This window comes from Emys orbicularis, chromosome 20 (assembly GCF_028017835.1).
Source record: "Emys orbicularis isolate rEmyOrb1 chromosome 20, rEmyOrb1.hap1, whole genome shotgun sequence".
NCBI classification, from domain to species: domain Eukaryota; kingdom Metazoa; phylum Chordata; order Testudines; family Emydidae; genus Emys; species Emys orbicularis.
The window spans coordinates 22,372,441-22,441,946 of NC_088702.1; the positions used below are offsets into that span (position 1 = coordinate 22,372,441).

The 69,506-nt window shown below is 53.3% G+C and overlaps 3 protein-coding genes across 3 annotated transcripts in view; all 3 read right to left on the bottom strand.

Moving 5' to 3' along the window:
* Positions 1 to 6,947: 6,947 nt before the first annotated feature.
* On the bottom strand, positions 6,948 to 13,739 carry LOC135892806 (phospholipase A2 inhibitor NAI-like). The gene is made up of 5 exons (XM_065420602.1): positions 13,580 to 13,739; positions 10,800 to 10,916; positions 8,867 to 9,019; positions 8,357 to 8,497; positions 6,948 to 7,162 (listed from the first exon to the last, which is right to left on the bottom strand). Exons 1-5 carry the CDS (start codon positions 13,626 to 13,628, stop codon positions 6,948 to 6,950), a joined length of 675 nt encoding a protein of 224 aa, XP_065276674.1. The 5' UTR covers positions 13,629 to 13,739.
* Positions 13,740 to 22,669: 8,930 nt separating this feature from the next.
* On the bottom strand, positions 22,670 to 44,847 carry LOC135892724 (phospholipase A2 inhibitor gamma subunit B-like). The gene is made up of 5 exons (XM_065420522.1): positions 44,721 to 44,847; positions 37,331 to 37,447; positions 35,717 to 35,869; positions 23,839 to 23,979; positions 22,670 to 22,920 (listed from the first exon to the last, which is right to left on the bottom strand). Exons 1-5 carry the CDS (start codon positions 44,767 to 44,769, stop codon positions 22,670 to 22,672), a joined length of 711 nt encoding a protein of 236 aa, XP_065276594.1. The 5' UTR covers positions 44,770 to 44,847.
* Positions 44,848 to 63,430: 18,583 nt separating this feature from the next.
* The window catches only part of LOC135892675 (phospholipase A2 inhibitor gamma subunit B-like), a 6,745-nt gene continuing 669 nt past the window's right edge, over positions 63,431 to 69,506 (bottom strand). The window contains exons 2-5 of the mRNA XM_065420467.1: positions 68,295 to 68,411; positions 66,435 to 66,587; positions 65,901 to 66,041; positions 63,431 to 63,645 (exon numbers count right to left, since the gene is read on the bottom strand). Of these exons, the coding sequence (XP_065276539.1) occupies positions 63,431 to 63,645; positions 65,901 to 66,041; positions 66,435 to 66,587; positions 68,295 to 68,411 (626 nt within the window). The remainder of the gene's footprint in view (positions 63,646 to 65,900; positions 66,042 to 66,434; positions 66,588 to 68,294; positions 68,412 to 69,506) is intronic.

A 69,506-nucleotide genomic window follows, 5' to 3' on the forward strand; every position in this document is an offset into this window, starting at 1 on the left:
CGGCGCTCCGGCTGGTCGGGGAGAGCGGGGCCGCAGCCGGGCTCGCCGCCCTCCCCGCGGCGCTCCGGCCACCCTCCCCTGCCGCACTCCCCGCCGGGGGGCCTAGGGCGGCAAAAAAGCCAGAGCCGGCCCTGCCCCAGAGGAATTTGAAGCTCAGCACCGGGCCCCACTAACTCTAAATCCGCCACTGCGCAGTAGGGTGACAATACACCCCCGTTCTCCGGGGCCAGTCCCCAGGCGAGGTCCTGTGTCCCTGGGCAAACACCGTCCCCAGGAGAGTCACGTCGGCGCTATCTCAATGTATCAAGATCTTGCTTCGCTACAGCCATAAAACACCTCCGTGCCTGGGGAAAGCACACAGCTGCGTGGAGAGATTTGAAGTGTCTGCTTCTAAAGCCAGCTCCATTCAGATCTGAGACGGACGCAGCAGTCGAGTTACTGCAGGGGAAATGCCCAAATGTGACCATTGGCGAGGAGGCGCTGTTGGATGGAGTCCCTCGGTTAAAGGAGTTTGTGACTGGGGGAAACTGTGTGGCTGGAATGACACCACTACAGTGATCACAGTACGTGGCCAATGGGATGAAGCAATCAAACATCTCAGGCAATCCTCAGTGCCACACGCAGAATGAAGCCTCTGCTGCCTGGCCGTAATGCTTCAGTGCAGAGGGTGTTTTCTGCCATGAATGACCTGTGCCCAGCAGAACAATCCGGATCCAAGGCTGAAACGCCGGAAAGCCATTCTCAGGGCCTGGACAAACTGCACTTTGCCCTGTCTTGAGTTCTTCAACCAACCGAGCAAGAACATTAAAATTCCAGAACAGATGCATTCATCAGAGAAACGCAGCTATTAATCCAGCCAGCTGCTCCAGAACGGCCAGCATCGGGAACACCGGTGAGTACAATTTCTTGTGTGTGTCCAGGGGTGGGAGTTTTCCATCTATAGAGGATTTCTGTCCCCTAAACATTTTGGGGGAGCTGTGAAAAATTAAGAGGGACAGTTTTTGAATTACGTTCCATATAAACTGTATAAAATCATTTTGTCCGTAGTTTTTCAATGCACCACTAGGTGGTGAATGTCATTTCTGTTAATGATCATTTAAATTATTTACTCCTGGGGGAGTTCTGCACCAAAACATTAAAAGTTCTGCGCACAATATTGTAAAATTCTTCAAAATTCTGCATATGTTTTCTGTCAAAATAACACAGTATAATCCCACCACTTTCAATGATTTTGGTAATTTATTTCAAAATACCTGTCAGCAAGTATGTCTGTAACAGTACAGACAAGGAAAAAGATTCAGGAAATGTTCTTTGACAAATAGATTTCTTACTAGGCACATTAATACAGCACTCTGAGTGATAATTCATTTAAACTACAATACAGAATCGTATTTCCTGCACCCCTCAGAAGCAGTGCAAAGGCTGTGGGGAGTCAGGGGTAACGGAGGAGCTGATGGAGAGGGAAGGAGCCTGGGAGTGAACATGAAGGGTTGTTAGGTGCGGCCGGGAGAAGTATGGAACAGGTTTTTTCGGGGGGGGGGGGAGGGATTGTTAGGGAGTTGGGGAGCCTGCCTCATGCAGACCCTGGCTGACTGCTGGCCTCTCCCTTTCAGTCAGGCACATCTGCCAATGTCCACACGTGTCCCTAAGCCCCCTCCCCCATCCCTATGTATCCCTACACCCCCATTCAGCCACCCCCTCCCTGGCAACTGATGGCCGGGGCCCATCCTCTGCACGAGGCAGCTGGAGAAGCTGGAGAACAAAAATTCACAGGAGCCGAGCACCCCTGCAGGGGGAAGGGGAGAGGGGCTAACGCAGGCTGCAGGGGTGTATTTCAGTGCGGCGGCGCCGTTGCACCGGGTGGGAAATCAGGAGAGAAGTGTCAGCAGGAGGAGCCCAGCGAGGGCTGGGAGGAGGAGCCTTGTCATTATGTACCCAAAATTCATAGAGATGGGGCTGCGTTTACATTCGCTTGATATTGTACAGTCCGTGAGAATGACCTCCCTCTGCACAGGAGGAGAAGTCTGAGATTTGTTCCCCTTCCACTCCCACCTCATCACTGTCCTCTTCACAACGACAGCCCTGTACCATTAGCCTTCCTCTACCCATGGGGAAACTGAGGCACGGCGCAGGAAAGTGACTCAGCCATGCAATGCTGAGTCTAAGCCCCATTGGGAGGTAGCCCATAGGGTCTGACATAGAACCCAGAAGTCCTGGCTTCCAGCCATTGCTTGTTCAGGCCCATCCACCCCACGCCCTTCTCAGAGGAAGGTGTAGCATAGAACCCAGGAGTCCTGGCTCCCCAGCCTGTTCCCTGACCCAGGTTGGTTAGGGTCCATCTCACCTACCCAGTATGCTGTCAGTAAGAAAGATGCCACAAGAGTCTTGCTCAGCGGCGCAGGTCTGTATACAGCCCTTGCACCTGTTTCCTGCTCCAGCACAAACCTCACACTGCAGACAGGTCCCTGGAGAAAGAGAGAGAAAATGAGGGTCTAGATTCATCCCTCCCTTGCCCCCTCACTTTCTCTTGAATTTAACTGACCCCAGCTGCGGATCTGGTCCCATTGACACCAATGGAGCAACAGCGCATTGACCCCAACTGGGAATCTTGATGTAGAAATGCCTTTTATATTGTCTTGAACTCATGTTAGTGAAATTCAGATCTGCTGCCTTTCAGACAAACTCGCGGGGAAAATCCCCTTTCAGGAATATCCTTGGTCGCTGGCCAACTCTGAAACAATGGAGTTGAGATTCTACCATTCTGGCAAAATCATTCCAGGGGCTCCCATCAATGACCTTGACAACAGCTCTGGTTTCAAGCTGGTTGTAATTTGGGCTTATCCTCTGTGTCTCTTCCTCCTGTCCGTCAGCCCCAGCTCCCTCACACTGTCACAAATGTTATGCAAGAGTAGAGCTGGATTCCTGCCCCAAACCCAGAGGAAATGTCAGATTTCATCAGAAAAAAAAAATAACCGTGAAAACCTCAAAAAATCTGAAACAAAACTTTTGGCAGGAAATTGCAGGCAAAAGAAATTCAGCCCCAAATGAAAATCATTCAAGCTGAAAATACAAAATAATGTTGGTTGAAAAGCACTAAAAACTGGAAACGTTTTGGCTACAAACTGAACCATTATTGGCGTAAACATGAATAATTTTCTACCTAAACCCAGAAATGGTTTGAGCCCAAACTATCAAAACAGAAACAGTTTTCAGCAAAAAAAACAGGTGGAAAATTTATTGGTTTGGGCTGAAATCTGAACAAGTTTTTGGACAGAAACTGTCAAAAACAAACCAATTTTTAACCAAAAAAACTCAAATGAAGAGAACATGGCCAAAAACTGGGGAAAAAAAATAATTTTGGTGGAGGGGGGTTGACAAAAATGGAAAAATTTGGAGGAAAGCAGGTCCCTGCTGTGAAAATTTTTGAGTTGAAAAACCTGATTTTCCATTAAAAAAAAGCAAATTGTGATGGGAAATTTCCTCACAGCTCCTCGTGGAAGTGCCGGGGGGCTGAGGCCCCTCACTGACACGTGGCACGGGGGGTGTGGCCCTCTCCCAGTACTAAAATAAAGGGGAAGGGTCGAAGACAAAGCAGGATCCTGAGACTGACAGGCCCCGGGGCCAATGGGGAGAGGCCAGCGCTCCAGGTCAGCCTGATTGACAGGGCGGGCAGGCCAGTGAGGGAGTCAGGAGTCCGGGTCCCATCCTCTGTGTGAGCTGGGGCTGGCTAAGGCAGGATAGGGCAGAGCTAAGGGGAAAGAAGCAGCCCGAGCTGGGCTGGGGGCAGAGAAGGGGGAGCCGGGAGCTGGAGCAGCGCAGACCAGCCGCGCCTATGGAGAGCCAGGGCCCAGCCGCAGAGGGAGCCGCGGGTGCGAAGCCGGAACAGCAGGCACCGGCTCTGCCACACATGCCACTGGCGCCGAGTGCAGCGAGCGGCTGGGGAGAGCTGGGGTGGGGGGCTGGGCAGAAGGCCCAGTGCAGGGAGAAGTCACCCGGCACGAGGCCTGGCAGACCGGACTTGACCCTGAACACGAGGCCGACACCGGGGAGAAGGGTCCTGCCCCCTAGCGCCTGAGGGCCTTGTCCAAGGCCCCATACAGGCACTGGGCTGCAGAGAGAGGCAGCAGGTCCAGACCTAACCTTCCCTATGATGAGTGGCTGACACTGCAGTCTGCCCCAGGGTGCGGGGGCTAGCTGGTGACTGGCAGTAGCCTATGACGGAGGCGAGGTGGGGATAGGGGTTCCCCGGGGAGGGGAGACCCCGAGACTGAGGGATGTACTGCCAGGGGGCAGCACGCCAGATAACGGGGCACTGGAGTCCTGGGAGGGACACGTGGGCCAAGTGGCAGCGGCACACCGGCCTGCAGAGGGCGCTCCGGGGGCTGGAAATGCTAATTCCCAGAGATGACCAGCAGGAGGCGCCGCGGGGTGAGTCCCGCATTGCTACAGTGGCCAAATACAAACCAGCGTTGGCAGTTAACACAAGAGCATGGAGGTCAGACCCACCCTGAGCACAAAGGTCAGTGGCCAGGAGTGCTAAGATGTCACTCTACCATCGCAGGCGACGGGAACGATGGATGCTTGCAGGCCCAGCAGGACAGGAGGCAACAGGACCACGGACAGGTAGCTGCTCTTTCCCTGGCTGGCCTTCCTCATGAAAACGGGGCTCCGAACAGCTACATCGGCCTTCTCCCACTCTGGTCTTCTTTCCCCGTGTCGCCCTGTGTGTGTGTACGTGCTCCGGATCTTAAGGACAGCCGATGGCGTGAAGGTAGGTAGCCCTACCCTAAGACCAGAGCTGTTATGGCCTTAGCCTACCTTATGGGCTAACAACCTAACCCTAAGCGGGAGGTACTAGCTGCCTCTCAGGCGGACAGCCCTGAGTGACTGGGGAGATGGCCTTTTATAACCCCCCATTGCCGGGTAGATAGATGAGTTGGTCATGTGCTCTTAGCCTTTCCCGCCTTTTCTCCAAAGGGCGGCAAACTAGTGGACAAGAAGGGGAACAAACATGGATGCCCAACAACAACAAAAGGCAAAACAAGATGGCCCTATAGGGAAAGTAGATGTTAACCAAAATTTGCCCTGCACTGGGTGCTCTGCCTCCTGTCCCTCAAAACAGGTTCCTCAAACAACGCTCAGCAAAAACGCCTCTGGCCCTACTCCAAAAACTCCAGGTCACGTTCACACCCACGTACGTCTTAGCTTGCAATTCACTCCTCTTTGGGCTGGGAGCTCATCCCCGGCCATGCTCTGTCCTGCCCTGGATTCCCTGCTAAGGGTGGGGCAGAGATCTGATGTCCTGGGTCCTGGCTGAAGGCAGCCAAGTACGTCCATTGGAGCCAGTGAGACTCACATCTCCAGGGCGGGAGCAGGGGGCTTTGCAATTCCACCTGGTCCAACATTAACCTTGGCCGAACTTTGACTAGCTGCTCGGGTGGGAAAGGGGGAACGTCATCAGCAAAGCCCCTGATCTCTCTGCTCTGCAGCAGCGCTGGCTGGAGGGCCCCCGGGTTCATTTGGAGATGCCGGCGTTGGCATTGTTGGAGCCGCTGGCGTCTGTCCAGTCCTGTTCCAAGGAAAGGCATTTTCCCGCCCCTGCCGGGTGCCAGCAGATGCCCCAGGCCCTGGATTTGGCAGATAAGGAAGTAGAGATGAGGGCTTGTTCCTGAGCAGCACCTGGGCGAGGGCAGTAGGCATTGTACTGCTCTCCTGGGATCCTCCGTCACAGCCATTGGCCCACACTCCTCGCCCCACGGCAGGGAGAGAACCCAACAGCCACAATTCCCTGTTGGAAGTGTAGACGCAGCCCCCTTCCCGCCCCACTTCACTTCCAAACCACTGTCCTCTGCGGTGACGTTGGGGAGATAGATCCGAGACCTGCTCACACCCTGGGCTGGGCCTCGCTGTGGTCAGACGCAGCAGCAGGGCTATGGGCACTGTGCTGTGGGAAAGGAGGGAGGGTGTGACAGTCACCAGACCCTCAGTCCTTTCTGCATGGATCCCAGGACTCCTGGCTCCCAGAGCTCCCCACTTCAACCCAATGCACCCCACCTACCTCCCAGAGCCGGGGAAAGAACCCAGGAGTCCTGGCTCCCAGCCCCCATCGGAGGCTGAACTGACATTCTCCTGGGCTGTGTAGCCCCCAGCCTGTGGTACCTGCTTTCCCCACTGGGGTCTTTCTGAACCTAATTTCAGGGCATGGAGCAGCTTCCTTAGGAGGCGGGACTAAAATGATTAGGGCCATTTATCTCTGCAAAGAGACGACGGAGGGACGGATGCAACTGAGAGCTAGAAAATCATGCCATGGGGTGGGGAAAGTGACCAGAGAAATAATATTTCCCCTGTCCCACAGCACCAGGGGTCGCCCAAAGAAATGAACAGGCAGCAGGTTTCAAACAAACAAGGGGCCGTGTTTTTCCCAACAATGCACAATTTACCTGTGGAACTCACTGCCAGGGGATGGGCAAAAGTATAGCAGGGTTCAGAAAAGAACTCCATCAGTTCCTGGAGGATAGGGCCATCCATGGCAATTAACCAAGATGCTCGGAGACACAACCCCCTGCTCTGGGTGTCCCTAAACCTCTGACTGCCAGAAGCCAGGAGGGGAAGACCAGGGTGGGTCTGTCCTAAATTACTGTGTTCTGTGCACTGCCCCTGAAGTTCTGGTTGTACTACTGTCGGAGACAGGACACTGGACTAGCTGTGGCCACTCTTATGTTCCTAACAGGCTTCTTGATGGCACCACACACACACACACTATTTTTTTTTTCCCATTTGAAATAAATACAATTCCAGAGTTTGGTCTCCAGTGTGTTTTATTCAGTGCAGCAACATCAAGGGGATGTGAGTCCATCCAGGAGCCGAGAACCCCTCGGGGGGAGAGCAGCTAATGCGGGCTGCAGGGTGTATTTCACTGCAGTGTCGCCGTTGCACCGGCTGTGGAATCAGGAGAGTAGCTTCAGCAGGAAGAGCCCAGCGAGGGCTGTGAGGAGGAGCCCGGCTTGTCCCGGAGCCACACCCGCCGCACCGGAAGCCTCTGTGCATTTGTTCATGGTTAGATTGAAGCTGATCCCTGTGAAGTCCGATGAACCCACTTTTAAGTGGGGGCACACCGATGCAGAAACGCAGCCCTTCATGACCATCTCCGTTGGCTTTCCACCTGTGTGTGGTTGGGGGACAGGCGATTGTTGTCAAGAGAGCAGCTCCATTCCTCAAGCTGGAGCAGGATACAACAGCGTCCCCCTCCTTGGGGCCCATCCAAACTCCCCACAGCCTTCATCTCCCTGTCTGCTCTACTCCCCACAGCCTGCCTGGCCCCGCATGCCCTCCCCATCCAACGCAGATGCACTGTGTGTCCTTGAACAAGTCACTTGCAGCCCCGAGCCAGAGTCCACCGACAGCACTCACATTGGATCAGGCCTGGATTAGCAGCACGTCTCATTTAGCAAAGCAGCAGCTCAGTGCTGGTGGCAGCACTGGGATCTCTAAGCAGGGTGGCTTTGTAGTGAATTAAGGCACCATGATGGGACTCCTCAAAACTAGGTTCAGATCCCAGCTTTGCCACAGGCTTCCTGTGTGACACTGGGCAAGTCACGGCACTGCTCCGTGCCTCGGTTTCCCCACCTCTTAAATGGGGACAATGATCCTCACTATGCCTACAGCGACTCTCAGCGGCATGGACTATATCTTCCTATTAGTTTTTAGCACCCAGCACAGCACGGGTCCCTTATCTTCACTGGGGTCTGTCAGTGCCTGGCATGTCAGGCGCTCCCAGGACTAAACCAGTCCCTACCTCAAAGAGCTTAGAGACTAAACTAGACACAGGCAGTGGATGGAGGAGCACCAGAGGCACAGGGAGGGGAAGACACTAGTCCAAGGTCACACCGGGGGCCAGTGCTGGTGTAACACCGACAGACCCTGGTCGTCTGCAGGCGAGATTGAACCTGGGGCCTGTGGAGCTTAGTGCATGAGTCCCTACTGCATGAGCTAAAAGCCAACTGATGCTTAGCTAAGGTTTTAAACCAGACTCATTTGATCTCTCTCGGAGTGGTCTCAGTGCCACTAGACGGGGCAGAACCCCACTCCCAGGTGGTGTGTGGGATACACTGGGAACAGGCACGCTGGGTCAGTTTGGAGAGTGGGGGTGCTGAGAGCCATGGAACCAAACTGCAAACCCTGCATATGATGGAAACCACCCCCAGCAACCCGAGCGCCAGCACCTATGGCTGGGAACGGAACCCAGGTGTCCTGACCTGCAGCCAATACCTTTCCCTAGCAACCCAGCACCTCGCTTCTGCCCTGCAGGGGGGAGAGCAAAGGAAAAATAACCCCAGAATAAAAGAATTGAAGTTACCAATCATTATGGTCCCGGTGTCGTTAATACAGTGGGTCTCGTTTCCAGTACACGCTATGGTCTGTTCATGGCAGTGATCAGTGGACACAGCGTAGCAGCCACGGCAGCTCCGGCCGTTGGGTTTGGTGTCAGCCGGGGGCACTGGGAAGAAGCGGAGCAAACGCAGTCAGCTCGGGGGACGAGCCCCAGGAGACGTCGGGGCAGGGAGAGCAGCTGGGGGCTGCACAGCTTAGCCCTGGGTGCCCCCTGCAGGGGGAGCTATAGCTCTGGGGGCAGCAGGGGCAGGGGAGAGGTTTGCAGCAGGGAGCCCTGGATCCCGCCCTGGGTGGGGTCAGCTGGGTTCACACCTGGTGGGAGCCTAGAGCCCCGCCCACCAAACTCCACCTCCCCCAGTGGCTCAGTGTTATCCAATGGGGTGCCCCCTGCAGCAGGAGGACCAGACTCAGGAAATTAAGGTGGGGTACATTCCAGGAAACAGGAGGTGCAGGGGAACGGGGAGGGGAGATTTACACGTAACGTTGTCAGTTCTGCAGGCGTCTCCCACGCAGCAGGTGACGCTCGTCCTTGTTGTCATTTCATTCCCAAAATTCATAGAGACGAGGTCGGCTTTACATTGGCTGGACGTCACGCAGCCCTTGTGAATGCTCTGTCTCTTAATTCCCACTGCACAGGAGGAGAAGACAGATTTATTCCATTCCACTCCCACCCCATTGACGTCCACCTCACAATGATGCCCTGTGCCATTAGCCTTCCTCTACCCATGGGGAAACGGAGGCACAGAGAGAGGACATGACTTACCAGAGGTCCTGCAGGGCCATAAAAAAAAGCAATTTCAACTCCTAAACTGAACACTTAAATCATCCAGCTTCCCACTCAGCTGCCGCCTAACCCAGGGCCCCAAATCTCCTGCCCAGAAAATCCTTTCGCCGCCAAAGTTCCCACCAGGGGGTACATGCCGGGCCGCCAAAATCCCAATGCCAGGCGTCCAGCCACCCCTTAGCCATGGCGGGATTCACAGACTAGGCGTTCCCCTGCCAATATCACCTGTAGGGCCTGACCCAGGGGACGCCCTCGGAGCACACCCACCGGATCCGGACCCTGTACAAAGCCCGGCCATGACAGGAGATGGCAGGGTGGGGGGTTGCCCCCATATACCCAGGGTCGGACGCTCCCCATTGGTGTGGGAGAATCAGGTTCCAGAGAATGTTCAACTATTTCATGAAACGTGCAGCGTTTTCAAACAGGAGAGACCCACCCGGAGACCAGAGAGCCAGGCATGACCACAGCAGGGGAGAGATCTGGGCTGAAGTCCCCAGCCTGATTTCAGCCAAGTGGGGATTTGAACTTGACTCCCCCATGGCCCGTCTGAGTGCCCAGCCGCTGGGGTCTCAGGGCAGCCCTTTCTCTACCACACCCGCCATTGACAATGAAGGGCTGACCCAGTCCAGACTCCCGGCGAGGGGTTCCCGGCTGTGGAGCCCAACCAGAGCTGGGTGTGGATTTAGCGTCGAACTCTGGGTGAGGGGTGGGGCTTATGCCACACCCCTCTCCTCGGCATTTCCTACTGGCTTAGGTGGCTTCTGCTGGCTGTGCTGGCTTTTGCGGATCCCATCCTGAGTGGGCCCCTGGCCCACAGGCTGGCTAGTCACCTGGATTGATTCCCAAGTGCAGCTACAGTGGCCACATGTGGCCACCAGAGGCTTCAGTTGCAGCCGCTGTGACTTTTCGGGGTCCCAGAGCCCCGTCCCCGAGTTCCCTGCCCCAGCACCGGCTCTGCCCCCTGGAGCAGCACTGTGGGGGCGGTGGTGTTTCCTTAGAGCGCCGTAGGGCAGCTGGCTCTGTCTGGGGGAGGAAGATCTGGCTCCCTCTCCTCCCCCTCTTTGCCGTGAATGAAATAGAAAATCATTCCCTGATATTTACGACGGCTTTGCTAGTAAAAATGTCTGAGACGCTTTCTTACAGCAAACTCGTTCTGTTCAGTTCATACAGTTAGTGGCAACCTTGTCATGTTGGTGGTATTCTACCTATCACCTCTTCTTTACACGGTCCGGGTGTCTGCCTTTACTGACGGCACATCAACCTGTCGCCAGGACAGTGTTTGAACTGTCCAAGCTGCAGCCACTGTGAATTTGCTGGGCCTTTCATGTGAGACCCACTGCTTGCAATACCGAGACTGAGACCCCTTTGGTGTACTAGCCCACAGGGTACAGCACAGAACCCAGGAGTCCTGGCTCCCAGCCATTGCCCGTTTGAACCCAGCCACCCCACTCCCATCCCAGAGGAAGGTGCAGCACAGAACCCAGGAGTCCTGGCTCCCAGCCATTGCCCGTTTGAACCCAGCCACCCCACTCCCGTCCCAGAGGAAGGTGTAGCACAGAACCCAGGAGTCCTGGCTCCCCAGCCTGCTCCCTGACCCAGGCTGGTTAGGGTCCATCTCACCTACCCACTATGACTTCGGTAAGTAAGATGCCACAAGAGTCTTGCCCAGCGGCGCAGGTCTGCATGCTGCCCGTGCAGTTGTTTCCTGCTCCAGCGCAAACCTCACACTGCAGACAGGTCCCTGGAGAAGGAGAGAGAGGGTAACCAGACGTCCAGTATTTAAAGGGACAGTCCCCTATTTAAGGCCTCCTGCAGATGCCCCAAATATTTCTTAAAAACAGACAAAATGTCCCGTATTTACTGTCTCCCCCATCAGTACTGGCGGGTCCTGCTGCTGGCCGGATTCCTGCTCGCCAGCTGCCCACCCACCAGCGGTGAGTGGGGGGGTCCAGTGGCTGACGATGGGGGTGGGTGTGCAAGGCTGGTGGTGGGGCGAAGATGCAGCGCGTGGGGCCGGCCGTTCTCCCCGCTGGTCTGTCAGTGCAGCCCCCGCTGCGTGTCGGCTCTCAGACAGCAGGGTCCCACCCTCCGTCTTGTTTCCGGCCGGCGCTGGCTGCTGAGTGGGCAGGCACCAGCTGGTTATGTGTCACCTCTGCTGCCCTTCACATGTTCCCCCTCTCGCTGTCCTCTCCCTGCTTTGCCCCTCAACCCCCTTGCCCCGCTGCTCCTCCATATCCCCCCCGGTGGGGCAGGTCCTGCTCCCAGCGCTGTGCAGAGAGCCAGCCCCCGGTCGGAGCGCTCAGCTCACCAGCAGCCTGGCCGGCAGCTCCTTCCTCCCCCCACTGCCTCTGACTGGGCTGGTGTCCCGGGAAAGCCAAAGACCCTCCGGCTCAGGGCGCCGGCCAGGAGGAGCCGAGCCCGGCATGTGCCAAAGCCCCGCACAGCGCTGGCACGGGGAAGGCGCCCCGCCCCTCAGCTAAGCTCTGGGGTTGGGGGGGGGGGGAGGAGAAGTGATTTCCAGCCTGTTCCCACCCCGAACCTGCAGGATCCACAGCAGTCCCTGGAGCAGGGGCTTAGCAACCTCTTCACTGGACCCCCACCCCCCCGCCATGGGTCCTGCCCCCAGGGAACACGGGGCTGCTCCATTCCCTGGCACCCGCCCCTGCTTAGCCACCTCTCTGGCCGGGTTCGCTAAAGCCCCTGCAGTCAGGTTCCCTGGCCCGGGTTCAAACTGCATCCTTAGGGCTTAACCCCTTCTTGTCCGTGCTGTAACCAGGGCACTGGATGGCTGGGTTATGTCTGTGGCCAGCTTCCAGCCACAGGGAAGCCAGGGTTGGGGGTTGGGATGGAGAGATGAACTCTGCAAAGACACAAGCCAGGTCATCTCTTCCCCCCACCAACACCCCCTGTGGCTCGAAGCAGCTCCCATCCCTTCCCTCCCACACAGGGCTGAAAGGCTGCTGCTGGCCATGTTCCAGTATGAACCCTGGCAGAAATCTGGGGGGGGCAGGGGGTATTTGACCCTGTGCCTCCCCCGCGTGTTGCCTTGGGAAGATGCAGCACCGGGTACTGGGAGAATCGGGCCCATCCTGAGGGCCCAGCCAGTAATGGAGGGTGGAGAGCACCAGTCAGGGAAAGACAGACCTGCGGGTGGCTATCTTAAAACAGAAAAACTTCAAAAACAGACTCCAAGGAGAGACTGCTGAGCTGGAATTGATATGCAAACTAGACACAATCAACTCAGGATTAAATAAAGACTGGGAATGGCTGAGCCATTACAAACATTGAATCTATCTCCCCTTGTAAGTATTTTCACACTTGCTTCTTATCAAACTGTCTGTACTGGGCTATCTTGATTATCACTTCAAAAGTTTTTTTCTCTTACTTAATTGGCCTCTCAGAGTTGGTAAGACAACTCCCACCTGTTCATGCTCTCTGTATGTGTGTATATATATCTCCTCAATATATGTTCCATTCTATATGCATCCGAAGAAGTGGGTCGTAGCCCACGAAAGCTTATGCTCTAATAAATTTGTTAGTCTCTAAGGTGCCACAAGTACTCCTATTCTTTTAGTCAGGGAGAGGAGGGTCGGTCAGTCACCCCCACCGCCCGTGTGAAAGAGGTGTACGGGAGTGTGTGTGTGTGTGTGTGTGTGTGTGTGTGTCACCTCCCCCGTGTGGGTGTGCTTGTGTCACCCCTCCCTGTCTAAACAATAAAGCCTTAAAGATAAGAAGGTAAATAAAAAGAATCCAGCTACGCCTGATTTCTTTTTATCAGGAGCTCCGCCAACTTGATGTTAATTTGGATGTTTGTACTGCACAGTTCTGATTGATTGCCGCTGGAATACGAGTAATTTGACCAGGTGTCCCATATTCAGCACAGGGAAATATGGTCACCCTAAGGAGAGAGAACATGAGGGGTCTTGATTTGTCCCTTCCTTGTCCCCTCACCTTCCCCTGAATGTAATTGAGGTCCATTGACACCAACGGAGCTGCGGCCCATTAACCCCATCTGGGGATGGAGTAAAATGCCTTTTATATCATCTTCAACTCTTGTGAGTGAAATTCAGATCTGCTGCCTTTCAGACAAACTCGTGGGGAAAATTCCCTTTAGGAATATCCTTGGCCTCTGGCCGGCTCTGAAACACACCCAGTCAGTGATTTAAAGAATAAATATTTCCTCCCATTTCCACAATTGTTTCACTCGCTGTCACGGGGACTTTGTGACTTCCAGCCCTCTCCTCCTGGGACGTTGTCACTCAGACGCCCCCAGCTCAGCCCCCGTTATCCTGTGGCTGCTTTTCGGTTACGTTAACTAACAGTTTCACCCGGCAGGCGGCTCTGAGCTGGAGGTATGTTGGAGAAGTTAGGAAATCAGCCCCTGTAGGAACAGACCCCACTCACCCGTAGCCAGGAGAGCAGCGAGGATGCAGACGGCAAGAGAAGCCTCCATGGTGATGGGGAACCAGTAGATCGGTGCTGGGGTCTTGGATGCAGCCAAATCTCCAGCTGGGGGATTTATCACAGACAGGCTGAAATGAGTTCAGAAGAGAGATTGCAAATGCATGAGCCCATTGACGGGGGGTTGAAACCTCAGAGCCATTGGCCACAGCTCTGGGGTAGCTGCACCTCGGACACCTTTGAGGCTGGTATGTTCGTGGCACCCACATGGAGAAGTCAGATGCAAAATTCAAATACTCGTGCCAGAATGCTGCAGCGTAAGGTGACTCTGTTTCTGGGGATCAAGGCCAATCACCCACAAAAACCACAAACAAGAGGGAGACAAAGCAGGCTGTTCTCTATGCAGCGAGACAACTCAGCCCACCTTGTTCTAGGCTGCTTCTTAGCAGACTGCCACTGCTCCCACAATTCCCTGCAGAGCCCCCAAGCCAGACAGCAGGACCAGGAAACCCCACTCTCCCCCAGTCCATTAAAGTGAGAGCTTGCCATTGCAAACAGTCCTCAATACAAAACCTCCATTAATAGTCATATGGTGGAGGAGTGGGGTCTAGTGGTTAGAGAAGGAGGGGCTGAGAGCCAGGACACCCGGGGTGTATCCCTGGCTTCAGAAGGGGAGTAGGATCTAATGATTAGAGCACAAACAGACTGGAGGGGTATCACTTACCAAATGCTCCTTAGAGTAAAGTTGCCTGGGTGAAGTCGGTGACTAATCCTGCAGAGTGGAAAAGCTGTGCCAGGCTCTCCCTGTTTCCTGTCACACCGGGGCTGTCCCTGTGTCTCATTCTCCTTTTATAGAAGGGCTCAGGTACCTGCTGTGATGCAATATAGAAACTTTAACGGATTTGCACACTTCTCCTGGGACAGTCTGTACGTTCCTGTTCCTCTTGCCGGCTCTTTGCATGCTGACAAATTCTCCTCCCCTCCTGCCGGGAAATTGAATTAGGGGAATGAGCGATACCAGCTCCCCTTGGAAGGCTTGGGTGGAACATGGGGTCACAGGTCTGAGCAAAGGAACGGAACGACAGGACTCCTGGGTTCTGTTCCTGGTGCCATGTCGATTAAGGGCAGGACTCCTACATCCTACTCCTGTCCTTGGGAGAAGCGGGATCCAGTGGTTAGAGAAGTGGGGGTGGGAGCCAGGATGCCTGGGGTCTATAGAGTGGAAGCAGGGCACAGGAGAGCAGGGTTGGGTGGGCCTTGGACATCTGGGTTCCATAAGGATGTGGGGTCTAGTGGGTTAATGCAGGAGGTAGGGGGCCTGCGGGTCAGGACTCCTGGGTTCCATAGAGGAGTGAGTGAGGTCTAGTAGTTAAAACGGGTTGTCAGGACTCCTGCGCTCTCTTCCCAGCTCTGGGACAGGAGCTAGTGAGTTAGAACAGGGGGCCAGGAGCCAGGACACTGGGGCTCAATCCCCAGCTCTCCGAGGGAGCAGGATCTTGTGGGTTAGACCCTCAACCTTTCCAGACTCCTGTATCCATTGCAGGACTCTGATTTGTCTTAGTTTTCCACGTGAGGGGAAACTTGGGGGAACACATCTGCTTACATGGGCATTGGCAGACAAGGGGTGTGTGTGTGCGTGTGTGTGTTGAGGGCTGTTGGGGTGTGTGTTGAGGGTATGTGTGTTGAGGGCGTGTGTGTGTGTGTTGAGGGTATGTCAAGGGTGTGTGTGTGTGTTGAGGGGGTGTGTGTGTGTGTTGAGGGCTGATGGTGGGACGTTTTCACGTCCCTGTGTTCCCATCTGCAGGGTCAGTATTTAAACTTCTCTTACATTTCAGTGGATATTTTATAGAGCAGGGTAAACAAGTCATTGTCTGATATTTTAGTTTGTACTGACTTGACTAGTGCATTTTCTGTAGCCTGTTGACAACCTAGGCAAATGTCTAGATGAGTTGATTTACCCCCTTGAAGACGTCTGTGTACCAGGGATACAGAGCCACTGGCTTAGAGAAAACTCAGACACTGACTGAAAAAACGCTGTGATGTTAGTTTTTGTATTTCTGCTTTTGTAAGCAAGTAGTTTTCAAGAGAGGAGACTCCTGAAAGGGGAACAGTAGCCTGGAAAGGTTGCGAGCCACTAGGTTAGAGAAAAAACGAGGAGTCCTTATGGCATCTTAGAGACTAAGGAATGTATTTGGGCAGAAGCTTTCGTGGGCTAGAACCCAGTTCATCAGATGCCTGGAGTGAAACATACAGTAGGGAGGTATAAATACACAGCACATGAAAAGATGGGAGTTGCCTCACCAAGGGGGGGGGGTGTCAGTGCTAACAGGGCCAATTCAATGAAGGTGGAAGTGGGCTATTCTCAACAGTTGACAAGAAGGGGTGAATATTAATGAGGCCAATATTCACCCCTTCTTGTCAACTGTTGAGAATAGCTAACAGGAGCACTGTATCTAATTCCTTTCGGGAGAAAGAAGATTAGAGATAAAGCCCAGTTTAGAGCCATATTTTACATTTGTGTGTAAATTTAGACCAATCAGGAGGTAATACAGCAAGATATTCCCACCCCAAGCCTTGAGGGGTCATAAAAGCCTAAAAGTGGCCATACTGGGACAGACCAAAGGTCCATCTAGCTCACTATCCTGTCTTCTGACAGCAGCCAGTGCCAGGTGCCCCAGCGGGAATGAACAGAACAGGGAATCAAGTGATCCATCCCGTCACCCATTCCCAGCTTCTGGCAAACAGAGGCTAGGGACACCATCCCTGCCCATCCTGGCAAATAGCCATTGATGGACCTATCCTCCATGCACTTATCTAGTTCTTTTCTGAACCCTGTTATAATCTTGTCCTTCACAACATCCTCTGGCAAGGAGTTCCACAGGTTGACTGTGCGTTGTCTGAAGAAATACTTCCTTTTGTTTGTTTTAAACCTGCTGCCTATTAATTTTATTGGGTGACCCCTAGTTCTTGTGTTAAGAAAGTGTTATTTACTCCTTCTCCTATCTACTTTCTCTACACCAGTCATGATTTTATAGACCTCTATCATATCCCCCCTTAGTCATCTCTTTTCCGAGCTGAAAAGTCCTGGTCATATTAATCTCTCCTCATACAGAAGCTGTTCCATGCCCCCTAAACATTTTGTTGCTCTTCTCTGTACCTTTTCCAATTGCAATATATCTTTTTTGAGATGGGGTGATCAGATCTGCACATGGTATTGAAGATGTGGGCATCCCATGGATTTATATAGGGGCAATATGATATTTTCTGTCTTATTATCTATCCCTTTCTTAATGATTCCCAACATTCTGTTTGCTTTTTTGACTGTCACTGCACATTGAGTGGATGTTTTCAGAGAACTATCCACAGTGATGCCAAGATTTCTTTCTTAGATGGTAACAGCTAATTTAGACCCAATCATTGTATATGTATAGCTGGGATTCGGTTTTCAAATGTGCATTACTTTGCATTTACTTTCCTATATCAGTTTTGGGGCCTTAATACAAAAACTAATAACTTTAACTGGTAAATAAAATTCAGGCAGAATATTTGCTCAATATCATTGTCCTTACCATGTGCCACCAATCCCCCTCAAACACCCACACACTTGTTTATTTTCATTTATATTGCCTTTTGAAAAATGATATACAAGCAAATATACACACAAATTAAAAGTGCATCTCATTCCTCATGAAAAAGTTATGAAGTCTAAAGATGCTGAGTTTCCCGTCACACATTCTTCTAAAAAAATGGAATATCTAATAAGTGATTGAAGAAAGTCATTTTGGCACTACCTTATAAAAACAAGGAAAGACAAAAAGCTTTTAAAGTGATAATTGGAAAGAAAATATTACAATAGATGGGAAACCCATGTTGGCCAATCAGCTGTACGACACCTCAAGGTGTGTTTCCAGTAAATTTTCCAATGGCGATGTGTTTTCTTTTCCTATTAAGTTGCCCAGGAACTAGAAATAAACTCTTAAACATTGTAATCTATCTATACAACACCTTTGATCTTTCTCCAGACAAATGAAAACACACTTCAGTTCAAGGTACTAACAGTGTAAAAACATAAAAATGAATTTTAAAATTGAACTTGCGAGGTCAGCCCCACAACCTGAAGCAAATACTCACCAGCAACTACACACCACACACCAAAAAACACTAAGCCAGGAACCAAACCCTGCAACAAACCCCAGTGCCAACTCTGTCCGCATATCTATTCAAGGGACACCATCATAGTACCTAATCACCTCAGCCACACCATCCGGGGTTGTTCACGTGCACATATACCAATGTGATATATGCCATCATGTGCCAGCAATGCCCCTCTGCCATGTACATTGGCCAAACCAGACAGTCTCTACGCAAAAGAATAAATGGACACAAATCTGACATCAGGAATCATAGCATTCCAAAACCAGGAGGAGAACATTCCAGTCTCCCTGGTCACTCAATAACAGACCTAAAAGTGGCAATTCTTCAACAAAAAACTACAAAAACAGACTCCAACGTGAATCTGCAGAACTGGAATTAATTTGCAAACTGGACACCATCAGATTAGGCCTGAATAAAGACTGGGAGTGGTTGGGTCATTACAAAACCTAAACTTAATTTCCCCAATACTAATTTCTCCCTACTCTGTTACTCACACCTTTTTGTCAACTGTCTGTAATGGGCCACTCTCTTACCACTTCAAAAATTATTTTTCCTCCCTTGGTATCCTGCCGTTGATTGATTTATCTCGTTAGACTGACCTCATACTTAATAAAGCAACCCCCATCCTTTCCTGTATTTATACCTGCTCCTGTATTTTCACTCCATGCATCTGATGAAGTGGGCTCTAACCCACGAAAGCTTATGCCCAAATAAATTTGTTAGTCTAAGGTGCCACAAGGACTCCTCATTGTTTTTGCTGATACAGACTAACACGGCTACCCCTCTGATTTCTGTTAATGATCATTTAAATTATTTACTCATGTGGGTATTCTGCACCAAAATATTAAAAATTCTGCACACAATATTGTAAAATTCTTCAAAATTCTGCATATTCTTTGTCAAACTAACAATATATAATCACTTTCAATTATTTTGGTAATTTATTTCAAAATACCTGTCAGCAAGTATGTTTGTAACAGTACAGACAATGAAAAAGATTCAGGAAATGTTTTTTGATAAATAGACTCCTTACTAGGCACATTAATACAGAACTTTGCTGTGTTGTAGTTTAAATGAATTATCACTCAATGTGTTTCCCATACCCCTCAGAAGCAGGGCAAAGGCTGGGGGGAGTCGGGGTAACGGAGGAGCTGAGGGAGAGGGAAGGAGCCTGGGAGTGACCCTGGAGGGTTGTTGGGTGCGGGTGGGAGAAGTGTGGAACAGGTTTTTTCGGGGGTGGAGGGAGGGATTGTTAGGGAGTTGGGGAGCCTGCCCCATGCAGACCCTGACTGACCCCTGGCCTCTCCCATTCAGTCAGGCACATCAAGAAGAATGAGGGGGGATTTGATAGCTGCTTTCAACTACCTGAAAGGGGGTTCCAAAGAGGATGGATCTAGACTGTTCTCAGTGGTACCAGATGACAGAACAAGGAGTAATGGTCTCAAGTTGCAGTGGGGGAGGTTTAGGTTGGATATTAGGAAAAACTTTTTCACTAGGAGGGTGGTGAAGCACTGGAATGAGTTACCTAGGGAGGTGGTGGAATCTCCTTCCTTAGAGGTTTTTAAGGCCCAGCTTGACAAAGCCCTGGCTGGGATGATTTAGTTGGGGATTAGGTCCTGCTTTGAGCAGGGGGTTGGACTAGATACCTCCTGAGGTCCCTTCCAAGCCTGAGATTCTATGATCTGCCAATGTCCACATGTCCCTTGTGGCAAGGCACCTTCTCAGTCTCAGTAGCCTCAGCTGTTTTTAGCCTTGGTGAGATGGGCCTGGGGTAAAACAATCCCTTTGGGCTGCACAGGGGCAGGCCGCCCTTCTCTCAGCCAGTATTTTAGGCTTGTTTTTCTCCCTTATGGGTGGGAATGCAGCCTCCCCCCCAGAGAGCCTTCTCCGGTCACTGCTACTCACCTACTGGTAGCTTGACTCCTTCCTTCTCTCTCTCCTCCACTTCTCCCCCCAGGGGAGGGTTTAAAAAAGGTCTCAGGCAGCCCTTCCTTGGAATTAGCTGATAACCCCTTCTGAGCTGAACCTGATTGAGCCATAATCACCCCTCCCCAGTTGATAGGGAGGAGGGCCTTTTAACCTTCTGGGACTGCTTTCTACCCTCCCCCCCCCCAGCCATTTGTCCTGAGTTTAATACACACTAAGCCCTCCTCCCCCATCCCTATGTGTCCCTGCACCCCGATTCAGCCACCCCCTCCCTGGCACCTGATGGCCGGGGCCCATCCTCTGCACGAGGCAGCCGGAGGAGCTGGAGAACAAAAATTCATGGAAGCCCATGACCTGTCTCTGATTTTACTAAAAATAACCGTGACAAAATGGGGCATTGGGGGGGGCGTCCAGTACCCGCTGCAGCTCCAGCTTCAGGGTTTCCTCCCCACCACCGTGGTGGTGGGGAGCTGCGGGGGCCCCCCTCCACCCACAGTGACTGGGAACAGTGGGAGCCCCCTGCCGCCTGCCACGGCTCGGAGGTCTGGGGCTGGCAGCCGGGAGCTGCACGGGGCCCTACTGCCTGCGGTAGCTGAGAGTTCTGCGGCCCCCGCTGGCTGACAGCTCCAGCCCCGCTGCCCCGGGGCTGAAGCAGAAAGTGTCACAGAGGTCTCTGGAAGTCACAGATTCCATTACCTCCGTGACATAATCGTAGCCTAAACAACCCTTCTGTGTCACACACTGACTGAGTCACTGCTGGGGGCAGGGCACTTTGGGGGGCCGGGTATGGCTTTCACAGGTGTATGATTCAGCGGCACTCCCTGTGGGGAGCTCGCGGTGTGAACAGGGGGCTGAACGCTCCGAGGTCAGAGGCTGGCCCTGGTGAGAGTCTGGCCCGAGGGGGGTCTCTGCAGGAGGGGCCTGTCTGAACTTCATTCCGAGCCGTTCCAGAGCCCCCAGCCTGGTGCCCGGGACACGGTGCTGCCTAATTCCCCACTGGGGTCGTTCTAAGCCTGATCTCAGGGCACGGAACGGCTTCCATAGGAGGCGAGATTAAAAAGATTAGGGGCGTTCAGCTTGGCAAAGAGATGACTCAGGGGTAGGGTTACCATATTTCAATAGTGCAAAAAGAGGACACTCCACGGGACCCCGCCCCCACCCCAACTCCACCCCCTCCCCTGAGCACCCCACATTCCCCCTCCTCCCTTCCGCCCCCCGGCTGCTGCTGCGCTGGGGCAGTTGCTTCGGCCCCCGCCGCGGTGGAGAGTGGCGGGAGCCGGGAAAGTTGGAGCCCGGGGAGGAGGCGGTCCCCTTACCATGCCTCCCTATTTTCCCGGACACGTTCGGCTTTTTGGAAATTCCTCCCGGACGGGGATTTGAGGACCAAAAATCTGGACATGTCTGGGAAAATCCGGACGTATGGTAACCCTACCTCTGACACTCACCTCTCCCTCCACTGGAGGGACTCCCCTGTCCATACCTGTTCCCGGGCCTTCCTTTAAAGGGGCATCCCCATATCAGCGGGTCTACTTGGAAAAGATAATATTTACTCCCTTGTGTGGCTGAGCTGGGCTGTGACAATCCAACCCATCATGAGTACTGTGAGAAATGGGGCACAAGCCGCGGTAGGGTCCCTGTCCCTTTAAGAGCGGGGCTGGGCTGAGCCGAGCCGGCGGGGGGTGGCTCCGCTCCCGGCTGCAGGCTGATGCCGGAGCCTGGGCTGGAGCCAGACTCGTCTCCTGCACCAGCTGCGGGCGAAGCTTTGCTGTGGCTCCCCCAGTCCGGCCGGGCCGGGCTGCCCCACTTGCATGAGGCAGGGCAGGACCCGGTGGGGCCGAGGGCTGAACAGACCCGGCCGGGCGGTGCGGGGGCTGCTGGAGGGGGAAGCTGGGGAAGGGGTGGCACGTTCTCAACCCCCTGGGGCTGCCTGCCCCGCGGAGGAGGCAGAGGGGCGCAAGCCGCAACAGGACCCCAGCCCCCCGGGGGAGGGGATCTGGGGCCAGCCCGGGGAGGCAGGAGCAGGGCAGAGCCCCGGGAGAGCCCCAGCCCCGCGGCGGGCAGCGCTGCAGAGGGGGAGCCCCAGGCAGGGGGAGCCGGGCCGCCCGCACCCACCTCTCGCGGCCGCTCCATGCTGCTGCCAGTTCCGCTTTCCGCCGGCGCGGCTGCCCGGTCAGCCGCTTTTGGGTCTTTAAATAGCCGTCGGGGGGAAATCCCGGGCATTTTTCGCTTTTTACAAATCCCCCCCCGGATGGCTATTTAAAGACCCAAAAGCCGGACATGTCCGGGGAAACCCGGACGTATGGTAACCCTACTCAGGGGGGATGTGACAGAGGGCTAGAAAATCATGCCATGGGGTGGAGAAAGTGACGAGAGAACTGCTATTTCCCCTGTCCCACAGCACCAGAACCAGGGGTCACCCAATGAAACGAACAGGCAGCAGGTTTCATACAAAGAAGAGGCCGTGCTTTTCCCCACGATGCACAATTAACCTGTGGAACTCACTGCCAGGGGATGTGGGGATGGGCAAAAGTATAGCAGGGTTCAGAAAAGAACTCGATCGGTTCCTGGAGGATAGGGCCATCCATGGCAATTTGCCAATTGCTCAGAGACACAACCCCCTGCTCTGGGTGTCCCTAAACCTCTGTCTACCAGAAGCCGGAAGGGGAAGACAGGGCTGGGTCTCTCCAATATCGCTGTGTTCTGGGCACTGCCGCGGAAGTTCTGGTTGTGCCACTGTCGGAGACAGGACACCGGACTAGCTGTGTCCACTCGTCTGTTCCTAACAGGCTTTCTTGATGGTCCCACCCACGAGAATTAAATTTTTCCCCTTTGAAATAAATAAATAAATAAAAATTCCAGAGAGTTTGGTCTCCAGTGTGTTTTATTCAGTGCAACAACATCAAGGGGATGTGACTCCAACCAGGACCTGAGAACAGCTGTGTGGGGGAGAGGGGCTAAGGCAGGCTGCAGGGTGGATTTCAGTGTGGTGTGGCCGTTGCACCGGGTGGGGAATCAGGAGAGAAGCGTCAGCAGGAGGAGCCCAGCGAGGGCTGGGAGGAGGGGCCCGGCTGGCCCCGGAGCCGCGCCCACCGCGCCGGAGGTTGTGGTTGCCAGAGGCAGGCCCATTTGGCTGGAGGTCGCTGTGCATTTGGCCGTGGTTAGATCTGCACTGATCCCTGCGAAGGTCAGAGATCCTGCTTCTATCTGGGCGCAGACGGACTCGGAAGCGCAGCCCTTCATGATGGTCTGCATTTGACTTCCACCTGCATGTTTGGAAGAAACAGGGGATTGTCAGGGGAGCAGCTCCACTCCTCCAGCTGGACTAGGACACAATGGCCTCCCGCTCCTCACGGCCCCACCACACTCCCCCACAGTCTCCATCTCCCTGTCTGTCAGCTCCCTCCAGCCTGTCTGGCCCGGGATGGCCTCCCCCTTCTCCTCCGCTCCGACAGAGTCTTGCTGTGTGTCTATAAGCCAGTCACTTGCAGCCCCGATCCAGAGCTCTGTATTAGCCCCACAGCTCATCTGCAAAGCAGCAGCTCAGTTCTGGTGGCAGTAGTGGGATCTCTAAGCAGGGAGGCTTTGAAGTGACTTAAGGCACCATGATGGGACTCCTCAAAACTAGCTTCAGATCCCAGCTCTGCCACAGGCTTCCTGTGTCACACTTGGCAAGTCACGGCACCGCTGCGTGCCTCAGTTTCCCCACCTTTAAAATGGGGAGAAAGATCCTTCATTTGCCTGCTTAGATTGCAGACTCTTTGGGGGCAGAGACTGTATCTCACTGGGAGCCCTTCAGCATCTGGCAGAAGAGGCGACCCCGATCTCAGTCAAAGGTCTGTGCAGCACCCAGCACAAGAGGGGCCCAAATCTTGGTCAGGGGTCTGTCCAGTGCCTGGCACAACAGGGGTTCCCAGGACTAAGCCAGGCCCTACCACAAAGAGTTTACAGATTAAACTTTATACAAGCAATGGAGAGAAAAAGATCCAGAGGCCCAGGGCCGGGAAGACACTGGTCCAAGGTCACACCAGAGGCCAGCGCTGGGAACAGAACCCAGGTGTCCTGATCTGCAGCCAATACCTTTCCCTAGTGGCCCCCCACAGTGTCTCCCTTCTGCCCTACGTGGCGGGGGGGGGGGGGACAGCAAAGGAAATATAACCCCAGAATAAATGAACTGAAGTTACCCATCGTTACGGTCCCAGCGACATCAATACACTGCGTCTCAGGTCCAGTACACGCTATGGTTTGTTCATTGCATTGATCAGCATTCAACACGTAGCAGCCACGGCAGCTCCGGCCGTTGGGTTTGGTGTTAGCCGGGGGCACTGGGAAGAAGCGGAGCAAACGCAGTCAGCTCGGGGGACGAGCCCCAGGCGGCGTCGGGGCAGGGAGAGCAGCTGGGGGCGGCACAGCTCAGCCCCGGGTGCCCCCTGCAGGGCTGTAGCTCTGGGGGCAGCAGGGGCAGGGGAGAGGTTTGCAGCAGGGAGCCCCGGACTCATCACAGGCAAGGAGGGTTTGGACCTGCTGCCTTTGCCTACCCCTGGGCTGCCCTCTGCAACCCCCAGTACCTATTTGCCTTTTGCTAGGCCGCAGCCTGGGGCTTTCCAGGCTGGAGCTCCCCAGATCCTCTGCCTTTCCCCAGCCCTGCCCCGGTCAGGTCTCTGCAGCCAGGTCCATCTCCCTCTACAGCTAGAGAGAGACTGCTGAGCTCCTGGCTCCCAGCCTCTTATATAGGGCCAGCTGAGGCCTGATTCACTGCTTCTATATTGTGATGCCAACTTTTCCCAACCTAGCACTAAAAATTTCCCAAATCTGGTGAAAAATTCCCAGATAAAGTTTTTTACAGTGCTTCTCTATCCTAGGAAATTTGTGAGTAAAATGTTTCAACTTGGGAAATTGAGAATTTTCATTCAAAACATTTTACTCAAAAATTCCCAGATTTTGGGAAATTTCCCAGGATACAGGATACTGGCCTGACTGGGGCATGGCCCAGCTGTGACTGCTTCCCCAATCAGCCTAGGAGCTGCTTTCCCTGCCACAGCCCTCTCCCAGGGCTGTTTGAAGCCCTTCAGGGCAGGAGCAGGGTAACCACCCTGCTACAAGGCCCAAATTGAGACCCAGAAACATGAACTGACTCTTATGGCGTGGAAGAGACAGAACCCTCCAGCAGCTGGCTCCACTGCCCCAAAAATCCACAAATGGGAGTAGTTATGTCCACCATATGAAATCCAGTGATATTGCTGAATATTTCATCACCTTTGACAGACTGTGCACTCTCCATGTGATTCCTGAGGATCAAAAGGGGACTACTTTGGCTGCAAAATTGACTGGGAGAGCTCTGGACATATTCAATAAGATGCCGATTTCTGATGCTTCAAACTATGGTAAATTTAAGGAATTGGTTTTGAAACAGTTCCAGATTACAGCTGAAACCTACAGGGTTAAATTCAGGAGCCTTAAGAGGGGATCTGGATTGAGTAATGTGGCTCATGTAAATGAAATGAAGGATTTGTTAGACAAGTGGGTGAGGGGAAAAGGCTTTACAAGCTTTGAAGAAATGTGTGATTGGGCTGCTCAGGACCAGTTCCTGAATATGTGCAGTGATGATGTAAAACAGCATTTGTGGGACAAAAAGGTGGACGCAGTGGGTGAATTGGCTGGGTTTTCAGATTCTTGTGAGCAGTCACAAGCTGCAATTAAACATAAACCACTGGCAGAGGGGTACAGGGTTGGTGGAAAGCAGAATCACTGTTTTATACCTGGGAAAAAGGAGGCGGGGTGCTCACCTCCCCATTCCCCTGTTACTCGTGCCAAGTCTCCTGAGGAGCCCAGAAGGTGCTACCATTGTAATTCCACTGAGCACCTGAGAAATAAATGCCCTGAACTGTGTGGCAACAGGCAGCAGGTAACACATGGAACTGCTGCTTACCAGAGAACAGGGGCATCCCAGGCTACTGCCTCTTATTACACAGGATTTGTAAAGGTTTATTCTACACAACCAAGCAGTGAGCACATGCATGCTGTTAAGCTTAGTGGCAAAGAACTCCAAGGTTGGAGAGACGCTGGTGCAGAAATTTCTGTGATCAGGAGAGACCTGATCCATGAGAAGGATTTATTGCCACTCCATCGAAACGCCGTTCCTGCTACGCTTGTAAGAGATCACACTGTCTCTTCAAGGCAGGAGGAAGAAAAACTTTGCATTTGGGAAACTTCACAAGCGGGTGGGGCCCAACACAAAGAGATTCCAGAGGGAGGGGCCGCAGGCAGGCATGATTGCAGTGCACCCTTTCCTTGCCAGGACCCCAAACGCATACCTGAATTGAGAACCTTCTCCAAAGAGGCAGGAGAATCTGTATCTGATCACCTACCATGGTATACAAAGGGATTGGGGAATGCAATAGACACCGAACAAGCCAAACTGTGTGAACAGAGTTGGTCTGTCATAAATTTGCTGGCAATCTTGTGTCTTTTGCTAATTCATCTATGGGTCAAGACAAAGGAGTTGATGCTAATGACAAACCCTGTGAAAATGTGTAACATACCTGATTTGGGGGGAAAACTTTTGTACATGCTAGGGATGGCAACAGGACAGTTCCACATACCTGATGCTCCTTAGTTAATACTTGCAAACTGGCTTACAGCTTGGCACAGCAGCAAGAACGTAACAGACCCACACTGCTGTGTGGAAGGGGAAACTGAGGCACACCGCCTCATGGCATTGGTGGCTAAATACCAAGACACCTACACTTTAACAGATATTGCTATCTGCATTCTGCTAGCAATACTACATCCATACATATGTTCAGGCAACCGGGGATCAGGAACCCAGAACTTTGCAAGAACACCTATGAATGACATTATAGGGTTTAAAGGTACTGGAAGGGTGTGTAACCAGAAACAAACAGGGATTTTACATGTACTGCCTCCACCACGGACAGTGTCCAAGACTATGGCAGTAAGTTCAGGAGGGGGCTATGATGTTGCACTCCATTTGCTTTATGAAAATATGCTGATGAATATGAATATGACATAACTGGAGTTTGCTTTATGCAAAAGGTCTCATGTAACCTATCACTGAAAAAGTTATAATGTGCTGAATTTGATTTTCCTATTTGTATGCATGTATCATTCTTCTATCTAAAGTTAGAAATATAAGATATGAACTTGTATTACTGTTGTAGTCACACCAGGTGAGGGCTGTCAATGGGGCATTAGGAACTTGATGGCTCCCATTGAACAGGACAATTGGTTGTAAATGGCTTGTTTACCGGCAAGCAGAATCCCGTCTACCTGTGGGCAATGAAGAATGAGGTCTCACAGGAACATGTGACCATGTCACCTGATACTGGAATCCATCTTAAACCTGGTACTTTTCCATTTAGAAGGAGGGGTGGGGACCAAGCACAGACAAGAGATTCCCGCCTTGTGCCAAAGCTATAAAAGGGGGTGGAGCCGCACAAAGGGGGCTTTCAGTCATGAGAAAACCCCGGCTTACTACCTGAGAAGTCTGCTGGAACTAACAAAGTCTGTACTCGGGAAAGGATTGGGCCCAGACTAGGAAAAAGTCTAGTCTGTGAAAGAAGATTATTGGAACATCTTAGAGGGGGAGATATTACCTGTAATCAGGTTTCAGAAGGGTAGCTGTGTTAGTCTGTATCAGCAAAAAGAAATGAGGCGTCCTTGTGGCATGTTAGAGACTAACAATTTTATTTGGGCATAAGCTTTTGTAGGTTATGACCCACTTCATCAGATGTAAGGTGTGAAAGAAACAGTAGGCAAGTATAAATAGACAGCACATAAAAAGATGGGAGTTGCCTTACCAAGTGGGGGGTCAGTGCTAAAGAGGCTAATACAGTCATAGAATCATAGTCAGGGAGGATGTGGCCCATTCTCAGTAGTTGAGAAGAAGGTATGAATATCAACAGGGGGGAAATTACTATTTGTAGTGACCCAGCCACTCCCAGTCTTTATTCAGGTCTAATTTGATGGTGTCAAGTTTGCACATTAATTCCAGTTTCTCACCGAAGTCTGTTTTGGAAGTTGTTTTTTTTTTTTTGGTAGAAGAATGGCTACTTTTAGGTCTGTTAGGGAGTGTCCAGGGAGACTGAAGTGTTCTCCTACTGGTTTTTGAATGTTATAGTTTTTTATGTCTGATTTGTGTCCATTAATTCTTTTGCATAGAGACTGTCCAGTTTGGCCAATGTACATGGCAGAGGGGCATTGCTGGCACATATCATATTGGTAGATGTGCAGGTGAACGAGCCCCTGATAATGTGGCTGATGTGGTTAGGTCCTACGATGGTGTCTCTTTAATAGATATGCAGACAGAGTTGCCAACAGGCTTTGTTGCAGGGATAGGTAGCTGGTTTAGTGTTTCTGTTGTGTGTAGTTGGTGAGTATTTGCTTCAGGTTGGGGGGCTGTCTGTAAGCAAGGACTGCCCTGTCTCTCAACATCTGGGAGAGTGAGGGATCGTCCTCCAGGATAGGTTGTAGATCCTAGATGATGTGCTGGAGAGGTTGAGCCATTAACACTCAATTTAAGCCCCATTTCAATGTAGAGCACAACAGAGGGACCTGGGCACGGAGAAGAACCAGGGTCCTCCAATGCAGTCAAGGTTAGCAAAGTCATGCCAGGGGTTCCCACCACCTTTGTAATGAACTTGACAACAGCTCTTCTTTCAAGCTGGTTGTAATTTGAGCTTGGCCTCTGTGTCTCTTCGTTCTGTCCATGAACCCCAGGTCACAAACACGGTCATAAATGTTATGCAAGAGTAGAGCTGGATTCATGCCCCCAGTCCAAGGGAAACCTCAGTTTTCCTTCAGAATAAACACCTGGAAACAAATCTGAAAATCAAAGCTTGTGCTGGCAAATTGCAGGCAAAAAAAAAAATCTGCCAAAAAAATTTGAAAATTGGTTGAAATAATGTTGGTTGAAAAGTGCACAAAACTGGATAATTTTGGCTACAAAGTGAACAATTTTTGGCCTTAAAGTGAATACATTTCAACCTAAATCCAAAAATGTTTTGAGCCCAAATTATCACACCAGAAACAATTTTCAGCGAAACAGGTGGAAGAGTGTAATGTTTTGGGCTGAAATCAGAAAAAAAATTGACCAGAAACTGCCAAAAACAAATCAATTTTAAGCCAAAAACTCTAAAATGAAAAGAATGTGACTCCAAATGCTGAAAACTGGAGAGAAAAAAAAAAAAGTGTGTGTGGAGGGAGGTTTCTTGAGGGAAATGGAAAATTGAGGAAGGCAGCCCTTGCTGTGAAAATGTTTGAGTTGAAAAAGCTGATTTTCCATTTAAAAAAAAAAGTTGTGATGGGAAATTTCCTCCCAGCTTCACGTGGAAGTGCCAGACTGCAGCCACTCACGAAATGTGCTGGTGGGTTTGTGGTCGGCCCTCTCCCAGTACCCAAAGAAAGGGGAAGGGCCGAAGAGGAGTCAGGATCCTGAGACTGGCAGGCCCCAGGACCAATGGGAAGAGGCCAGTGATCCAGGTCAGCCCGATTGACAGGGCAGGCAGGGAGCAGGCCAATGAGTGAATCAGGAGCCCGAGGGCCTGTCCTCCATGTGAGCTGGGGCTGCGGCAGGGCAGAGCTAAGGGGAGAACGGCAGCCAGAACCAGAGGGCCCAGAGCTGGAGCAGCACAGAGCCCGCCCACCTCCCGGTTAACCAATACCGACAGGGAGCCAGGGCCAAGCTACACCTGAGGGCCCAGGGCAGGGAAATATTGCCAGGCACAAGGGGGCTCATGACCCCAACAGGGAGGCCAATGCTGGGGAGAAGGGTCCTGCGCCCTAGCACCTGAGGGCGTGTGGGCACGGCCAGAGCAGGGGCCGACCAGTTGTGTCACCGCAGCACGGCCAGGGCCTGGCATGGGTGAGGGACAGACGGTGAACTTATCTCACATCCCAGAGATGACTGGTTGGGGTGTTCCCGGCCCACAGGGCAGGGTCCTTGTTCCTTTAACCTTTCCCATTTTTCCTTATTTTTCTTACAGTTGCTGTTTAATAAATGGTATTTGGTTTGAATGTAATACAGGGCTTGAGGAGGCGTCCAGTGTGGAGAGAGCACCCCAGGTTAGGGATGCCCTAATACCTAGTCAAAGTGACTGTGACAAGACTGGGGGTGCAGCCCCCCAGGGATCCCAGGCCCAGCCTTGTCAGGGTTACGAGGACTCTGCCATGCAGGAGGGAGGAAGGGGAGCCCTCGAGGTCAGGCTGGCCTCAGGGTGAAGGGAGCGAGGACTCAGATCCTGTCACCATCCGATACCACCAGGTGCTGCAGAAGCCAAGAAGGTTCCCCCCCCCCCCCCCCCAACAGCAGGGAAGTGGTGGAATCACCTTCCTTAGACGTTTTTAAGGTCAGGCTTGACAAAGCCCTGGCTGGGATGATTTAGTTGGGGATTGGTCCTGCTTTGAGCAGGGGGTTGGACTAGATACCTCCTGAGGTCCCTTCCAACCCTGAGATTCTAGGATTCTACCCCATTGCTTTCCTGGTTGGGTTCTGGTAGCACAGTTCAGCAATGGCTGGAATTGAAGAACTACAGGTCCTGTTTGCTGAACTTCAGCGCAAATTATCAGGCCAGGCTGAGGTATTTAGGGTTGCCACCAGGTGTCCGTTTTTTGACCAGAACGTCTGGTTGAAAAGGGACCCTGGTGGCTCTGGCCAGCAGCGCCGACTGGGCTGTTAAAAGTCCAGTTGGCAGCACAGTGGGGCTAAGGCAGGATATGTGCCTGGTCCATGCAGCTCCCTGGAAGCGGTGACATGTCAGGCAGAGGCATGGCTGGGGGCTCTGCATGCTGCCCTCACCCCAAGCGCCAGTTCCACAGCTCCCATTGGCCAGGAACCACAACCAATGGGAGCTGCAGGGGTGGCGCCTGTGGATGGAGGTAGTGTACAGAGTCCTCAGCCCCTCCACCAAGGAGCCGGAGGGACATGCTGAGGTAAGCGGTGCCTAGAGCCCACTCCCAGCACCCATGCCCCAGCCCTGACCCCCAAACTCCCTCCCAGAGCCTGCACCCCCTCTTGCACCCCAAGCCCCTCATCCCAGCCCCACCCCAGAGCCTGCATGTCCATCTGGAGCCCTTACCCCTCTCTGCACCCAACCCCCTGTCCCAGCCAGGAACCCCCTCCTGTACCCTGAACCCCTCCTTTCTAGCCCCACTCCAGAGCCTGCCCCCCCAGCCCAGAGTCCATATCCCCTCCCACACCCCAACCCCCTGAATCAGCCCAGAGCCCCCTCCCACACTTAGAATCCCTCAGCCCCACTCCCCAGCCCAAGGTCCCCTCCCACACCCCAAACCCCTCATCCCCAGCCCCACTCCAGAGCCTGCATCCCCAGATGGAGCCTTCACCCCTCCACACACACCCCCCAACCCCCTTCCCCAGCCTGGTGAATATGAGTGAGGGAAAGCAGGTCTGGGAGAGCAAGTGTGTAAGGGGTCAGACTCACCCTGCAGTGCCTCCTGCTGGTCATCTGGTGAATCAGCTCAATCCAACCCAGAGCGCCCTCTGCAGGCCAGTGATCCACCTTGTCATTCACACTGCACCCCACCCCCCATGTCCCTCCCAGGACCCCAGTGCCCCTTGCTCTGGGTGCTGCCCCCTGGCAGTACCCACACATGCTGGGTCTCTCCTCCCAGGGGAACCCCCACCCACTATTCCCACCTCACCTCAGTGTAAGGCCACTGCCAGTCACCAACTAGCCCCCGCTCCCTGGGGCAGACTGCAGTATAGACCACTCATCACAGGCAAGGTTGGGTTTGGACCTGCTGCCTTGGTCTAGCCCTGGGCTGCCCTCTGCAACCCCAGTACCTTTGGCCCAATGCTAGGCCACAGCCTGGGGCTATCCCGGCTAGAGCTCCCCAGCCCTGCTCCACTCAGGTGCCCTGTCTCTGCTCCCTGCAGTCAGGCCCTTCTCTCTCTGAGTGCAGAGAGAGACTGCTGAGTGCCTGGCTCCCAGCCTCTTTATACAGGCCAGCTGGGCTCTGATTGGGGCGTGGCCCAGCTGCAGCCGCTTCCCCAATCAGCCCAGCTTTTAGAGCTACAGCGTTCAAGCCCCCGCAGGCTTCTTTTTGAAGAAAGGGGGGAGGAGGAAGCGTGGCTGCCGCAGGACCAAGCGTCTGCCTACTGTCCCCGCAGGGGAGAGCGGTAGGGAGGGGGTCCCGGCCCCCCGCCACACTCAGCCCCCCCCGCCCACCGCTCTCCCCTGCGGGGGCAGGAGGCAGAAGCTTGGTCCTGCGGCAGCCAAGCTCCCCCCTTTCTTCACACAACGTGGTGCATTCCGGCCCCTCCTCCTCCCAGAGGAGCAGAGCCCAGCGCAGCGTGCTCGCTGCTCCGTAGAGCAGGCAGAGAGAGATAGGGACGGGCCTGGGGGAAGGGGGTGGAACAGGTCATATCCCTCCCAGCCCCCTGCCTTGAGCCGCTCAGGGCAGGGGGCTGGGAGCACCCCCAGGAGCCAAGCACCTCAGCCTTCTGCCCTGCACTTCCCCACCCCCACAGCCCCATCCCTCTGCCCTGCACCCCCCCACACACCCCAGCCCTCTGCCCTGACCTCCAGTTGCCCCCAACACCCAGCCTTCTGCCCTGCATCTCCACACATGCCCCAGCCCTCTGCCCTGAGCTCGAGTCCCCCCCAACACCCAGCCCTCTGCCCTGAACCCCCCCATCCCTCTGCCCTGCACCCCCACACCCCCCAGCCCTCTGCCCTGACCTCGAGTTGCCCCCAACACCCAGCCTTCTGCCCTGCACCTCCACACCCCAACACACCCATCCCTCTGCCCTGCACCCCCACCCCACACCCAGCCTTGTGCCCTGCACCCCCACACACCCCAGCCCTCTGCCCTGACCTCGAGTCCCCCCAACACCCAGCCTTCTGCCCTGCACCTCCACACACCCCAGCCCTCTGCCCTGACCTCGAGTCCCCCCCAACACCCAGCCCTCTGCCCTGAACCCCCCCACACCCAGCCTTCTGCCCTGCACCCCCACACACCCCAGCCCTCTGCCCTGACCTCAAGTCCCCCCCAACACCCAGCCCTCTGCCCTGACCTCGAGTCCCCGCAGCACCCAGCCCTCTGCCCTGAACCCCCCCACCCAGTGGGCTGAGCAGGCTGGCGGCATAAGATCAGCATTTTAATTTGATTTTAAATGAAGCTTCTTAAACATTTTGAAAACCTTGTTTACTTTACATACAACAATAGTTTAGTTATATAATATAGACTTAGAGAGAGACCCCTTCTAAAAAAATGTTAAAATGTATTACCGGCATGCAAAACCTTAAATTAAAGTGAATAAATGAAGACTCGGCACACCACTTCTGAAAGGTTGCCTACCCCTGCCCTAGAGGCATTACGACAAGCTAGAACCGAGCAGAGAGAAGATTTATCAGTGGCTAAAAGAGCAACAGACCAACCCTCTGCTATTTATGTCCCACGGGAGCCAAAGCTCACAGAATTCGGTGGGTTCCCGACTAGACCAGGAGATGTTACAGTAGAGAAGTGGGTCAAGACTGTGAAGGCGACTATGCGCATGCTACGAGGACCTGAAGAAGATCGTGTGGACTTCGGAGATGCACACCTCCAGGGCCAGGCCACGGCCACAGTACGGTTCTGAACTGTGCAAACTGTCCGGCCTAGCCGAACACCACCCTGTCGCCCACCAGGAAACGCTCAGTGCAAGAGGTTTCACCGGACCCCGCATGGCCTGCTCCGGACACTCCTGCCTGAAAAGCTGCAGACCTGGCAAGAACATCTCCCTGAGCTGGGGTTGGTCTGCAACAGCCACGTCCATTCATCAATGGGTCACGCTCCTTTTTATCTCACAGTCAGGAGAGATCCCAGGTTCCTGTTAGCTGTTCTGGACAGGGAGGGCCCTGAGGAGGATGAGGTCACTGGGTCAAAGGTCACTGTGACGGGTGGAGATATCTGATAAATAGCAATAAGAATGTACAGCACCTCGCGCAGTGGGGGCTGAGACTGGGGGCCTAGGTGCTACCGTAATATACCTAATAAATAGCAATCACAATGTACAACACCTAGCACTGGGGGGGGGGGGTTGTTCTAGGTCTGACAATAACAATCAGATATTTGAACTCTCTCCCTTCTGGCAGAGATTGAGTGGCAACCCCGTGCTCTGGGTGTCCCTAAACCTCTGACTGCCAGAAGCCAGGAGGACAGACAGGGGTGTGACTCTCCAAATTTGCCTTGTTTGATACACAGCCCCTGAAGTTCTGGGTGTGCCAGTGTTGGAGACAGGACACTGGACTAGCTGTTGCCGCTCTTATGTTCTTAACTGGCTTCTCGACAGCACCACCCATGAGAATTACATTTTTCCCCACTGAAATAAATAAATTCCAGAGCGTTTGCTCTCCAGTTTGTACTATTCAGTGCAACAATATCAAGGGGATGTAACTCCACCCAGGAGCCAAGAACCCCTGCGGGGGAGAGGGGCTAACGCAAGGTGGATTTCAGTGCAGTGTCGCTGTTGCACCGGGTGGGGAATCAGGAGAGAAGCTTCAGGAGGAGGAGCCCAGGGAAGGCTGGGAGGAGGAGCCCGACTGGTCCCAGAGCCACGCCCGCCACGCCAGAGGCCGCTGTGCATTTGGCCGTGAATAGATCTCCACCGATCTCTGAGATGGTCCCTGAACCCCCTTGTAACTGGGCGCAGAAGGACTCAGAAACGCAGCCCTTCATGACCATCTGAGTTGCGCTTCGACCTGCGTGTTTGGAGGAAAGCAGGCGATTGTCAGGGGAGCAGCTTCCCTCCTCCAGCTGGACTAGGACACAATGGCCTCCCCCTCTTCAGGGCCCCACCACAGCCTCCATCTCTGTCTGGGCCTGGATGGCCTCCCCCTCCTCCTCTGCTCTTATGCAGACTCACTGTGTGTCCTTGAGCCAGCCCCGATCTAGAGCCCACCAATGGCACTCGGATTGGATCCAGCCAGTATTAGCGACCCCCTAGCAAAGCACTAGCCCAGTGCTGGTGGCAGTAGTAGGATCTCTAAGTAGGGTGGCTTTCTAGTGAGTTACAGCACCATGATGGGACTCTGCAAAACTAGGTTCCATTCCGAGTCCTGCTACAGCCTTCCTGTGTGACCTTGGACAAATCACGGCAGTGCTCAGTGCCTCAGTTTCCCCATCTTTAAAATGGGCAGAATGATCCTTCTTTTGTCTCTTTAGATTGCAGGCTCTTTGGGGGCAGGGACTGCATCTCACAAGGTGTCCGTTAGCATCTGGCAGAAGAGGGGACCCAGATCTCAATCAAAGTTCTGTGCAGCAACTGGCACTCCTGGGTTTTAAAATACTGAGCCAGTTCTTACCATGAACAGCGTACAGACTAAACTAGACACAGTCAAAGGAGGGGAGGAAAACCAGAGGCCCACGGAGGGGCAGACACTGGCCCAAAGTCAATGCTGGGAACAGAACCCAGGTATCCAGATCAGCAGCCGATACCTTAACTTACCATCTCGCTTCTGCCCCACTGGGGAAGGGGGGTGAACAAAGCAAAAATAACCCCAGAATAAATGAACGGAAGTTACCCGTTGTTCGGGTCGGGGTGAAGTCGACACAGTGGGTCTCAGCTCTAGTACACTGTATGGTCTCTTCATGGCATTGCAGGGAGGACAGAGAGTAGCAGGCTGGGCAGCTCCGGCCGTTGGGTTTGGTGTCAGCCGGGGGCACTGGAGAGAAGCGGAGCAAACGCAGTCAGCTCGGGGGACGAGCCCCAGGCGGCGTCGGGGCAGGGAGAGCAGCTGGGGGCAGCTCAGCTCAGCCCTGGGCGCCCCCTGCAGGGGGAGCTGTAGCTCTGGGGACGCCGGGGGCAGCAGGGGCTGGGGAGAGGTTTGCAGCAGGGAGCCCTGGATCCCGCCCCGGGTGGGGTCAGCTGGGTTCACACCTGGGGGCAGCCTAGAGCCCCGCCCACTAAACTCCACCCAGCCAGGGGCTCAGTGTTATTCCAAGGGGCGCCCCCTGCAGGGCAGGAGTCCCAGACCCAGGAAGGTAACGTTGGACAGGAGGTGCAGGGGATGGGGAAGGAGAGGCGGGGATGGGGAGAGGTACCTGTAACGGTGGTTGTTCTGCAGGCGTCTCCTACGCAGCAGGCGACGCCCGTCCTTGTTGTCATTCCCTGCCCAAAATTCATAGAGACGGGGCCGGCTTCACATTGGCTGGATGTCACACACCTCTTGATAATGGTGTGGACCTTCTCTCCCGCTGCACAGGAGGTGAAGACAGAGATTTATTCCATTTCCACCCCATTGATGCCCTCTTCACAACGATGGCCATCTCCCATTAGCCATCCTCTATCCAGGGGGAAACTGAGGCACAGGAAGAAGAAGTGACTCACCTAAGTACCCTCAGGGCTAGTGAAGGTGATATCAACACATAAATCCAGTATTTAGATCCTCCAGCTCCCCACTCAGCTGCTGCCAAACCCTGGGGACCCCAAATCTCCTGCCCATAAAGTCCTTTCATTGCCAAAGCTTCCACCAGGGGGTACATGGAGGGTCGACACCATGCATCCTGGTCACCCCTTAGCTCCGGCAGGATTCAAAAACCTGATCTCCTCCTGCCAATATCACCTGCAGGGTCTGATCCAGGGGATGCCCTCAGAGCACGACTACTGGATCAGGCCCTGCACAAAGCCCAGGCTGGCGTGAATGTGGGGGGTTGCCCCCTGTATACCAAAGAACCCAGTGGGTCGGACGCTCCATGTGGACGTGGGGAAGTCAGGTTCTAGGGAATGTTTAATTATTTCATACAACATGGGGCGGCATCAACAGGGGAGATGGAGAGACCCCCCAAAGGCCAGGGGGTCAGGCACGACCGTAGCTGGGGAGAGATCCGGGCCGAAGTCCCCTACCCAGAGTTGGGACTAGAACCCAGGAATCCCAGCTCCCCACCCTGTTCTAGGTTTGCCATCTTGGTAGTATTTTAAAAAATGGACACTGCAGCAGGAACCTTCCCTGCCCCACCTCTTCCCCTGAGGCCCTGCCCCATCCACTCCTCTGCCCCCTGCTCCCCCATTGCTTGCTGCTTTTCCCCTCCCACCCAGGTCAGGAGGGACTCGCCTGCAGAGTCGGGGCTGGGAGATGTAGCCGCCCAGTGAAGGTCGGAGGCAGGCCCGGCTCAGTAGGGGCTGGCACGAGTGATGACCCAGCGCCTCCCCACCTCCCCAGCTCAGTATCTGGATTTTGGGTGTCCGGTTAGTAGATCTGACTGGACACTGTCAGGTCCCGTTTTTGACCGGACTTTCCAGTTGAAAACCAGGCACCTGGCCACCCTATCCTGTTCCCTGCCCATGGGCGGGAGGTGGACCCCCACTTCAGGGAGCCTAGCCCCATGGCCCCGCCCCTTCCACATGAGGCCCCACCCCCCTGGGCTGGAGCCCTGAGCCTCCCTGTCCCCTTCCCACATCTGGAGAAGACCTGGGCCAGCCAGAACCCAGACCCACCCCTCCCCCACCCCCTGCTGCCAGAGGATCCCCAGGCTGGCCCCAGCCGGCCCACTGGGGCCCCGAGCCCCGGCCTGAGCAGCCCGAGTCGCACCCACGGGCCCAGAGACGGAGTAGCACCAGCCCAGTGTCCCACAGCAGTGGCAGCAGTGCCTTCCCTGGCCTATTATACCCACCGCCCACGTCCCTGACCCACGTTGGTTAGCAGCCATTTCACCTACCCTGCGTGGCTTCCGTAAAAACGACACCACAAAAGTCTTCCCCAGTGCCGCAGGTGTGTAGGTCACCCGTGCAGTTCTGTCCTAGGCCAACACAATGCTCACACTGCAGACAGGACCCTGGAGAAGGAGAGAGAACATGACGGGTCTAGATATGTCCTTTCCTTACCCCCTCGCCTTCCCTTGAATGTAACTGACCCCAGCTGGGGACCTGGCCCCATTGACTCCAGCGGAGCTACACCTGGGGATCATATAGAAATGCCTTTTATATCATCTTGAGCTCATGTTACCGAAATTCCGATTTGCTGCCTTTCAGACAAACTTGTCAGGAAAATCCGCTTTCAGAAATGCCCTTCTTCGTTTCTGGCCAGCTCTGAAGTGGAACAAGTCCGGACATGGTTCGAGAGATTTAAAGAATAAATATTTCCTCCCATTTCCAGAATTGATTCACTTGTTGTTTGTGACTTCCAGTCCTCTCCTCCTAGACGCTCCCAGCACAACCGCCGTTATTCTCTTGCTGCTTTTCGGTTACGTTCAGGAACAGTTTCACCTGGCAGGCAGCTCTGGGCTGTTGGTCCATTGGAGAAGTTAGGAAATCAGCTCGTGTCATAACTATAAAGGGAAGGGTGACAGCTCTCCTGTGTACAGTGCTATGAAATCCCTCCTAGCCAGAGACTCCAAATCCTTTTACCTGTAAAGGGTTAAGAAGCTCGGGTAACCTGGCTGACACCTGACCCCAAGGACCAATAAGGGGACAAGATACTTTCAAATCTTGGGGGGGGAAAGGCTTTTGTGTGTGTCCTTTGTTTAAGGGGTTGTTCGCTCTTGGGACTGAGAGGGACCAGACATCAATCCAGGTTCTCCCCATCTTTCTAAACAAGTCTCTCTTATTTCAAAATTGTAAGTAAAAGCCAGGCAAGGCGTCTTAGATTTACTTTGTTTTCTCAACTTGTAAATGTACCTTTTACCAGAGTGCTTATCTTGTTTGCTATACTTTGAACCTAAGACAGAGGGGATTCCTCTGAGCTCTTTAAGTTTGATTACCCTGTAAAGTTATTTTCCATACTGATTTTGCAGAGATGATTTTTACCTTTTGCTTTAATTAAAAGCCTTCTTTTTAAGAACCTGATTGATTTCTCCTTGTTTTAAGATCCAAAGGGGGTTTGGATCTGTATTCACCAGGAGTTGGTGAAAGGAAGGAGGGGGGAAGGGTCAATTTCTCCTTGTTTAAAATCCAAGCAGTTTGGATCTGTATTCACCAGGGAATTGGTGAAAGGTTTCTCAAGGCTTCCCAGGGAGGGAATTCTTAAGATGGTGGCAGCGGACCAGAGCTAAGCTGGTAAATAAGCTTAGAAGATTTCATGCAGGCCCCTACATTTGTACCCTAAAGTTCAAAGTGGGGATACAGCCTTGACATGGTGGCACAGCGGTGGGATCGTTTTAAACCCAAAAGCCAGTAAGATTTTTTTTCCTTCTAGCTGCTTGGAAAGCAGAGCTGAAGGTAGATGCATATCTTATCTCTCCTTGCCTGAAGGCAGAGGTGTTAAGTTTTTTTTAACAAGGTCCTTTGTTAAGAGAACGGTTCAATAAGTGAGCAAACTTTGATCTGGTAAAGGTAATTTACAATCTGAATTGTGTTTTTTTTTCTTTTTACATCCTCGGGAGTAGCTTGTTAGAAAGTCTCTGTTAACTTAGCAGCACTCAGCAGGAGCCTGAGCTAAGTACATCCCAGTTTCAGTCAACTGCAGAGGGGTGTGACCCAGCACAAGAAAACCAGGAAAATGACTACCAAAGAAGAAAAAGCTAAAGAGGAGGCCCACAAGAGAGCTATGGAGCTGAAAGAAAAGGAGATAGAGCTGAGAGACAAAGAAGAGAAAGCCAAAGAGGGGGCCCACAAGAGAGAGATGGAGCTGAGAGACAGAGAAGAGAAAGCCCAAGAGGAGGCCCATAAAAGAGAGATGGAGCTGAAAGAAAAAGAGATGGAACTGGAAGCAGCAAGGACTAGGCAGGGTGCATCAGACCATCCTAACAACTCCTCTCCAGGTACCACTTCCCATCCCAGGAAATTCCCCACCTACAAGGCAGGCGATGATACTGAGGCCTTCTTAGAAAATTTTGAAAGGGCCTGCCTTGGATACAACATCCCTTCAACCCAGTACATGGTAGAGCTGAGGCCGCAGCTCAGTGGACCCTTAGCAGAGGTGGCGGCTGAAATGCCTAAGGAACACATGAACAGTTATGAACTTTTTAAAAACAAGGCCAGAATCAGAATGGGGCTAACACCTGAGCATGCCCGTCGGCGGTTCAGAGCCCTAAGGTGGAAACCTGATGTGTCATTTACCCAACATGCCTACCACATTGGGAAAAATTGGGATGCCTGGATATCAGGAGCAAATGTTAAATCTACGGAAGAGTTGCCCTTCCTATTGCAAATGGAGCAGTTTTTAGAGGGTGTTCCTGAGGAAATAGAAAGGTACATCCTAGATGGGAAGCCCAAAACTGTAACCGAGGCGGGGGAGATTGGAGCCAAATGGGTGGAGGTGACAGAAAAGAAAAAAGCTAGTAGCAGTTGGAGCGAATATCAGAAGGGGCAAGCCGAAACAAAACCTTATCACCGGGGACAACCCAAGGCCCCACCCACATCCCAAGGGAAACCCCAGACGCCTTCTCACCCCACCACACCAGTCTCCATCAACCAACATCGCCCCGGTGATACCTTAGCAGGGCGATGTTTTAAATGTAATGAACTGGGGCATATAAAGGCTCACTGCCCCAAGAACCCCAACCGTTTACAGTTCATTACACCCCAATCACACCAAAGAACCCCAGACCCAGATGCCTCTCTCATACCCTCGGAGCGAAGGGAAACCTTGAGAGTGGGCGGAAAGAAGGTTATCGCTTGGAGGGACACTGGGGCACAAGTGTCAACTATCCACCAATCCCTAGTGGACCCCAAACTCATCAACCCTGAGGCTACAGTGACAATTCAACCCTTCGTGTCACAGTCTGTAACCTTGCCTACAGCCCAGTTGCATGTCCAGTACAAGGGCTGGTCAGGAATGTGGACTTTTGCAGTCTATGACAATTATCCCATTCCCATGCTGCTGGGGGAAGACTTGGCCAACCATGTGAAGCTAGCCAAGAGGGTGGGAATAGTCACCCGCAGCCAGGCTAAGCAAGCTTTCACCCCCATCCCTGTTCCTGAGCCGTCCACCAGGGCCCCGTCTGTGTTACCGGAGACCCAAACACAGGTGGTGGAACCGGATCCCCTGCCAACGACTGCAACAGCCATAGTGGATCCAATCCCAGAGACCCAGCCAAAGCCAGTCCCAGAACCGGAACTGGCAACGCAACCAGCACCAGAACCATTGCCAGCACTGAGTCCAGCGCTTGCAACCCCGTCTACAACTCCAATGCCAGAGGGCACCAGCGAGCCTAAACTGGCGGAAGCAGCAGATAACCCTACCCAAGAGGCTCAGCCAGAGCCTGAAATACCACATAGTGCACCAGCGGACAGTGGTTCACAGTCAATGGAAACAGCCCCAGCACCTGCATCGCTTCCAGAGGGACCAAGCCCCAGTCCACAGTCCAAGGAGGAACTGATGTCTCCAGCATCAAGGGAACAGTTCCAGGCCGAGCAGGAAGCAGATGACAGCCTTCAAAAAGCTTGGGAGGCGGCGCGGAGCACCACACCGCCTCTCAGCTCTTCTAACCGATCCCGGTTTGTTGTAGAAAAAGGGCTTTTATACAAGGAGACTCTTTCTGGTGGGCACCAGGAAGACTGGCATCCTCAAAGACAGTTGGTAGTTCCCACTAAGTATCGGGTAAAGCTCTTGAGCTTAGCCCATGATCATCCCAGTGGCCATTCTGGGGTGAACAAAACCAAAGACCGGTTGGGGAAGTCCTTCCACTGGGAGGGAATGGGCAAGGACGTTGCTAATTATGTCCGGTCTTGTGAGGTGTGCCAACGAGTGGGAAAGCCCCAAGACCAGGTTAAAGCCCCTCTCCAGCCACTACCCATAATAGAGGTCCCATTTCAGCGAGTAGCTGTGGATATTCTGGGTCCTTTCCCAAAGAAGACACCCAGAGGAAAGCAGTACGTACTGACTTTCATGGATTTTGCTACCCGATGGCCGGAAGCTGTACCCTTACGCAACACCAAGGCTAAAAGTGTGTGCCAGGCATTAGCAGACATTTTTGCCAGGGTAGGTTGGCCCTCCGACATCCTTACAGATTCGGGAACTAATTTCCTGGCAGGGAACATGAAAAACCTGTGGAAAGCTCATGGGGTGAATCACTTGGTTGCCACCCCTCATCACCATCAAACCAATGGTCTGGTGGAGAGGTTTAATGGAACTTTGGGGGCCATGATACGTAAATTCGTAAATGAACACTCCAATGATTGGGACCTAGTGTTGCAGCAGTTGCTTTTTGCCTACAGGGCTGTACCACATCCCAGTTTAGGGTTTTCACCATTTGAACTTGTGTATGGCCGCGAGGTTAAGGGGCCATTACAGTTGGTGAAGCAGCAATGGGAGGGGTTTACGCCTTCTCCAGAAACTAACATTCTAGACTTTGTAAGCAACCTACAAAACACCCTCCGACACTCTTTAGCCCTTGCTAAAGAAAACCTAAAGGATGCTCAGGAAGAGCAAAAGGCCTGGTATGATAAACATTCCAGAGAACGGTCCTTCAAAGTAGGAGACCAAGTCATGGTCTTAAAGGCGCTCCAGGCCCATAAAATGGAAGCGTCGTGGGAAGGACCATTCACGGTCCAGGAGCGCCTAGGAGCTGTTAACTATCTCATAGCCTCCCCCACCTCCAACATAAAGCCTAAGGTATACCATGTTAATTCTCTTAAGCCCTTTTATTCTAGAGAATTAAACGTTTGCCAGTTTACAGCCCAGGAAACTGATGACGCGGAGTGGCCTGCAAGTGTCTACTATGAAGGAAAAAGGAATGGTGGCGTGGAAGAGGTGAACCTCTCCACGACCCTGGGACGTCTGCAGCGACAGCAGATAAAGGAGCTGTGCACAAGCTTTGCACCGATTTTCTCAGCCACTCCAGGACGGACCGAACGGGCATACCACTCCATTGACACAGGTAATGCTCACCCAATTAGAACCCCACCCTACCGGGAGTCACCTCATGCCCAAGCGGCTATTCAAAGGGAGATCCAGGACATGCTACAGATGGGTATAATCCGCCCCTCTACCAGTGCATGGGCATCTCCAGTGGTTCTAGTTCCCAAACCAGATGGGGAAATACGCTTTTGCGTGGACTACCGTAAGCTAAATGCTGTAACTCGTCCTGACAACTATCCAATGCCACGCACAGATGAGCTATTGGAGAAATTGGGACATGCCCAATTCATCTCTACTTTAGACTTAACCAAGGGGTACTGGCAAGTACCACTAGATGAACCCGCTAAGGAAAGGTCCGCCTTCGTCACCCAGGCAGGGGTGTATGAATTCAATGTACTCCCTTTCGGGTTGCGAAATGCACCCGCCACCTTCCAAAGACTTGTAGATGGTCTCTTAGCGGGATTGGGAGAATCTGCAGTTGCCTATCTCGATGATGTGGCCATTTTTTCTGATTCATGGACAGAACACCTGGAGCACCTGAAAAAAGTCTTCGAGCGCATCCGGCAGGCAGGACTAACTGTTAAGGCTAAAAAGTGTCAAATAGGCCAAAACAGAGTGACATACCTGGGGCACCAGGTGGGTCAAGGAACTATAAATCCCCTACAGGCCAAAGTGGATGCTATCCAAAAGTGGCCGGTTCCAAAGTCAAAGAAACAGGTCCAATCCTTCTTAGTCTTGGCCGGATATTATAGGCGATTTGTACCACACTACAGCCAAATCGCCGCCCCGCTGACAGACCTAACCAGAAAGAAACAGCCAAATGCAGTTCAGTGGACTGATAAGTGTCAAAAGGCCTTTAACCAGCTTAAGGCAACACTCATGTCTGACCCTGTGCTAAGGGCCCCAGACTTTGACAAACCGTTCCTAGTAACCACAGATGCTTCCGAGCGAGGCGTGGGAGCAGTTTTAATGCAGGAAGGACCGGATCAAGAATTCCATCCTGTCGTGTTTCTCAGCAAGAAACTGTCTGAGAGGGAAAGCCACTGGTCAATCAGCGAAAAGGAATGCTACGCCATTGTGTACGCGCTGGAAAAGTTACGCCCATATGTTTGGGGACGACGTTTCCAACTACAAACAGACCATGCTGCGCTACAGTGGCTTCATACCGCCAAGGGAAATAACAAAAAACTTCTTCGGTGGAGTTTAGCTCTCCAAGATTTTGATTTTGAAATACAACACATTTCGGGAGCTTCTAACAAAGTGGCTGATGCACTCTCCCGGGAAAGTTTCCCAGAGTTAACTGGTTAACAATTGTTCTTGAAATAAAACATATTGTTAGTTTTTATATAATCAGTAGTATGTCTAAAGGTACATGTGTTTTATTAACTCTGTTTTCTCCTAGAGCTCCAGGAAGAAATCACAGCCAGTGTGGAACCGGACGTCCAACACTATCTGTGATTTGGGGGGCGTGTCATAACTATAAAGGGAAGGGTGACAGCTCTCCTGTGTACAGTGCTATGAAATCCCTCCTAGCCAGAGACTCCAAATCCTTTTACCTGTAAAGGGTTAAGAAGCTCGGGTAACCTGGCTGACACCTGACCCCAAGGACCAATAAGGGGACAAGATACTTTCAAATCTTGGGGGGGGGAAAGGCTTTTGTGTGTGTCCTTTGTTTAAGGGGTTGTTCGCTCTTGGGACTGAGAGGGACCAGACATCAATCCAGGTTCTCCCCATCTTTCTAAACAAGTCTCTCTTATTTCAAAATTGTAAGTAAAAGCCAGGCAAGGCGTCTTAGATTTACTTTGTTTTCTCAACTTGTAAATGTACCTTTTACCAGAGTGCTTATCTTGTTTGCTATACTTTGAACCTAAGACAGAGGGGATTCCTCTGAGCTCTTTAAGTTTGATTACCCTGTAAAGTTATTTTCCATACTGATTTTGCAGAGATGATTTTTACCTTTTGCTTTAATTAAAAGCCTTCTTTTTAAGAACCTGATTGATTTCTCCTTGTTTTAAGATCCAAAGGGGGTTTGGATCTGTATTCACCAGGAGTTGGTGAAAGGAAGGAGGGGGGAAGGGTCAATTTCTCCTTGTTTAAAATCCAAGGAGTTTGGATCTGTATTCACCAGGGAATTGGTGAAAGGTTTCTCAAGGCTTCCCAGGGAGGGAATTCTTAAGATGGTGGCAGCGGACCAGAGCTAAGCTGGTAAATAAGCTTAGAAGTTTTCATGCAGGCCCCTACATTTGTACCCTAAAGTTCAAAGTGGGGATACAGCCTTGACAGCTCGTGTAGGGACAGACCCCACTCACCCGTAGCCAGGAGAGCAGTGAGGATGCAGACGGCAAGAGAAGCCTCCATGGTGATGGGGAAGCAGTAGATCGGCGCTGGGGTCTGTGATGCAACCAAATCTCCAGTTGGGGGATTGATCACAGACGGGCTGAAATGAGATCGGACGAGAGATTACACATGCATGAGCTGGTGAACAGCATGGCTGGATCCTCAGAGCTCTTTGCTACAGCTCTGGGGTAGCCGCAGCACTGAGCCCTTTGTGGTGGGTATGTTGGCAGTACCCACCCAGAGCAGTCAGAGACAAAGGTCAAATCCTCCTGCTGGCAGGCTGCAGTGTGAGGTGACTCTGCTTCTGGGGATCCAGAACGTTCACCCACAAGAACCAGAAACCAGAGGGAGACAAAACAGGCTGCTCCCTATGACTGCGAGAGACAACTCACCCCACCTTGTTCTAGGCTGGTTCTTTGCAGGCTGCCTCTGATCCCACGCTTCCCTGCAGAGCCCCCATGACTGCCAGCAGGACCAGGAAACCGCACTCCCCCGACAGGGCTGGATTAACTTTTTGTGAGCCTGGCGCCAAACGTATTTGTGGGCCCACATTGGGGAAATAGGGCATGTGATGAGGGGCGGTCCGCAGAGCGAGGGGCCGGTTGGGGGCAATGAGACACAGCGCAGCGGGAGTGGCCCACTCAGCCCAGCACAAGGGCACTGTTTACAAACCCAAAATTGCTAGATGCACACTGGCTCGCCCACCGTGTCCCTTCCACACCACCTCCCTGCCCAGTGCCCTGCCCTTATGCCCAGCACCCCCTCACCCAGAGACCTCCCCCCCAGATCCCTATGCCCAGCACCCCCTCACCCAGAGACTTCCCCCACAGATCCCTACACCCCGCGCCCCCGCGCCCCCTCGCCCAGAGACCCCTCCTGCTGACCTCCCACCACAACTGCACAGCACCCTGCACACCATACCCCCTGCCCAGCTCCCCCACCCACAGATCCCCTGCTGTCCAGCACCCCTTCACAGTCCCCCCATCACAGCTGTACAGCCCCCCATATTCCGGAGGGAATTCTGCAGCAAATTCTGGGCATCATATTTTAAAATTATGATTTTTGTTTGTTTGTTTTACAATAAATAAATGTGGAAGCTCCACCATGGCAGTGGGGAGCACAGGGACAGGGACTTGGCAGTGAGACTGACCCTGACACAGCACAAGGGCCAGGCCTGCCACAGAAACACCCCGGGGCCCTGCCCCTTTTGTGCCAGGCACCCCAGCTGTGAGCAGGGAGGCTCAGCCCAGCAGCAGGATCCGAGTGCAGAGGGACGTAGTGTGGGCGGGGCCAGATGGGGGTAAGAGGGTTCTGTGGGGGGGGGTAAGAGGGTTCTGTGGGGGGGGTCTGGGTGCAGGCAGCTCAGTGGGGGATCTGGATGCACAGGGAGGTGCCAGGTGCAGGGGCAATGGGAGTCTGCAGGGGGGACCAAGTGAAAGTGGTTGGAGCTCAGCGGGGGTGTGTGTGTGGTGTGAAGGTGTTTGGGGCTCAGTGGGGATGGTGTCTGGGGGGGCTCATCGGGGTGGTACAGATGCAGGAGAGGTGGGGCTTGTCAGGGTGAGGGTTTGATGGTGCTTAACAGGGGAGCCCCAGCTGCTTCCAAGGGGACCCACATGCTGGGCCCCCGCTTCCCCTATCCCGGGGATCGGCAACCTTCGGCCCACGGCCCACCAGGGTAAGCCCCCTGGCTGGCCGAGCCACTTTGTTTACTTGCCGTGTCTGCAGGTTCAGCTGATCGCGGCTCCCATTGGCCGCGGCTCGCTGCTCCAGGCCAATGGGGGCTGCGAGAAGCCGTGGCCAGCACATCCCTCAGGCCGCACCGCTTCCCGCAGCCCCCATTGGCCTGGAGCACTGAACCGTGGCCAGTGGGAGCTGCGATCGGCCGAACCTGCGGACGCAGCAGGTAAACAAACTGGCCCAGGCCACCAGGGGGTTTACCCTGGCAGGTCATGGGCTGAAGGTTGCCAGTCCCTGCCCTATCCCCTTCTCCTCCCCATCCCACTCCCTTCCTTCCCCACTGCCTCTTTCTCCCTGCCCCCGCTTCCCCTATCCCCTTCTCTTCCCCATCCCATGCCCCTTCCCCACTGCTCCATCTCCTCCCCATCCCTCCCTCTTCCTTCCCCCCTGCCTCTTCCACCTGGCCCCGCTTCCCCCATCCCCTTCTCTTCCCCATCCCATGCCCCTTCCCCACCGCCCCATCTCCTCATCCCACCCCCTTCCTTCTCCATGGCCTCTGTCCCTCTGGCCCCGCTTCCCCCATCCCCTTCTCTTCCCCATCCCATGCCCCTTCCCCACCGCCCCATCTCCTCCTCATCCCACCCCCTTCCTTCCCCATGGCCTCTGTCCCCCTGGCCCCGCTTCCCCCATCCCCTTCTCTTCCCCATCCCATGCCCCTTCCCCACCGCCCCATCTCCTCCTCATCCCACCCCCTTCCTTCCCCATGGCCTCTGTCCCTCTGGCCCGCTTCCCCCATCCCCTTCTCTTCCCCATCCCATGCCCCTTCCCCACTGCTCCATCTCCTCCCCATCCCTCCCTCTTCCTTCCCCCCTGCCTCTTCCACCTGGCCCCGCTTCCCCCATCCCCTTCTCTTCCCCATCCCATGCCCCTTCCCCACCGCCCCATCTCCTCCCCATCCCACCCCCTTCCTTCCCCATGGCCTCTGTACCCCTGGCCCCGCTTCCCCCATCCCCTTCTCTTCCCCATCCCATGCCCCTTCCCCACCACCCCATATCCTCCTCATCCCACCCCCTTCCTTCCCCATGGCCTCTGTCCCTCTGGCCCCGCTTCCCCCATCCCCTTCTCTTCCCCATCCCATGCCCCTTCCCCACCGCCCCATCTCCTCCCCATCCCACCCCCTTCCTTCCCCATGGCCTCTGTCCCCCTGGCCCCGCTTCCCCCATCCCCTTCTCTTCCCCATCCCATGCCCCTTCCCCACCGCCCCATCTCCTCCTCATCCCACCCCCTTCCTTCCCCATGGCCTCTGTCCCCCTGGCCCCACTTCCCCCATCCCCTTCTCTTCCCCATCCCATGCCCCTTCCCCACTGCTCCATCTCCTCCCCATCCCTCCCTCTTCCTTCCCCCCTGCCTCTTCCACCTGGCCCCGCTTCCCCCATCCCCTTCTCTTCCCCATCCCATGCCCCTTCCCCACCGCCCCATCTCCTCCCCATCCCACCCCCTTCCTTCCCCATGGCCTCTGTACCCCTGGCCCCGCTTCCCCCATCCCCTTCTCTTCCCCATCCCATGCCCCTTCCCCACCACCCCATCTCCTCCTCATCCCACCCCCTTCCTTCCCCATGGCCTCTGTCCCTCTGGCCCCGCTTCCCCCATCCCCTTCTCTTCCCCATCCCATGCCCCTTCCCCACCGCCCCATCTCCTCCCCATCCCACCCCCTTCCTTCCCCATGGCCTCTGTCCCCCTGGCCCCGCTTCCCCCATCCCCTTCTCTTCCCCATCCCATGCCCCTTCCCCACCGCCCCATCTCCTCCTCATCCCACCCCCTTCCTTCCCCATGGCCTCTGTCCCCCTGGCCCCGCTTCCCCCATCCCCTTCTCTTCCCCATCCCATGCCCCTTCCCCATCGCCCCATCTCCTCCCCATCCCACCCCCTTCCTTCCCCATGGCCTCTGTCCCCCTGCCCTGCCTGCCCCACCTGCTGCAGCTCTGCTCTTCCCCCTCCCTCCTGCCGGGTCACCACCGCACCCATGGGCTGCAGCTGATTGGCAAACAGCTGATCTGCGGCAGGGAGGGGGGAGGGTGGGAACGCAGCATGCTGGGAGAAGAGGCAGGGGAGGGGGAGCTTGGCTGCCCTACTGCAGCAGGAGCCTCAGCGCAAGCAACACCAAGCTTCTACCCCCTGCAGGAGAGAGCCGGGGGGGCAGAGAAGAGTGGGCCTGGCCGGGGCCCCCCTGGCATGTGGGAACGGCGCCATGGTAAATCTGCTACTGCACATGCCCTCTGAAAGTGATGCCTTGTCATTACAAACAGTCCTCAATACAAAATGTGCATCAAACGTCATAGGGTGGAGGAGTGGGGCTGGGAGCCAGGATTCCTGGGTTCTCTCTCTGATTATGGGAAGGGAGGGTAGTGGGGTCTACTGGTTAGAGCAGGGGGGTCTGTGACCCAGGACTCCTTGGTTCTGTTTCTGGCTCTGCAAGGGGAGTGGTAGCTAGTAGTTAGAGCGGGGAGGGGGGCCAGGTCTTCTGATAGGGTGACCAGACAGCAAGTGTGAAAAATCAGGATGGGCGGTGGGGGGTAATAGGAGCCTATATAAGAAAAAGACACACAAATCGGGACTGTCCCTATAAAATGGGGACATCTGGTCACGCTACCTTCTGGGTTCTAGCCATAGGTGCCGACTCCGGGGCTGCTCCGGGGCTGGCACCAGTCACCTGTGTACGGCCCCAGCAGCTGTTCTGGAGGGTCTGTTGGGGCTGATCAGCGGTCTTTTGCAGAGCCGGGAGCCGCCCATCAGCTGTGTCTGGCTCTGAGCTCTGCCTGGCAGAGCTGTTGAGCTGTTTTTTGGCCACCAGCCAAACAGCGACCGGCACTCTGCGCCGGGGGCAGGGGCTGAGTGACCCCACCCCCGCCGGTGCCGCCCCCCCTCCTTCTCCTACCTGCTGCTTTCTGCAGCTCCCAGCCTGGCTTCAGCCTCTCACCCAGCTAAAGGCAGCTGCAGCAGCAGCTGGGAAGTGTATTTCAAAGGGGGTCCGCTCTGGGGGTGGCTGGGGGGGACTGAAACCCCTTCCCAGCTGGCTGCTGGCGGGGCGGCCGACCGCATGGGGGCACCGGCTGCCCGGCTCTCTGCATCTGGCAGGGGGCTCAGTCAGAGGCGTCTCCAAAAACATCCCCCCGGCCCCCGCAGCACAGAGACTGAAAGTCCCAGCCCCTGCCGGGCAGCTGAACCGGGACGGGCGTGTTGGGGGCGGGGACGTCTCCTGGGGGGGGCGGTGCCCCTCTGCTTGCCCCCCCCGCCCAGGCAGAGACATCTGCCTCTCGGGGACAGTGGCCATGTCCATGCAGTGCTCTTGGTCCCCCTCCCTGGCATCTGGGTGACTGCCTCTTACAGGGTTGGGGGGTGGAAGGGAAGAGGCAGTGGGGAAGGAGGAAGGGATAGGACCGGGAGCGGAGGGGGGAGGGAAACTCAAGCTATCAAGGAAAACCTTCCTAGCAGCGCAATCTCTGCCTGGGGGGTGGAATAGTCTCCCAAGGGAAGGGCTAGTGATACTGAAGCTTCCCCCCCCCCCCGCCCTTACCTGTCTCTTCTGCTCACCATTTGGCGCATTCCCCCACAAAGGCCTTAGGGACCCTGCCACCAGCCTTGCCCAAGTGACACCCTGTCAAGGCTGTGTCCCTACTTTGAACTTTAGGGTACAAATGTAGGGGCCTGCATGAAAACTGCTAAGCTTATCTACCAGCTTAGCTCTGGTCCCGCTGCCACCATTCTCGATGGATTCCCTCCCTGGGAAGCCTTGAGAAACCTTTCACCAATTCCCTGGTGAATACAGATCCAAACTGCTTGGATCTTAAACAAGGAGAGATTGACCCTTCCCCCCTCCTTCCTTTCACCAACTCCTGGTGAATACAGATCCAAACCCCCTTTGGATCTTAAAACAAGGAGAAATCAATCAGGTTCTTAAAAAGAAGGCTTTTAATTAAAGCAAAAGGTAAAAATCATCTCTGCAAAATCAGTATGGAAAATAACTTTACAGGGTAATCAAACTTAAAGAGCTCAGAGGAATCCCCTCTGTCTTAGGTTCAAAGTATAGCAAACAAGATAAGCACTCTGGTAAAAGGTACATTTACAAGTTGAGAAAACAAAGTAAATCTAAGACGCCTTGCCTGGCTTTTACTTACAATTTTGAAATAAGAGAGACTTGTTTAGAAAGATGGGGAGAACCTGGATTGATGTCTGGTCCCTCTCAGTCCCAAGAGCGAACAACCCCTTAAACAAAGGACACACACAAAAGCCTTTCCCCCCCCAAGATTTGAAAGTATCTTGTCCCCTCATTGGTCCTCTGGGTCAGGTGTCAGCCAGGTTACCCGAGCTTCTTAACCCTTTACAGGTAAAAGGATTTTAGAGTCTCTGACCAGGAGGGACTTTAGTACTGTACACAGTATGGCTGTCCCCCTTCCCTTTATAGTTATGACACGCCCCCCAAATCACAGATAGTGTTGGACGTTCGGTTCCACACTGGCTGTGATTTCTTCCTGGAGTTCTAGGAGAAAACAGAGTTAACAAGACACATGTACCTTTAGACATACTACTGATTATATAAAAACTAACAATATGTTTCATTACAAGAACAATTGTTAACCAGTTAACTCTGGGAAACTTTCCCGGGAGAGTGCATCAGCCACTTTGTTAGAAGCTCCCGAAATGTGTTGTATTTCAAAATCAAAATCTTGGAGAGCTAAACTCCACCGAAGAAGTTTTTTGTTATTCCCCTTGGCGGTATGAAGCCACTGTAGCGCAGCATGGTCTGTTTGTAGTTGGAAGCGCCGTCCCCAAACATATGGGCGTAGCTTTTCCAGCGCGTACACAATGGCGTAGCATTCCTTTTCGCTGATTGACCAGTGGCTTTCCCTCTCAGACAGTTTCTTGCTGAGAAACACGACAGGATGGAATTCTTGATTTGGTCCTTCCTGCATTAAAACTGCTCCCACGCCTCGCTCGGAAGCATCTGTGGTTACTAGGAACGGTTTGTCAAAGTCTGGGGCCCTTAGCACAGGGTCAGACATGAGTGTTGCCTTAAGCTGGTTAAAGGCCTTTTGACACTTATCAGTCCACTGAACTGCATTTGGCTGTTTCTTTCTGGTTAGGTCTGTCAGCGGGGCGGCGATTTGGCTGTAGTGTGGTACAAATCGCCTATAATATCCGGCCAAGACTAAGAAGGATTGGACCTGTTTCTTTGACTTTGGAACCGGCCACTTTTGGATAGCATCCACTTTGGCCTGTAGGGGATTTATAGTTCCTTGACCCACCTGGTGCCCCAGGTATGTCACTCTGTTTTGGCCTATTTGACACTTTTTAGCCTTAACAGTTAGTCCTGCCTGCCGGATGCGCTCGAAGACTTTTTTCAGGTGCTCCAGGTGTTCTGTCCATGAATCAGAAAAAATGGCCACATCATCGAGGTAGGCAACTGCAGATTCTCCCAATCCTGCTAGGAGACCATCTACAAGTCTTTGGAAGGTGGCGGGTGCATTTCGCAACCCGAAAGGGAGTACATTGAATTCATACACCCCTGCCTGGGTGACGAAGGCGGACCTTTCCTTAGCGGGTTCATCTAGTGGTACTTGCCAGTACCCTTTGGTTAAGTCTAAAGTAGAGATGAATTGGGCATGTCCCAATTTTTCCAATAGCTCATCTGTGCGTGGCATTGGATAGTTGTCAGGACGAGTTACAGCATTTAGCTTACGGTAGTCCACGCAAAAGCGTATTTCCCCATCTGGTTTGGGAACTAGAACCACTGGAGATGCCCATGCACTGGTAGAGGGGCGGATTATACCCATCTGTAGCATGTCCTGGATCTCCCTTTGTATAGCCGCTTGGGCATGAGGTGACTCCCGGTAGGGTGGGGTTCTAATTGGGTGAGCATTACCTGTGTCAATGGAGTGGTATGCCCGTTCGGTCCGCCCTGGAGTGGCTGAGAAAATTGGTGCAAAGCTTGTGCACAGCTCCTTTATCTGCTGTCGCTGCAGACGTCCCAGGGTCGTGGAGAGGTTTACCTCTTCCACGCCACCATTCCTTTTTCCTTCATAGTAGACACCTGCAGGCCACTCCGCGTCATCAGTTTCCTGGGCTGTAAACTGGCAAACGTTTAATTCTCTAGAATAAAAGGGCTTAAGAGAATTAACATGGTATACCTTAGGCTTTATGTTGGAGGTGGGGGAGGCTATGAGATAGTTAACAGCTCCTAGGCGCTCCTGGACCGTGAATGGTCCTTCCCACGACGCTTCCATTTTATGGGCCTGGAGCGCCTTTAAGACCATGACTTGGTCTCCTACTTTGAAGGACCGTTCTCTGGAATGTTTATCATACCAGGCCTTTTGCTCTTCCTGAGCATCCTTTAGGTTTTCTTTAGCAAGGGCTAAAGAGTGTCGGAGGGTGTTTTGTAGGTTGCTTACAAAGTCTAGAATGTTAGTTCCTGGAGAAGGCGTAAACCCCTCCCATTGCTGCTTCACCAACTGTAATGGCCCCTTAACCTCGCGGCCATACACAAGTTCAAATGGTGAAAACCCTAAACTGGGATGTGGTACAGCCCTGTAGGCAAAAAGCAACTGCTGCAACACTAGGTCCCAATCATTGGAGTGTTCATTTACGAATTTACGTATCATGGCCCCCAAAGTTCCATTAAACCTCTCCACCAGACCATTGGTTTGATGGTGATGAGGGGTGGCAACCAAGTGATTCACCCCATGAGCTTTCCACAGGTTTTTCATGTTCCCTGCCAGGAAATTAGTTCCCGAATCTGTAAGTATGTCGGAGGGCCACCCTACCCTGGCAAAAATGTCTGCTAATGCCTGGCACACACTTTTAGTCTTGGTGTTGCTTAAGGGTACAGCTTCCGGCCATCGGGTAGCAAAATCCATGAAAGTCAGTACGTACTGCTTTCCTCTGGGTGTCTTCTTTGGGAAAGGACCCAGAATATCCACAGCTACTCGCTGAAATGGGACCTCAATTATGGGTAGTGGCTGGAGAGGGGCTTTAACCTGGTCTTGGGGCTTTCCCACTCGTTGGCACACCTCACAAGACCGGACATAATTAGCAACGTCCTTGCGCATTCCCTCCCAGTGGAAGGACTTCCCCAACCGGTCTTTGGTTCTGTTCACCCCAGAATGGCCACTGGGATGATCATGGGCTAAGCTCAAGAGTTTTACCCGATACTTAGTGGGAACTACCAGCTGTCTTTGAGGATGCCAGTCTTCCTGGTGCCCACCAGAAAGAGTTTCCTTGTATAAAAGCCCTTTTTCTACAACAAACCGGGATCGGTTAGAAGAGCTGAGAGGCGGTGGGGTGCTCCGTGCCGCCGCCCAAGCTTTTTTAAGGCTGTCATCTGCTTCCTGCTCGGCCTGGAACTGTTCCCTTGATGCTGGAGACATCAGTTCCTCCTTGGACTGTGGACTGAGGCTTGGTCCCTCTGGAAGCGATGCAGGTGCTGGGGCTTTTTCCATTGACTGTGAACCGCTGTCCGCTGGTGCACTATGTGGTATTTCAGGCTCTGGCTGAGCCTCTTGGGTAGGGTTATCTGCTGCTTCCGCCAGTTTAGGCTCGCTGGTGCCCTCTGGCATTGGAGTTGTAGACGGGGTTGCAAGCGCTGGACTCAGTGCTGGCAATGGTTCTGGTGCTGGTTGCGTTGCCAGTTCCGGTTCTGGGACTGGCTTTGGCTGGGTCTCTGGGATTGGATCCACTACGGCTGTTGCAGTCGTTGGCAGGGGATCCGGTTCCACCACCTGGTTTTGGGTCTCCGGTAACACAGACAGGGTCCTGGTGGACGGCTCAGGAACAGGGATGGGGGTGAAAGCTTGCTTAGCCTGGCTGCGGGTGACTATTCCCACCCTCTTGGCTAGCTTCACATGGTTAGCCAAGTCTTCCCCCAGTAGCATGGGAATGGGATAATTGTCATAGACTGCAAAAGTCCACATTCCTGACCAGCCCTTGTACTGGACATGCAACTTGGCTGTAGGCAAGGTTACAGACTGTGACACGAAGGGTTGAATTGTCACTGTAGCCTCCGGGTTGATGAGTTTGGGGTCCACTAGGGATTGGTGGATAGTTGACACTTGTGCCCCAGTGTCCCTCCAAGCGATAACCTTCTTTCCGCCCACTCTCAAGGTTTCCCTTCGCTCCGAGGGTATGAGAGAGGCATCTGGGTCTGGGGTTCTTTGGTGTGATTGGGGTGTAATGAACTGTAATCGGTTGGGGTTCTTGGGGCAGTGAGCCTTTATGTGCCCCAGTTCATTACATTTAAAACATCGCCCTGCTAAGGTATCACCGGGGCGATGTTGGTTGCTGGAGACTGGTGTGGTGGGGTGAGAAGGCGTCTGGGGTTTCCCTTGGGATGTGGGTGGGGTCTTGGGTTGTCCCCGGTGGTAAGGTTTTGTTTCGGCTTGCCCCTTCTGATATTCGCTCCAACTGCTACTAGCTTTTTTCTTTTCTGTCACCTCCACCCATTTGGCTCCAATCTCCCCCGCCTCGGTTACAGTTTTGGGCTTCCCATCTAGGATGTACCTTTCTATTTCCTCAGGAACACCCTCTAAAAACTGCTCCATTTGCAATAGGAAGGGCAACTCTTCCGTAGATTTAACATTTGCTCCTGATATCCAGGCATCCCAATTTTTCCCAATGTGGTAGGCATGTCGGGTAAATGACACATCAGGTTTCCACCTTAGGGCTCTGAACCGCCGACGGGCATGCTCAGGTGTTAGCCCCATTCTGATTCTGGCCTTGTTTTTAAAAAGTTCATAACTGTTCATGTGTTCCTTAGGCATTTCAGCCGCCACCTCTGCTAAGGGTCCACTGAGCTGCGGCCTCAGCTCTACCATGTACTGGGTTGGAGGGATGTCGTATCCAAGGCAAGCCCTTTCAAAATTTTCTAAGAAGGCCTCAGTATCATCGCCTGCCTTGTAGGTGGGGAATTTCCTGGGATGGGAAGTGGTACCTGGAGAGGAGTTGTTAGGATGGTCTGATGCACCCTGCCTAGTCCTTGCTGCTTCCAGTTCCATCTCTCTTTTATGGGCCTCCTGTTTGGCTTTCTCTTCTCTTTCATGGGCCTCCTGTTTGGCTTTCTCTTCTCTTTCATGGGCCTCCTGTTTGGCTTTCTCTTCTTTGTCATGTTTGGCTTTTTCCAGCTCCATCTCTCTCTTGTGCGCCTCCTCTTTGGCTTCTTTCTCGAGTTTTTTAATTTGAAGTAGTCTCTGATGTTTTTTCTCATTTTCTTCTGCTTCTAGTCTGGCCAGTTCTAGTTTGCTAGCTGCTTCACTGGTAGTCATTTTCCTGCTTTCCTGTGCTGGGCCACACCCCTCTGCAGTTGACTGAAACTGGGATGTATTTAGCTCAGGCTCCTGCTGAGTGCTGCTGAGTTAACAGAGACTTTCTAACAAGCTACTCCCGAGGATGTAAAAAGAAAAAAAACACAATTCAGATTGTAAATTACCTTTACCAGATCAAAGTTTGCTCACTGATTGAACCGTTCTCTTAACAAAGGACCTTGTTAAAAAAAACTTAACACCTCTGCCTTCAGGCAAGGAGAGATAAGATATGCATCTACCTTCAGCTCTGCTCTCCAAGCAGCTAGAAGGAAAAAAAAATCTCTTACTGGCTTTTGGGTTTAAAACGATCCCACCGCTGTGCCACCATGTCAAGGCTGTATCCCTACTTTGAACTTTAGGGTACAAATGTAGGGGCCTGCATGAAAACTGCTAAGCTTATCTACCAGCTTAGCTCTGGTCCCGCTGCCACCATTCTCGATGGATTCCCTCCCTGGGAAGCCTTGAGAAACCTTTCACCAATTCCCTGGTGAATACAGATCCAAACTGCTTGGATCTTAAACAAGGAGAGATTGACCCTTCCCCCCTCCTTCCTTTCACCAACTCCTGGTGAATACAGATCCAAACCCCCTTTGGATCTTAAAACAAGGAGAAATCAATCAGGTTCTTAAAAAGAAGGCTTTTAATTAAAGCAAAAGGTAAAAATCATCTCTGCAAAATCAGTATGGAAAATAACTTTACAGGGTAATCAAACTTAAAGAGCTCAGAGGAATCCCCTCTGTCTTAGGTTCAAAGTATAGCAAACAAGATAAGCACTCTGGTAAAAGGTACATTTACAAGTTGAGAAAACAAAGTAAATCTAAGACGCCTTGCCTGGCTTTTACTTACAATTTTGAAATAAGAGAGACTTGTTTAGAAAGATGGGGAGAACCTGGATTGATGTCTGGTCCCTCTCAGTCCCAAGAGCGAACAACCCCTTAAACAAAGGACACACACAAAAGCCTTTCCCCCCCCAAGATTTGAAAGTATCTTGTCCCCTCATTGGTCCTCTGGGTCAGGTGTCAGCCAGGTTACCCGAGCTTCTTAACCCTTTACAGGTAAAAGGATTTTAGAGTCTCTGACCAGGAGGGACTTTAGTACTGTACACAGTATGGCTGTCCCCCTTCCCTTTATAGTTATGACACACCCCCAGTTCTAGCCCAGGCAGAGGTGCTGAGAATGCTGCTATTACCTCCCACCCCTGGGCTCTCTCCTGGGACCCACAGAGATACAACAAACAGGATTTCGTGCCTACGCTCTCCCACCCAGCCGCAGCTGGTTCATCCCTGCGTCCGTTCCCCACCTTTCCTTCATCCTCCCCTCCCGATCCATTCCCCCCACCCCCGCTGCCTCTGCCCCGCCTGCAGAGGTGGCCACCCTCTCCCCTCCCCTCCCCATGCAGTCATAGCGCACCCAGCTGCTGTGGGGCTGGCGGCCCCGAGCAGACGCAGCCACACCCTCCCTTGATCTGTGCGTTTCCATCACCTAAGGGTCATCCCTGGCCCAGCCCAGCCTGCGCACACGCTCCCTGAGCCTGGCTGAGCTCCCAGGGCTGAGTCACCGGTTCACGTGTCTCTCCTACTGCCTGGAACCAGTGAATCCCCAGTCTAGAGCAGGGGAGGGGGACGGTCATTGGCTCCGAGAAACGGGGCTAAGGGGAGGACCCTGCACCATGGGCTGGGGACCAAGCAGGAGCCTGCAACCTGCCCCCCTCCAGCGTATTAGAAATGTGGAGCTTGGCCTGGTCTTCCTTCCCCCTAAATGAGACGATTCAGCGATTGAGAAAATGGGTTTGAGGATGTGTGGAAAGAGGCCTTTGCAAAGGCTGACCAGTTGGCTCTTGAGGAGCCCTGCCTGCTCGTGGAGGGAAAGCATTGAAGCAAATCGATAAGGGAATGCCCATGTTTTTGCCACACCTCTGGATGTGCATCAAAAATTATTCTACAAAGTTTTCGATCCTGTCACAAGGAGTCTTGACTTCAGATTTGTGTCTGACGTTCAAAATCATTGGATGCAAATGGAACAATTTGCAACCGGCCGTGAGATGATTAAAGTCGAACAAGTAACAGACTTTTATGCAGACGACTTAGATGAACAGAGATTGAAACTACACCGGGACATGTTCTGCGACAGAAAAACAGAACAGTCTCTAGTGTGGAGGATGTTGTCGTTTTTAAAAATGGAAGGGAATGAACGTTTGCGCACTACGCTTCCAGAGCCATAAGAATCCTTCTCCCTGTGCCGGTATCATCCTGCACTGCAGAACGCTCATTCTCCAGCCTCACAAGAGTTAAAAATGATCTCCGGATGTCAGTGGGAGAGATGCGGCTGAATCATGTCGCTGTCCTTAACGTGCATCAAGACATTACCAATTAGATTGCTGACCGTTTCATCCAGAAAGCTACAGTGAGACGTAATGTCTTTAAACTGGGACATTAGTGTAGACAGCTTGTGTGTGCAGTGATGTTAATGTACTGTAATTCATGATGATGTCATTAGATAGTTCTTTACTATTTTAATGATTAAATTGTTAAGATATCAACGATAGTTACATTCAATAACTAGAATATGAAAGAAGTGTATAAATACGCTGAAAATAGCCTCCCCCCGAAACTTGCAGAGGTGCTTAGAGGAGGGAGCGGAGAGGAGCGAGCGGTGGGCAGGTGGGGGAAAGGGTGGAGCAGGGCTGGCCCCTAGGAAGGGGCGGAGCTTGGGAGGAGGCGGAGCGGGGTGGGGCCTCGGGAGGGCACCCACCAGCAAAACCAAAAGTCAGCACCTATGGTTCTATCCCTGGCTATGGGAGGGGAGAAGGGTCTAGTGGGTTAAAGCAGAGTGGCTGGGAGCCAGGACACCCAGGACCTAGCCCTCGCTTCAGAAGGGGAGTGGAGTCTAATGGTTAGAGCACCAACCGCCCAGAGCGGTATTACTTACCAAAGGCTCCTTAGACTATAGAGGATTTCTGTCCCCTAGACATTTTGGGGGAGCTGTGAAAAATTAAGAGGGACATTTTTTTGAGTTACTGTCCATATAAACTGTATAAAATCAGGTTTCAGAGTAGCAGCCGTGTTAGTCTGTATCCGCAAAAAGAACAGGAGTACTTGTGGCACCTTAAAGACTAACACATTTATTTGAGCATAAGCTTTCGGGGGTTACAGCCCACTTCTTCGGATGTATAGAATGGAACATATATTGCGGAGATATATATATATACACATACAGAGAGCATGAAAAGGTGGGAGTTGTCTTACCAACTTTGAGAGGCCAATTAAGTAAGAGAAAAAACTTTTGAAGTGATAATCAAGATAGCCCAGTATAAAATCAGTTTGTTTGTAGTTTATTTTAATGCACCACTAGGTGGCAAATGTCATTTCTGTTAATGATCATTTAAATTATTTACTCCTGGGGGAGTTCTGCACCAAAACATTAAAAGTTCTGCACACAATATTGTAAAATTCTTTAAAATTCTGCATATGTTATCTGTCAAAAAAACACAGTATAATCCCACCACTTTCAATTATTTTGGTAATTTATTTCAAAATACCTGTCAGCAAGTATGTCAGTAACAGTACAGACAAGGAAAAAGATTCAGGAAATGTTTTTTGACAAATAGATTTCTTACTAGGCACATTAATACAGCACTCTGAGTGATAATTCATTTAAACTACACTACAGAATCGTATTTCCTGCACCCCTCAGAAGCATTGCAAAGGCTGGGGGGAGTCAGGGTAATGGAGGAGCTGAGGGAGAGGGAAGTAATTGCTGGGAAGGAGCCTGGGAGTAAACCTGGAGGGTTGTTGGGTGCGGGTGGGATAAGTGTGGAACAGGTTTTTTTGAGGGGGGGGGTTGTTAGGGAGTTGGGGAACCTGCCCTATGCAGACCCTGACTGACCCCTAGCCTCTCCCATTCAGTCAGGCACATCTTCCAACGTCCACGTGTCCCTAAACCCCCCTTCTCCATCCCTATGTGTCCCTGCACCCCCATTCAGCCACCCCCTTCCTGGAAACTGATGGCCGGGGCCCATCCTCTGCACGAGGCAGCTGGAGGAGCTGGAGAACAAAAATTGACAGAATCATAGAATCATAGAATATCAGGGTTGGAAGGGACCTCAGGAGGTCATCTAGTCCAACCCCCTGCTCAAAGCAGGACCAATTCCCAACTAAATCATCCCAGCTAGGGCATTGTCAAGCCGGGCCTTAAAAACCTCCAAGGAAGGAGACTCCACCACCTCCCTAGGTAACGCATTCCAGTGCTTCACCACCCTCCTAGTGAAATAGTGTTTCCTAATATCCAACCTAGACCTCCCCCACTGCAACTTGAGACCATTGCTCCTTGTTCTGTCATCTGCCACCATTGAGAACAGCCGAGTTCCATCCTCTTTGGAACCCCCCTTCAGGTAGTTGAAGGCTGCTATCAAATCCCCCCTCATTCTTCTCTTCTGGAGACTAAACAATCACAGTTCCCTCAGCCTCTCCTCATAAGTCATGCGCTCCAGACCCCTAATCATTTTTGTTGCCCTCCGCTGGACTCTTTCCAATTTTTCCATATCCTTCTTGTAGTGTGGGGCCCAAAACTGGACACAGTACTCCAGATGAGGCCTCACCAATGTCGAATAAAGGGGAACGATCACGTCCCTCGATCTGCTGGCAATGCCCCTACTTATACAGCCCAAAATGCCATTAGCCTTCTTGGCAACAAGAGCACACTGTTGACTCATATCCAGCTTCTAGTCCACTGTGACCCCTAGGTCCTTTTCTGCAGAACTGCTACCTAGCCATTCGGTCCCTAGTCTGTAGCTGTGCATGGGATTCTTCCGTCCTAAGTGCAGGACTCTGCACTTGTCCTTGTTGAACCTCATCAGGTTTCTTTTGGCCCAATCCTCTAATTTGTCTAGGTCCCTCTGTATCCGATCCCTACCCTCTAGTGTATCTACCACGCCTCCTAGTTTAGTGTCATCGGCAAACTTGCTGAGAGTGCAGTCCACACCATCCTCCAGATCATTAATAAAGATATTAAACAAAACCGGCCCCAGGACCGACCCTTGGGGCACTCCACTTGAAACTGGCTGCCAACTAGACATGGAGCCATTGATCACTACCCGTTGAGCCCGACGATCTAGCCAGCTTTCTATACACCTTACAGTCCATTCATCCAGCCCATACTTCTTTAACTTGGCAGCAAGAATACTGTGGGAGACCGTATCAAAAGCTTTGCTAAAGTCAAGGAATAACACATCCACTGCTTTCCCCTCATCCACGGAGCCAGTTATCTCATCATAGAAGGCAATTAGGTTAGTCAGGCACGACTTCCCCTTGGTGAATCCATGCTGTCTGTTCCTGATCACTTTCCTCTCCTCTAAGTGTTTCATAATTGATTCCTTGAGGACCTGCTCCATGATTTTTCCAGGGACTGAGGTGAGGCTGACTGGCCTGTAGTTCCCCGGATCCTCCTTCTTCCCTTTTTTAAAGATGGGCACTACATTAGCCTTTTTCCAGTCATCCGGGACCTCCCCCAATCGCCATGAGTTTTCAAAAATAATGGCTAATGGCTCTGCAATCTCATCCGCCAACTCCTTTAGCACCCTCGGATGCAGCGCATCCGGCCCCATGGACTTGTGCACATCCAGTTTTTCTAAATAGTCCCGAACCACTTCTTTCTCCACAGAGGGCTGGTCACCTTCTCCCCATATTGTGCTGCCCAGTGCAGCAGTCTGGGAGCTGACCTTGTTTGTGAAGACAGAGGCAAAAAAATCATTGAGTACATTAGCTTTTTCCACATCCTCGGTCACTAGGTTGCCTCCCTCATTCAGTAAGGGGCCCACACTTTCCTTGACTTTCTTCTTGTTGCTAACATGAAGCCCGTGACCTGTCCCTGACTTTACTAAAACTAACCATGACAAAATGGAGAGTGGGGGGTCCAGCACCCACCGCAGCTCCAGCTTCAGGGTTTCCTCCCCGCCACCGTGGTGGCTGGGAACTGCGGGGTGCCCCCTTCGGCACCCACAGTGACTGGGAACAGTGGGAGCCCCCTGCCGCCTGCCACGACTCGGCGCTCTGGGACTGGCAGCCGGGAGCTGCAGGGGGCCCCGCCGCCTGCGGCAGCTCAGACCTCTGGGGTCCCCGCTGGCTGACAGCTCCAGCCCCGCTGCCCCGGGGCTGAACCAGAAAATGTCACGGAGGTCTTTGGAAGTCACGGATTCCTTTACCTCCGTGACATAATCGTAGCCTAAACAACCCTTCTGTGTCACACACTGACTGAGTCACTGCTGGGGGCAGGGCACTTTGGGGGGCCGGGTATGGCTTTCACAGGTGTATGATTCAGCGGCACTCCCTGTGGGGAGCTCGCGGTGTGAACAGGGGGCTGAACGCTCCGAGGTCAGAGGCTGGCCCTGGTGAGAGTCTGGCCCAAGGGGGGTCACTGCAGGAGGGGCCTGTCTGAACTTCATTCCGAGCCGTTCCAGAGCCCCCAGCCTGGTGCCCGGGACACGGTGCTGCCTAATTTCCCCACTGGGGTCGTTCTAAGCCTGATCTCAGGGCACGGAATGGCTTCCATAGGAGGCGAGACTAAAAGGATTAGGGCCGTTCAGCTTGGCAAAGAGACGACTCAGGGGGGATGCAACAGAGGGCAGAAAATCATGCCATGGGGTGGGGAAAGTGACCAGAGAACTGCTATTTCCCCTGTCCCACAGCACCAGAATTAGGGGTCACCCAATGAAACAAACAGACAGCAGGTTTCATACAAACAAGAGGCCGTGGTTTTCCCCACAATGCACAATTAACCTGTGGAACTCATTGCCAGGGGATGTGGGGATGGGCAACAATATAAGGGGGTTCAAAAAAGAACTAGATAAATTCCTGGAGCATAGGGCCATCTATGGCAATTTGCCAATTGCTCAGAGACACAACCCCCTGCTCTGGGTGTCCCTAAACCTCTGTCTACCAGAAGCCGGGAGGGGAAGACAGGGCTGGGTCTCTCCAATATGGCCGTGTTCTGGGCACTGCCGTGGAAGGTCTGGTTGTGCCACTGTCAGGGACAGGACACCGGACTAGCTGTGGCCGCTCGTCTGTTCCTAACAGGCTTCTTGATGGTCCCACCCACGAGAATTATATTTTACCCATTTGAAATAAATAAATAAATAAAATTCCAGACAGTTTGGTCTCCAGTGTGTTTTATTCAGTGCAGCAACATCCAGTAGCGTAGCTAGTGGGGTGCAGGGGAAGCAGCCCCTTCCCTCAGTACGTTTTTTAAAAAGCAGCGTGCCTGCCGGCCGGTGCTGACCTCCTGCAAACAAAGGAGGGCAGCACGGCCGGAAGAGCCATGGGGAGGGCGCAGCAGGGCAGCCCGCAGCGTGGCCGGCAGCCAATGGGGGGGCGGCCGGAGGAGGTGGTGGCGGAGCCAGGGGGGGCGCAGCATGGCGGCCCGCACAGCGTGGTCGGCAACTGTGGCCGGAGGAGCGAGGGGGGGGGGCGCGGCCAAGGAGGAGCCGGGGGGGAGCCTTTTTTATGTTTGCTCCCCCTGCTCTTGGATCCTGGTTACGCCACTGGCAACATCAAGGGGATGTGAGTCCGTCCTGGAGACGAAAACCCGTGCGCGGGGGAGAGGGACTAACACAGGTTGCAGGGTGTATTTCAGTGCGATGTCGCCATTGCACTGGGTGGGGAATCAGGAGAGAAGCTTCAGCAGGAGAAGCCCAGCGAGGGCCGGGAGGAGGAGCCCGGCTGGTCCCGGAGTCACGCCCGCCGCGCCGGAGGCCGCTGTGCATTTGGCCGTGGTTAGATCTGCACTCATCCCTGCGAAGGCCCCTAAACCCACTTTTATATTGGTGCAGACAGACTCGGAAGCGCAGCCCTTCATGACGGTCTGCATTTGACTTCCACCTGCGTGTTTGGGAGAAACAGGCAATTGTCAGGGGAGCAGCTCCACTCCTCCAGCTGGACTAGGACACAATGGCCGCCCCGCTCCTCACGGCCCCACCAACCTTCCCTGACCCCCCCAGCCTCCTGGTCCTGGATGGCCTCCCACTTCTCCTCCGCTAGGACAGAGTTTCGCTGTGTGTCTGTAAACCAGTCACTTGCAGCCCCAATCCAGAGCCCACTGACAACTCCTAAATTGGATGAGGCCTGTATTAACCCCATGGCTCATCTGCAAAGCAGCAGCTCAGGGATAGCTCAGTGGTTTGAGCATTGGCCTGCTAAACCCAGGGTTGTGAGTTCAATCCTTGAGGGGGCCATTTGGGGATTTAGTTGGGAATTGGTCATGCTTTGAGCAGGGGGTTGGACTAGATGACCTCCGGAGGTCCCTTCCAACCCTGATATTCTATGAATGGGATCTCTAAGCAGGGTGGCTTTGTAGTGAATTAAGACACCATGATGGGACTCTGCAAAACTAGGTTCAGTTCCCAGCTCTGCCACAACCTTTCTGTGCCACACTGGGGAAGTCAAGGCACTGTTCTGTGCCTCAGTTTCCCCACCTTTAAAATGGGTGTGAAAGATCCTTCATTTGCCTTCTTAGATTGCAGGCTCTTTGTGGGCAGGGACTGTGTCTCACTAGGAGTCCTTCAGCATCTGGCAGAAGAGAGGACCCTGATCTCAGTCAAAGGTCTTTGCAGCACCCAGCACAAGAGGGGCCCAAATCTTGCTCAGGGGTCTGTCCAGTGCCGGGCACAACAGGGGTTCCCAGGACTAAGCCAGGCCCTACAATAAGGAGTTTACAGACTGAACTATTGACAGGCAATGGATGGAGGAGAACCAAAGGAACAGGGAGGGAAAGTCACCGGCCCAAGTGTGACATTGCACCCCAGAAAGCTTTATGGAAATATGCTTATGAATGTATATATGACATAACTCGAATATGTTTTATGCTACATAGGCCATGTAACATATCTCTGCAAAGCTTATGATCTACTGAATCTATTTATATGCATGTATCATTTTTGTATTCAAAGTTATGAATATTGGCTGTGTACTTGCTTGATTTTAAGTAGCCCAGTAGAGCATTTGGTCAGCTTCTTGAGAAAGGAATGTGCAAATTAAGTGCCCAATCAAGAACCACTTAAGCCAACAATGAACGTGAAGATGCCAATCCACATCTGAGCTTTCCCAGGAACGTGGCTTGGCTAGTAAGGAACTCAGTCATACATGAACATGTGACTTGCCCATGTGACTCCAAAACTCCATTTTGTAGCTGGATTCTACACAGGGGGAGGGAGGGGTGTCCACCCACAAGAGGAAGTCTATTTAAACCCCTGGGAAACCCCTCCATTTTGTCTTCAGTTTAAAGAGATAGCCTCTCCATCCAAGGGATACCTGAAAGAAACTGGAACAAAGGACAGTAACTACAGGGGGTGTGAGTGATTGCTGGACCCAGACTAGAAGGAGACTAGTCTGTAAAAGGAAGCCTATTGGAACTCCTCTGAGGGTGAGATTTTATCTGTATTCATTTTTCTTACTCTATTAGACATAGATGTGTGTGTTCTATTTTATTTTGCTTGGTAATTCACTTTGTTCTGTCTGTCATCACTTGGAACCACTTAAATCCTACTTTTTGTAGTTAATAAAATCATGTTTTACTTATTAATTAACCCAGAGTCTGTATTAATACCTGGGAGAGCAAAGAGCCGTGCATATCTCTCTATCAGTGTTATAGAGGGCAAACAATGTATGAGTTTACCCTGTATAAGCTTTATACAGGGTAAAATGGATTTATTTGGGGTTTGGACCCCATCGGGAGTTGGGCGTCTGAGTGTTAAAGACAGGAACACTTCTTAAGCTGCTTTCAGTGAAGCCTGCAGTTTGTGGGACGTGGTTCAGACCTGGGGCTGTGTTTGGGGCCGGCAAGCGTCTCTGGCACAGCCAGGCAGGGCTCTGGAGTCCCAAGCTGGCAGGGCAGGGAGAGCAGGGGCAGAAGTAGTCTTGGCACATCAGTTGGCAGTTCCCCGGGGGGGTTCTGTGATCCAACCCATCATACCAAGTTCACAGTGGAGGCCAGCGCTGGGAACAGAACCCAGGTGTCCTGATCTGCAGCCAATACCTTTATCTAACGGCCCCCAAGCAGCATCTCGCTTCTACCCTACGGGGTGGGGGGAGGGAACATCAAAGGAAAAATAACCCCAGAATAAATGAACTGAAGTTACCCATCGTTACGGTCCCAGCGACATCAATACACTGCGTCTCAGGTCCAGTACACGCTATGGTTTGTTCATTGCATTGAGCAGCATTCAACACGTAGCAGCCACGGCAGCGCCGACCGTTGGGTTTGGTGTCGGCCGGGGGCACTGGGGAGAAGCGGAGCAAACGCAGTCAGCTCGGGGGACGAGCCCCAGGCGGCGTCGGGGCAGGGAGAGCAGCTGGGGGCTGCACAGCTCAGCCCTGGGTGCCCCCTGCAGGGGGAGCTGTAGCTCTGGGGACACCGGGGGCAGCAGGGGCAGGGGAGAGGTTTGCAGCAGGGACCCCTGGATCCCGCCCTGGGTGGGGTCAGCCGGGTTCACACCTGGTGGGAGCCTAAAGCCCCGCCCACTAAACTCCACCCATCCTGGTGCTCAGCATTATTCCATGGGACGCCCCCTGCAGGGCAGGAAGACCAGGGTCAATAAGTTAATGTGGGGCAGGTTCCAGGCAGCAGGAGGTGCAGGGGATGGGGGAGGAGAGGCGGAGATGGGGAGAGGTACCTGTAACAGTGGTTGTTCTGCAGGCGTCTCCCACGCAGCAAACGATGCTCGTCCTTGTTGCCATTCCATACCCAAAATTCATAGAGATGGTGCCGACTTTACATTCGCTGGATGGCATACAGCCCTTGAGAAAGCTCTGACTCTTCACTCCCGCTGCACAAGAGGAGAAGTCTGAGATTTGTTCCCCTTCCACTCCCACACCATCAATGTCCTCTGCACAACAATTCCCTGTGCCATTATCCTTCGTCTGCCTAGGGGAAACTGAGGCACGGAGAGGAGAAGTGACTCACCCAAGGTCCCACAGGGCCCGAAAAAGAGATAACAGCACCTAAACCCAGCACCTAGATCCTCCAGCTCCCCACTCAGCTGCCACCTAACCCTGGGGGCCCCGAATGTCCTACCCAGAAAGTGCTTTCGCTGCCAATGTTCGCACCGGGGGGTACGTGCCGGGCCGCCGAGATCCCGACACTGGGCGTACAGCCACCCCTTAGCCACGGCGGGATTCACAGACTAGGTGTTCCCCTGACGATCTCACCTGCAGGGCTGGAGCCAGGGGATGCCTTCGGAGCACGCCCACCAGATCCGGCCCTGCACAAAGCCCAGCTGGGGGAGGAGATGCTGGGTTGCTCCCCCCGGATACCCAGGAGCCCAGTGGGTCGGACGCTCCCCGTTGACGTGGGGGAATCAGGGTCCAGGGAACAATTAACTATTTAATACAACGTGCGGCATTTTCAACAGGGGAGACCCACCCAGAGGCCAGGGGGCCAGGCAAGACCGTAGGAAGGGAGAGATCTGGACTGAAGTCCCCAGCCTGATTTTGGCCAAGTGGAGATTTGAACTTGGCTCCCCCAGGGCCAAGCTACTGGGGTCTCCTGTCAGCCCCTCCTCCAATGCCGTCTTCTGCAAGGAAGGGTTGACCCAGTTCAGACACCTGACTACCGCCGAGGGGTTCCCAGCTGTGGATCCCAACCAGAGCTGGGCGCCTCCGTGAAGCTAAGAGATAGGGCCAAATTCCGAGTGAGGGGCGGAGCTTAGGCCACACCCTTCTCCTCGGCATTTCCTATTGGCTGGCTTAGGCGGCTCCTGCTGGCTGTGCTGGCTTTTGTGGATCCCATCCTGAGTGGGCCCCGGCCCACGGGCTGGCTAGTCACCTGGACTGATTCCCAGGCGCAGCTACAGTGGACACATGTGGGCACCAGAGGCTTCAATTGCAGCCGCCGTGACTTTTGGGGTCCCAGAGCCCCTTCCCCAAGCTCCTGGCACCGGCTCTGCCCCCTGGAGCAGCATTGTGGGTGCGGTGGTGTTTCCTTAGAGTGCCGTAGGGAGGCTGGCTCTGTCCGGGGGAGGGAGGATCTGGCTTTCTCTCCTCTCCCCCTTTGCCATGGATGAACTAGAAAATCATTCCCTGATATTTACGACGGCTTTCCTACCAAAAGAGTCTGAATCGCTTTTTTACAGCAAACTTCTGTTCAGTTCATACAGTTCATCGCAACTGTGTCACATTGGTGGTATTCTATCTAGCACCTCTTCTTCTTCACACCGTCCGGGTGTCTGCCTGTCCTGACACGGCACGTCAAACTGTCGCCAGGACAGTGTTTGAACTGTAAAAACTGCAGCCACTGTGAATTTGCTGGGCCTTTCATGTGAGACCCACTGCTTGCAATACTAAGACTTAGACCCCTTTGGTGTACTAGCCCACAGGATGCAGCACAAAACCCAGGAGTCCTGGCTCCCAGCCATTGCCTGTTTGAACCCAGCCACCCCACTCCTGTCCCAGAGGAAGGTGTAGAATAGAACCCAGGAGTCCTGGCTCCCCAGCCTGTTCCCTGACCCAGGTTGGTTAGGGTCCATCTCACCTACCCAGTATGACATCGGTAAGAACGAAGGCACAAGAGTCTTGCCCAACTGGGCAGGTCTGCAAGCTGCCCGTGCAGCTGTTTCCTGCTCCAGCGCAAACCTCACACTGCAGACAGGTCCCTGGAGAAAGAGAGAGAACATGACAGGTCTAGATTCGTCCCTCCCTTGCCCCCTCACTTTCCCCTGAATTTAACTGACCCCAGCTGAGGATCTGGCCCCATTGACACCAGTGGAGCCACAGCCCATTGACCCCAACTGGGGATCATGATGTAGAAATGCCTTTTATATTGCCTTGAGCTCATGTGCGTGAAATTCGGATCTGTTTCCTTTCAGAGAAACTCATGGTGCAAATCCCCTTTCAGGAATGTCCCTGGTTTCTGGCCAGCTCTGAAACGTGCCCACTCACGACTCGGTTCTAGTGATTTAAAGTGTAAATATTTCCTCCCATTTCCAGAATTGTTTCACTCGCTGTCACGAGGACTTTGTGACTTCCACCCCTCTCCTCCTCAGGGCGGAGAGTTCCATATCCACGTGGTGCTCGGGCACCAGCAATATTCAGAGCCAAGGGCCCAGCTCCAGCAATACTTGGGGCCGGGTGTGTCCCCCCCCCAGCCCCGACTTCCTGCCCCCGCCCCCCGCTCGTCTTTCACGGGCTCCCTGGAGCAGTGTCCCTGTCTCTCCCCTGTGCCCCCCATCTCCACTGCCAGGGCAGACTGACTCTGAGCCTGCCCTTCCCCCTCAGACCCTTCCCTTTTCCAATAGGACCCTCCAGCAGCACAGCCCCCCCCCCCCCCGCCTGCAGTCACCGCTCCTGCCCCATGCTGGGCAAGGAGGCAGCCCCATCCCTCCCCCCAGTGAGGCTACAATCAGGGGCAACAGCAGGGGATGAGGTGCACGCAGCGCCCCCATGCACCCACCACTGGGGAGGCGAGGGAGATTCCTGGACCTGAGAGGGGCCCTAGGAGCACATGCAGTGACAGTGGTGGGGCTGAATGTGCTGCTGGGGGGGGCGGGAAAGGGGGGCTCCTCCCCCAGAGCTTGCTGCTGCCGGCAGGGAAAGGTCTGGGGGGAGTCCTCTCTGGTCCCTGTCCTGGAGCAGCCTGCCTGCACCCCAAACTCATCCCCAGCCTTGCCCCACCCCAGAGCCCACACCCCCAGTCAGAGCTTTCACCCCCCCACCGCACCCTCAACCCTCTGCCCGAGCCCTGAGCCCCT

What these genes read in the sequence shown, in the direction of transcription:
- LOC135892806 (XM_065420602.1), bottom strand. Translation starts at nt 13,628, where the DNA reads ATGGAGGCTTCTCTTGCCGTCTGCATCCTCGCTGCTCTCCTGGCTACG. An exon ending in CAGAACTGACAACGTTACGT is followed by an intron (nt 8,498 to 8,866) that starts GTAAATCTCCCC and finishes GCTTCTTCCCAG; the next exon opens with TGCCCCCGGCTGACACCAAA. An exon ending in CACCGGGACCATAATGATTG is followed by an intron (nt 7,163 to 8,356) that starts GTAACTTCAATT and finishes AACCACACACAG; the next exon opens with GTGGAAAGCCAACGGAGATG.
- LOC135892724 (XM_065420522.1), bottom strand. Translation starts at nt 44,769, where the DNA reads ATGGAGGCTTCTCTTGCCGTCTGCATCCTCACTGCTCTCCTGGCTACG. An exon ending in CACTGCTCTCCTGGCTACGG is followed by an intron (nt 37,448 to 44,720) that starts GTGAGTGGGGTC and finishes CTCCTTCTCCAG; the next exon opens with GGTCCTGTCTGCAGTGTGAG. An exon ending in TTTTACGGAAGCCACGCAGG is followed by an intron (nt 35,870 to 37,330) that starts GTAGGTGAAATG and finishes CCTCCTGTGCAG; the next exon opens with CGGGAGAGAAGGTCCACACC.